Source organism: Piliocolobus tephrosceles, chromosome 3, assembly GCF_002776525.5.
Source record: "Piliocolobus tephrosceles isolate RC106 chromosome 3, ASM277652v3, whole genome shotgun sequence".
Lineage (NCBI taxonomy): Eukaryota > Metazoa > Chordata > Mammalia > Primates > Cercopithecidae > Piliocolobus > Piliocolobus tephrosceles.
Genome location: NC_045436.1, coordinates 119,051,641 through 119,123,729, shown reverse-complemented (window position 1 = coordinate 119,123,729; position 72,089 = coordinate 119,051,641). Strand labels below are relative to the sequence as shown.

Below are 72,089 nucleotides of genomic sequence, written 5' to 3'. Positions count from 1 at the left end.
TTTAGGTCTAAGTTCTTAAACAGAAAATTAATATTAAGTATCCACCAGGAGCCAAGCATGGTACTAAGCATTCATAGACATACAAACTCTCAACTCTGTAAGGTGAAGATGAAAATGCCAATTTATAGATGAAAAACTTAAAGGTTAGCAATATGCTTTAATTTGCCTGTGACTATCCAGTCAGTAACAAAGTCAGAAGTGAAATGTAAATAGGTCTGATTCTAATTACAGTGCTGTTTCCACCACACCAAATGCCTCATTCATTCATTCAATAAATATTTTTCAAACTTTTTCAACCATTATGCACCAGACACCAAGATAGTAGTGGAAAAGACTATGTCCTTATTTTCATGAAACTTGCGTTCTAGCCAAGAAGGGCACACAATATGCAGGTAAATAATATGTAAGCAAGGTCATTAGAGGTGGTGATTAGTACTTTGAAGGAAATAAGCAGCGTGATGTGATGGAAAGTGACAGAGAACACTTCTTTGGGCACTAAAGCATGCTGGGAAAGGCTCTCTGAAAAGAAGACATTTAAGACAAGTCCTACAGGTTGAAAAGGAACCAGCCAGACAAACATCTCAGGGCCAAAGATTTACCAGACAGGGAAAAGCAAGAGCAAAAGCCCTGATGCATTTGAGGAGAGAGAAAGGAGTCCAATGTGGCACGAACATAATGAGCTACAGGAAGACTAGTACCAGAGAAGGTTGACAGAAACTAAATATTTAAGATTTTGTAGACCATAGTAACAAGTTTGTATTTTACTCAAAATTCAATAAAAAGTCACTGGAGATTTTATTAAGGGAAGACATTATCTGATTGCCATTTTATATAGGGGCTAGTTACAGGGAAATGTGAGCGGAAGCAGGGGACTAGCTAAAAAACTATTGCAGCAGTCTGTGCACAGATAATGCTACCTGGAACTAGGAGGCAGTGGTAAAAGCCAAGAGATTAATTTGATGGCTACTTCAGCAATGGTGTTAGAGCTAATGGTGTATTAGATTGGATCAGGGATTCTTAATCAGTGATGATGTTGTACCTCCTCCCACACAGGATATTTGGCAATGTCTGGAGACATTTTTGATTGTCATAGCTAGGGGCATGTTACTGGCCATCGAGTTGGATAGAAGCCAGGGATGCTGCTAAACATCCTACGATGCACAAGATTGTCCCCCACAAAAAAGAATTACTAGGTCTATCATGTCAATAGAACTAAGGTGGAAAAACCAAGAACTAAACAAGACTTGAAGGAAAAAAGAACCAGAATAGAACTAGAGAACAATTGAGACATTTGGGGTATATTTCAAAAGTAATACTGACAGGACATGCCAATACCTGTGGGGAGGGTTAAATAAAGTATAATTCCTAGATGTTTGCCTTGGGCAACTTGGTGGATGGGGTGCCACTTAGCAAGATAGCAAAAATTTCAGGAAAAGTAAGTTTGAGGGGAAAATGGAATGCAGCTAAGTATTCATTTTGGGTATTACATTCAAGATGACTGTTGGATATCCAGGTAGAGATGTCAGGTAGGCAATTAGGTATAGAAGCTTTGAACTCATAGGAAAAATATGGGCAAAAATAAAATTGTGAGTTATGAACATTTGAATTGTATTAAAAACTTGGAATTGGCTCAGCTCAGTGGCTCACGCCTGTAATCCCAGCACTTTGGGAGACCGAGGCAGGCAGATCACCTGAGGTCAGGAGTTCAAGATCAGCCTGGCCAACATGGTGAAACCCTGTCTCCACTGAAAATAGGAAAATTAGCCAGCTGTGTTAGCAGGTGCCTGTAATCCCAGCTACTTGGGAGGCTGAGGCAAGGAGAATCGCTTGAACCTTGGAGGCAGAGGTTGCCTCCGTCTCAAAAGAAAGACTTGGAATCAAGTGAAATCATGTAGGGAGACAGATTAGGGAACAGATGACAAGAAATGAGAAGGGAAGGGAACTGAAGGGACAAGAATGAAAGAGAAGGCAAAGGAAGAAAGTCAAGACTAACCCCTGAGGCACTCTTAATTTTTCTAAAGACAATGCAAAAAAAAAAAAAACAGAAAGTACAGTCAGAAGAGTGGTATCATAGAAGCCAATAGAGAAAAGGAAAGTATTTCGAGAAAGAGGCAGTGGTTAATGATGCAAATGCCACTAAAAGGTTGAGTAAAATGAAGAACCAGTAATGTCCATTAGCTCTGACAACTTGGTGACATTATGCAATGTCATATGCAATGTCACTGGTGACATTAAGCAAGAGCAGTCTCCATGGATTGGGAATGAAAGCTATTGTGAAATAAGTAGATGAGAGAAAAAGAGTCAGAGAGAGAAAATGCAGACAATTTCTATAAAAAGGAGTCAAAGAAATAAGGCAGTTGTTGGATGGAGAGGTAGCGTCAAGAGAGTTTTCTTTTGCTCCTTAATATGGATTATGTTGATATGCTGATGGAAATGGTCCAAGACAAGGAGATGGAAAGATAGCAGAAAAAGTGAAGTCTTTAAGAAAGTAAAAAAGAATGGGAACAAAAGTAGAGGAGTTGTTCTTTAGTAAGAGTAAAGATATTTATTTCATTGTAACAAGAAACTGAGTCCAAAAGCAGGTAGGTTGAAAATATAAAACAGTTCTCTTATAATACCTTTTATTTTCTTGATGCTGTCTCGATTAAGGCAGGTGAGGAAATTGACTGGAAGAAGCAGGGAAGGAGAAGAGATCTGAGGAAGGACAATCCCAAATGAGGATCCTTAATCAGTTGTTCCTTTGTCATAATACTATGACTAGTGTACAGACATCCCACTAGAAACACAACCATCTGAACCGCATCACTGTAACCAAGATGCTGAGGATTACTGGAGACAACCACACAGCAGAACGACTGGAATTACTAGAAATGCTTGCCCCAGACCAGTAGTCTTGTGTTAGAATGTTCACTCACATGCCAAAGGATTACATTATCTATTCTTCAATCTAAAATCTTGGTCTCTTTCCCTTCTCCTCCAACTCTTAGCAAATGAACTTGCCTAACACTTCACAGAATAAACAGAAGTTGTCAAATTGTTTCCTCTGATTTACTGTCACCATATCTACAAATCTACCTGCGACGTTCCATCGTCTTCTTTATTCCTATAACAATGGCCTAGTCAAAGGCCAATCTCCATTTGTTCTCTAAATCCAAAAACATCTTCTCTCCATAGCCTTTATTCCTGTAAATATTTCCCTGTTTTATATCTTCAGCCACTTCTTCTTTTGGGGAGATTTCCCATAATTATTTAAGTGTCTTATTCTTGAAAAAGAAGAAGGAAGGGAAGAAGAGAAGAGGGGGAGAAAGGGAAGAGAATGGAAAGTAGGAGAAATAAAGAAAAGAAAGAACCACCACATTCCCCTTTATTTAATACCATATCTCATCACACCAATTCACAACTGAAGTCTTCAAAGGCTGAGTTGCCTACAGATATTGCTCAATTCTGTATTCTTCACCTTCCATTTACTACTCAATATACTCTAATCCAGCTTTCGCCCTCATGACTCCAGTTCCTAAATTTACCAGTCCTATTGTTGCTAATTTCAATGAACATATTTCAGTTTTGTTATTGTATTTGATCTCTCAGCAACTTTCCATACTTTGATCATTTAGCTGTTCAAAAAAAAAAAGAAAGAAAGACAAAGGACTTTCTACGCATTGGATAAAAACTACCCTCTCCAAGTTTTTCTCCTCAGTTGCTTCTTCTCCATCTTTTATACTCCACCACTTGTCACACTTCAAAACAGTGGACTTCCTCAGGACTGATTCTTAGGCCTTGTCTCTTCTCATTTTATATAAGAGACAGCGAATTGACAACCTACTAGTTCAATCCCCAATGTCTAGAACATTGTCTGGAAAAATAGTAACTATTGAATAAATATTTATTTGAGTAATTAATTAGAGGTGTAGAATGCAATTGGGCTTTAGGAAAAGGAGACAAGGACACATTGTGAAACTAACCACTAAGGCAAGCTCCAAGACAAGCAATTTCTCCTCACCTTACATCAACAAGTTCTCAAGCTAATTAACATACTCTACCTAGACTGGAAAACCAATTAACAAGGCAACAATTGACGCTTAGGCACCTCCTTGACATCTGGTGATTTTTAAACAAAATTACAGAGCTGTTTGGAGTATTTTAGCCCTTAAGCCACGGGTCTACAATCAAGAAAACCATATAATTAAATTATAGAGGCAAATGAGAGTTAGTTTAGCCCTCCCGGTAAAATGAGTCAAATAAAAACACTACCATCAGCTTATCTGCTTGACTCTCTCCTAAGATTCAGTGCTGGGTTTTGATGCTTATCCATCATCTCTGTTATCTATTCAGTAATATTCAACAAAGAAAGGCCAGGACAGACAAAGAGCACAGTCTGATTTGCCTCTTTGCAGAACAATGTCATCTCAACATAACCCTGACCAAATTCAACTTCTTCCAAAATCAGCTGATCAGCAGAGAATAGCTTCATACTAAATTCATTCAGAAACAGTTGTTCATCCAAGATATGACTCTATACGAAGTCGCTGCAGACGAGCTAATCAACAAAGAACTGCCCCATCAAAAACTCATCCAAAAACAGCTATTATTCAAGATTTTACACTACACAAAGTCTGAAATCAACTTCTCAGGAAAAAGCTCCCTTGCCTAAAGCTCATCCATAAGCAACTGTTTGGGCAGGATAGGGCTCTACAGTCATCCCTGCTTATCTTCAGAGGATACATTCCAATATCACCAGTGCATGCCTGAAACCACAGATACTATCGAACCCTATACGCACTATCTTTTTTTTCTATACTATACAATTACATTATATAGGGCAAGTAGTGTATACAGAGTGGATGTGCCAGACAAAGGGATGATTCACATCTCTTGCCGGACAAAGCTGGACAGTGCATCAGGCTATTCAGAATAGCATTCAATTTAAAGCTTATGATTTGCTTGTTTCTGGATTTCTTCATTTAATATTTTCAGACCATGGTTGACCATGGATAAGTGAACCATGGAAAGCAAAACCAAGGATAAGGAGAAACTGCTCCACACAAATTCAGACAAGGTCATCTGCAAATAATTCTTTTATCCAAAAAGCTATTCAGCAACCAGCCCCTGCAAAGAAACTCACTGAAACAAGCCAATATACAAAGCACTGCACCATCCAAACCACAACCAGAAATAGCTGCCTCTAAACAAACCCATCTTAAACTAACTTAGCAGGATGCTTCCCCGTCAAAAGCTGGTCCAAAAACAGCTGTTTAGTTACATTCTGGATCTACACAGAACCACTCAAGAATAACAAATAAGCAAAGAGCCAGCCCAATGCAGTGGCTCATGCCTATAATTCTAATGCTTTAGGAGGCCTATGAAGGAAGATCACTTGAGGCCAGGAGTTCAAGACCAGCCTGGGTGACATAGTGAGACCTTCATCACTACAAAAAAAGAAAATTTAATTAGCCAGGCACGGTGGTGCATGTTTGTAGTCTCAGCTTCTTGGGAGGCTCAGGTGGGAGGAAGGCTTGAGCTCAGGAGTTTGAGGCTGCAGTGAGCTATGATCGTGACACTGCACTCCAGCCCGGGAGACAAAAAAGAAAATTTAAAAAGCCAAGAGCCAGCTTGTTACTAGTGGAAGTGATCCAGGTTACTGGCAGTGAATCCATACAGGTCTGCCGCAACTCAACTCTTGCCTCCTCAGAAGAAATAATTCGACTGAGAGGCACAAGACAGAAAAAGAGACCAATGAAAAGTTTCAGAGCAGGAGTGGAAGTGTATTTGAAAAGGTTTTATAACAGGAAAGAAAGGAAAGTTCACTTGAAAGAGGCCCAAACGAACACCTGAAGGTCAAGTCCAGTGTTTAACCTTGATCCTAGGACGTTTTAGGCTGGACCCTTCCCCACGATTCTTTCCTTAGGGTGAGCTGCCTGCATGCGCAGTGCCCTCCTTACCCTTGGGAGGTGAGCATGTGCGGTGTGTTTAGGAAGTTGTACGCATGCCCGTCTGAGGTTTTCTTCACTTTTCTGGTAGTGTGCCCCCAGAAGGTCATACTCTGCCATTTTGTCTCCTAATGTACATACCCAGGAAGTTGCTTCTCCCTGGCATCTACATTCAGTTAACACTTTAGTGCAACAGGTGTGGACCATCAGGAAATGGCCTCTCCCTGGCACCGGCTGCCAATGTATAACCTTTGGAGATGCAATGTGATCATTGCCAAACCATCACCCAACATTCCTTGTGGGTGAGGGAGAGCCCTTTCCAGCCCCACTTATGCCTGTCTAACTACCTGTAACAAGCCCATCTAAAATGCATCCAAAGTAGTTATTTCGTCAGGGATTACCTTTTCCATCTAAGCAGTTAGAAAGCAAGGAAGTGTCCTGTCCAAAGCTCCTCTTAAAATAGCAGTTTAGTCAGAAGCCTACTCTCCAAAAACTCATATGAAACCTGTAGCCAATCAAAATCTCCTCTATCAAAATATTTCCCAAATTCTGCTATTCATTTTTTAAAAAATAAATCCCAATCTTACCCAAAGCCACCTTTTAAAAAGTCTGCTCATATCAAATTTTATCCAAATCCACAAATCAAAAAAAGACCTGGACAAATTTAATCTAATAAAAGTGAATTTTTTTTCCTTTTATATCCCTCTATACAAACCCACATCTAGATTCAACATTTTTATTTTCAAGCTCTCACTCTCTAACCCAAACCAGTATGATAACTACCCCAGCCATCACTACTTCTAAAGCAACTTCTACCACCACCATATCTGCAACTCCAATTTTAACTATAACTCCCATGCTAGCATCTGCTACAATCATAAATCAAACCACATTATCCTATAACATCCCAGAAACTGTCATATACAACAGCAACTTTGAAACAAAGGTTCCTCCCTATGATGGCACCAAACTATACATTGACTTGGCATCCAACTTTGAAATCACAGAAACCTTTTTTTTTTTTTTTTTTTTTTTTTTTTTTTTTTTTTTTTTTTTGAGACGGAGTCTTGCTCTGTCGCCCGGGCTGGAGTGCAGTGGCCGGATCTCAGCTCACTGCAAGCTCCACCTCCCGGGTTCAGCCATTCTCCTGCCTCAGCCTCCGGAGTAGCTGGGACTACAGGCGCCCGCCACCTCGCCCGGCTAGTTTTTTTGTGTGTTTTTAGTAGAGACGGGGTTTCACCGGGTTAGCCAGGATGGTCTTGATCTCCTGACCTCGTGATCCGCCCGTCTCGGCCTCCCAAAGTGCTGGGATTACAGGCTTGAGCCACCGCGCCCGGCCCCAGAAACTTCTTATGACACCACAAAATACATACTGACCTTCCATTTGACTTTGAAGCTACAAATGTTCTCAATTGTGTCTACAAAACCGAAAGTAACTGCCCAATTGACAGTATCAACTCAAAGAATATAAATTCCCAAAACCTTCCTTACCCTTACCTAAAGCATTATACTGTCATCCAAACACTGAAATCATGAATTCCTCACACTAGTACTGCCTCTCTTACCTTCCCTTCAGCATCCTCATCTGTTCCCCATTTTCAGGGTGTTCTTTCCTATTTTAAATATTACACCCAAGCTTATTTGTTTAATTCCATAAGTGTGTAATTCTAGTGTTGAGTTGCAATATTTCTACATAGGCCAGCTGCAGTGGCTCATGCCTATAATCCCAACACTTTGGGAGGCTGAGGCGGGAGGATTGCTTAAACCCAGAAGTTCAACATCATGAAATCCGTCTCTACAGAAAATTAGCCAGATGTGGTGGTGCACACCTGTAGTCCAGCTACTTGGGAGGCCGAGGTGGGAGAATCACCTGAGCTGGGGAAGTCAAGGCTGCAGTGAACCAGGATAGCGCCACTGCACCCCACCCTGGGAGATAGAAGGAGATACTGTCTCAAAAAAAAAAAAAAAAAAAGAAAGAAAGAAGAAAGAAATATGTCTACATAGAAAGAATACAAAGTTGCCACACTCTTTCAAGCTTAACCCTGTTTCAGGAGTAAATTTGGTATAATATATCCACATTTGTAATGACACTGCATACTGAACTTTATCACTTATGACAAAGGTCAATTGAATCTGCCAAGAAGTCTGAACATAGTTTTCTGATACTCCTTCTGAGCAAAACTTTAAAAGATAAGTAAAAACCTATATGGTTTGATCTATTTAGTAGAATTTTAGATACGCTTAATTCAGTGGCTGTTTTTCAGGCACCTAGTAAACTACTCCATAGAGAAGTGGCTCTACTTCTGGCCTCCAAGCATAAGTCCTAGTTTCCTCTGGGGTCATAAGAACTGGTTGACAATCTTAAATACTTTTGTAAATGTATATTTATTGTTCTATCACACACAAGCTGAGAACTAAAGAAAATATCAAAACATATAATCTTCCTTGAAATTTAATATCCCAAAACAGTAATCAAATAACAATGGCATCAGGCAAGGTAGAATAAAAAAAATAAGAAAGTCATGAATTCCAAAAGCATCTCAGAGAAACAAAAGGCTAACTCCAAATGAGGAGAACAAAAAGAAAGACTTCATGAAGGTGGTAGCATAAAGAAGGATCTTTAAGGGTGAGTAAAACATTGACAGTCAGGGATGAAAAAGAGGAGTCCAGGCAGAGGAAATAACATGAACGAATGCAGAAAAATAAGATCAAAATGCAACGTGGCTCTTTTCTGACCTTTTGTGCATACATCCGCTTTGCCTCTACCACATTATACAGTGATACAATATTTACTGCATTTTCCACAAGAACATAAATAAGGGCTTCATCGTATTCACTTTTATACCCTAGCACCTTGTACAATACCTTGTCCAGTACAGTGGAGGCTTCTGTTCAATCAAGCTATTACTATAATTAATGATAATCTTGTGTGCTGAATCCTTTTGGCGTGGTGGTGAGTTACCAAGTGGTGTAAGGAAATATAGAAAATGTCCAGTCTGTTTTATCCTTTCACTGCCAAAAAGATGCTCTTAGACTGAGATTCATAAAGAGTGTCTCAGGTCTGGGTAATCTTAGATCTTCCTACATCCATTGAGTGTGATGGAATTGGAAAGGGAGTATGTTTCTTGCCTTGAGAAATCCTAGATAGCTCAGGGATGATACAAATCACTAAGGAATTCCACCAAGACTCCTCTAACCCAGAGATTTTTAACCTGTTTCTTTATAGTTGGGCTCTCAGGAGATCCATGAAATCCCTGAAGTTATTTCATAATCATTACATTCATGAGCACATATGCATTTTTCTGAGGAGATGATATGTGCATTCAATCAGCTTCTCAAAAGGGTCCATAACCCAAAGAAACTTACAACTAAAGCTAATGAGATTAAGGAATGCCTAGACCTAAAGGGCTAAGAGATGTGTCCTATAGTTCATAAAACACTTTAATGAATTCTGATGTTCTATGTCATTTTGGAAACATAAATTATCTCACTGTTTTTGCTGATGTCTCCTTGTCTTGGAATGATTTAAGAAATTTTTTCCTTTTACAATATGTATTTCTGGACTCTCAACTCCGTAATTACATTATTGCAAGTTATCTGCTTGCAGACTTAAAATTTCTTGTCTAAGAAATTACTCAGTCTTCTTAATTTTGCTTGTTTATTTTGATCTAATCCCACTGACTGCTCAGTTTCCTGGCTAGGGCATGTCCGATTCCCGCTGAGGGTTGGAGTCATGTCTGCAACAAGCAGTTGACTCATTGTGAGGTCCCTAAATCACCTGATGCCCAGTCACAAAGAATTATTCAGTTCAAATGAGCTATTGAGTAGAACCATACTCTAGACTAGCACTATAACACAGGTCTCCTCACCTAAGCCAAGAATAACAATGACATAAAATTCAACTCTATCTCCACCCAAAAAATATATAGACATAGGATGCTCCCAACCCTCTACATTCACTGAAAATAATGCCCAAAGAAAGCAGATGCCCAGTGTCGCGGAGTCCCTCTCTTGCAATGATCTGCTTGAATATTTAATGTTTCCCCCAACAAAACCTAAGCTCTTTGAGGGCAGAGTTTTTGTCCCTTCCATTAATTGTTTTATCCCAGAGACTGACACAATGTTGGTGAACAAAGAGTGAATCTATGTTAAATGAGGGCTGGAAAAACGAATTGATTGAATAAAAGAAACAATGAATTTGCCTGTGAAAGCCCATGGGAACATTAATTTGCTTTCCTTCCACATCCTTCAGCACCATGTTTCATTGCTCCTCTCACTATCAACCACTTTAACATGCTAGTCTGTCTCATAGATTAAACTTATTCTCCAAATCCACCTAAAGCCCAATCTCTTCTCTAAAATTTTCCCTCAATTCAATCTTACTCTGTTTCCCCATTATATGCCTTTACCATTTATTCATCAACACTGAATGACCATGTGATGCTTTAAAATATTATAAACACGAAAGACTGAAGAAATATAAGATGGGGCCCTAGGAACTCTCCATCTAGTTCAAGAGAAACAAAAAGTCAGGAAATAATAAAAAAGCCATATAAAGTAATATCTGACCAAGTGCCAAAATCAGTGATAGAAACAAACAAAAAAAGCTATAGATAGTTAAAATTAGATATCATCTCCAACCCTGTCTTCCACTGCTGCTATCCTCACCCCATATTGTTCCAGTGACAGAAAACAATGTCACTACTTGAAATCTGGACCTTTCATCGGCCCGGGTGCTCTCCTTGTGTTCTTAATAATGTTTTTTTCTTCAAATCCCAACTCAAGGATGATCTCTTTTAAGCTTTTCCTGTCCTTTGTCCCCAACAAAATTCACCACACTCTTTCCTACACCTGTGAATACTCCTATATTTGCACATACTTGTTGATCATGTGTTTCTCCTCCTACGTGGTGTTCCCCATTCCTAGCAGAGTATCACAGTAACAAACATTGATTATATAGATAAATCAGTTAGAGAGAAGCTTTGAAAAAAAGTATCATCTCAGTTAATTTTCCATTAATAGACACTCTACAGGTTTACATTTTTGTTTTTTAAAGATCAAATCCCAAATCCTGGTGCAACACAGGCTCATCATTGATATGGTCTCAGAAACTGATAAACAGACCCCGGCCTCCCTCTGTGGCATATCTCAAAAATTCCAGGTGAAGCCCACGGCTTCATGATAAAATGTTAAGTAGAACTTAACTGTTCTTCTTGTAAAAGAAATCTCAGTTGATTCCCTGTGTTTTGTTTAGGTAATAGTATCATTTTCCCTATTTAATATAAAGCAAGCCATTCACCATTTGGCCATATTTATTGAAATGTAAAATGTACATATCCTTTGATACATTACTTCTAAGAATAACACCTATGAAAATACTCCCACATGTGTGGGAAAAAAGGTTCTATAAGAATGGTGCTTGTGACACTTTTGTAATTACAAAATAAAATGGAAATGGATTAAATGTCCATCAAAAAGAAATGTGATATAATGTTGTGTACACATTAAATAAAATAAACCTGTATGTACTAACACACAAAGTTGTCCATTATTTGTTAAGAAAACATAAGTTCTAGAGCAATCTACATAATAGACTTCATTTTTTAAACTATGCACAGAACCCTATATTTTGATGTTTGATTTATGTGTTCATACATACATGATAAAACACGTACATCTGAGAAATCATTTGGGAAGAAGAGGGAGGTGAAGAAGAATTTAAATTATTTTATTGTCTGCATCTTTTTTTAATTACATAAGGTATGTCTCCCTGAAACACCTTCTATTCAAATGGTAGACATTGGGTAATATCGTGTCTGCAGCTAATAACCCACCTAATGAAGTGTTGGGAAATGAAAAAAACCAAATGATTTAACAGACAGCTAAATCCTGATTGGTTTCTCAGTTTCCAGTCTCCTGGAACTGAGTTTAAATTTCTTCTACAAACACATACATCATTGAAGGGTAAAAATTTTCACCAGAGTAAACTTGAGAAATCAACTGGACTTTAAGTATTATAGATTTTGCTTTCTGGACACAAAGGTAACATTAATCGACCATGTTTCAAGTAGAACATTCATTTTTAAAGTATCATTTTCTCTTAAAAGGAAAAAAATGCAGTGGAAGCGTAACACTGTTTTGTTGTTGTAGGTAGCAATTTGAAACATGAAGACTACGATTCTACTGTTTTGCCTTCTAGGATCAACTCAGTCATTACCAGTAAGTATGTTATGTTTGTTTTATATGCCAACCAGCTTCAACAGCATCTCTAGTTGCAGACCTACCTCTCTCCCGCCCTCCATCAAAACTGCTCTGTTTTATGACTCATTCCCTGAGACTGTCCATTGTTTATTTTCCAAGGCAGAAAATGACAAGCTAATAAGTTGTTGGTACATATTTCAATGTACTTGTATTTTTTAAATGCATCCACTCCATCGTGGTAAAAGGTCAATTATTTTGGCAGAGCAATAGGCTAGAAATTAGGAGACAAATGAGTGCCTTAAGTGGATGATTATTTTATTTTCCAAAAAGAAATTTTTTCTTGGCAACTAGTTATGTGAAAGAAATGAACAGGGTGGGATTATGCGGGGAGAGGATGAAATAAGATAAGGTAGCCAACCTCTTTCTCACTTTATCCCAAATATATACTTGTGTGTGTGTGTGTGTGTGTGTGTGTGTGTGTGTGCCTTCCTTGAAAGAAGTTGTCTGTAAAAGTTTAATTTTCTAAACAAGGTAAAGTATGAAGTTAATTTTTTTACAGAACAAATGGTTCTTTCACTTCGCCAAATACAATTACCGAAAGATTCTTCAAAATACAGTTTCTTTAGTATATTTAAATTACCACATAATTGGTGAAAACTCAAAATAAGCAAAATTTTCCAGGAGCGCAACTCTCATGTGAAGTGGGCTGGGGTGGAGCAGGCCTGCTGTGCAGGCTACGGCAGATTGCTAATAGACAATGAGAGCAGCTAGAGAGTTAGTGGGGCAGGGCAGCAGGGAGGCGACACTGAAATGTCTATTCGGTATAGAAGCAATACCAAATGAAACATCAGGACACATAGACAAGGTATTTTTTACTATTTGTAAATGAATTTACTGAGTTAGCATAAAGTTGTAAAGAGTGAATCCATTTGCAAATATGGACACATACAACAGCCTAGCAATTATTTTCAGTAGATCAAAAGTTTGAGGAAAAGTACCAGATGGAAAACATAATGTTAGAAAAAACAAATATAAGACAAATCAAAGTCACAGAAAGTGAAGGCCCTAGAAGAAAACAAGATTTTATTCCTCCAACAAATATTTGGTGAGTGCTTACTATATGCCAGACACGGATTTATCTTCTTGAGATAGATCACTGAATAAACCACAGTGTTGCCACCCTTGTGAAGTCTATATTTTAGCAAGGAAACAAATGATAAATGGTGAGCAGTCTAAATCAGTAGTTAACATGACAGGATAGGAGGCGGTGGGCACTACATAAAAAAGACCCCAGAGCAGGGTGAGATGGAGCAGGCTGGTGGTGCGCAGTGGAGAAGGGGCAGGCTGCATATTCAGGACAGCAGTCAGGTTTGGCCTCAATAAAGAAGTAGGTGAGAGAGTGAAGCCAATGTCCAGGGAAAGAACATTCCAGACAGAGGGAACAGGTGGAGGTGAAATTCTGAAGCAGGAATGGACTTTACCTGTCCCGGAAACAGCAAAAAGGCTGGATGGCCAGAGCAGAGTGAGGGAAAGGAAATGAGGTGGGAAAGATCAGAGAGCTACTGGGGGCCTGGATCATAAAGACCCTGTAGACCACTGTGGGGTCTCTGGCTTTTACTCTGAGTGAAATTGACAGCCGTTGGCCAGGCACGGTGGCTCATGCCTGTAATCCCAACACTTTGGGAGGCCAAGGTGGGCAAATAACTTCAGGTCAGGAGTTCAAGAGCAGCCTGACCAATATGGTGAAACCCCATCTCTATGAAAAATACAAAAATGAGCTGGATGTGGTGGTGTGCACTGGTAATCCCAGCTACTCAGGAGGCTGAGGCAGGAGAATCATTTGAACCCGGGAGGCGGAGGTTACAGTGAGCTGAGATCACGCCACTGCACTCCAGCCTGGATGACAGAACAAGACTCCATCTCAAAAAAAAATAAAAGCAAAGAAAGAAAAGAAAAAAAAAAATGGTAGTCATTGCAGGAACTCAGCAGAGGAGTGACAAGATTAGACTATCATTTTCACAGGGTCATTCTGGCTGCTATGCTAACAATAGATTGTGGGAGATGAAAAGACTTACTTACGAAACATATATATATATATATATATACATACACACATACACACACACACACACACACACACACACAAACACACAGATAATCTTAAAGCTGAAAGGGACCTCCTAGAACAGGTAATACCAACCTCTCCTTTTTTTTTTTTTTTTTTTTTTTTTGAGACATAGTCTCGCTCTGCAACCTCCTGCTCCTGGGTTCAAGCGATTCTCCTGCCTCAACCTCCCAAGCAGCATTTTGTATTTTTAGTAAAGACAGGGTTTCAGCATGTTAGCCAGGCTGGTCCTAACATCCTAACCTCAAGTGATCCTCCCGCCTTGGCCTTCCAAAGTGCTGGGATTACAGGTGTGAGCCACGGTGCCCAGCCCCAACCTCTCCTCATAACTAAAGGGAAACTCCAATGTGAAACCAGAACTGCTCCAGAGTAACCTTAGATGACTCAAGGTCTGCTGCAGAGCCAGAGGGCCACACCCCTGTGCCTTCCAGGATGCCTCCAGGAGCAAAACCAGATTTGGTCAATCTGCCAAAAGAGAAGCTTTTTTATTTGGAGACTAAGAGCACTTACAGGGATCTAGCACTAGCTCTGCTGCTCGCCATGTCACCTTGGGCAGTTTACCGTAAGCATCAGTTGCCTCATCTGTTAGACAAAGTAATACAACTAGACCAAATGTGTAGAAGGAATATTTTCATATCTAAAATTCAGTGATTTCTAATACACTAATAAAATATCCAGGCCAGAAAGAAAACTGAAGTTCTGTTACAAGAGTGATGTGGCAGGCATGGCAAAAGTGGGAAGCTTCCTGAAAAGGTAGTAAGAATGACGGCAGCTTATCTCAAGCCCTGAGAAAAAGCAAATGTGCACAGAGCTAACGTACAGATTATATATTCATGTAAAAGGCAAGTACAAAAAAGAAATGGGAGCCAGGAACCACCACAAGATATCCCATGTGCTCAGGTGCATCCCAGCCCCCGTGCCCCCACACCACCCCACTCCTCCTGGGCTGGCATTTTTCCACTCTACAATTACATGTCCTACCATGCACACAATGTTTCAGGGAATTAAACTCCTCTAAAATACTCAAAGCCTTAATGTAGACATTTTTGCATTGGGGGCAACCTGGATATAAATGGATACAAAATCTTAAACACATTCCTGCCTCATCAAATATGTATTTGTTTTCACAAAAGCAGCTCAAACCTGCTTTGGGACTCCCTCCCACAAAACTGGCTCTGGATCAGGGAACACTACCAAACCAACAGCAGTCAAATCAGGTAAGAGTCCTACAATAGGGAACGTGTACAAACCAGTAAAGAAAACACATTAAGACAGGTAGGTTTAAAATCAAAATTTACATGAAGACTGTACAAGACTGAACAAGAGAGAGAGGCTTTTCATTTGGGAGTGGGGAAAAGAACTGATATAATTTTCTGAAAAATTTGCATAGGAAAAGTAAAGCACTCTAATTTTTTTTCTTTTTATCTAAATAATAATTTGGTTTAGCAGTGAAATCTAATCAACTTTGAAAAGGAATAACTATGTCTATTTGCAAAGCTTGGTCATCTATGGCCTTGAGGTACTATGGCATTATCATATGCAGTATTTGCTAGCAATAGTAGGGAATCAGAGGTGATCTATAAAAAATAACTGCAGATTTCCTCCTGGTTTTGTGAAGTTTCATTGTTGTTGATGTGTTGATGTGTTGCTATTTAATCTGTTTCTTCAAAGTGTAAATACTTTTGAAAACTGCAATATCTTTTGGCAACTACGCTCCTTCCCACTTCAACTCTTCCTCTGCCGTGAAGGACCATGGCTTACCTACTTCTACATTTTGTGAAGTAGTACAATCAGATAACACTAGAGTCTAAAGTCTTCTCCTTAGTCAACAGAACACTCAAGTCAAGAACCATTTCCCCCTCTTAAGGAGACTGAATCTTATACAATTTGGGAACCCTCTTTAAGAAAAAGAATACAAAATTAGATATGTAAAATTAAGTACTGAAATAAATATTTATAATTGGATAAGAAATTAGAGTAAATCACAAATTTTCTGAAGCTGATAAGTACCGTAAGCTTGAAACATAGCTAGGGGACCTCCCAAGGCCACAAACGGGGCAATGCTACTGAAAGGCCCCAAGGCTTCATCTTTATTTACCTTCATGGTAAATCCACTTCTGACAGGAGTGTCAATTACATGAGGTTATCCACCACTGACAGAGTAAGGGAAGCAGGCAACCTCTTGTCTCACACATCACTTTCAATCCCCTGCAGGTCTTCCCTTCTTTAAGTTTGATACCATTAACACAGATGCTCACACTGGGGCCAGATCTGCATCTGGTAAGTGATCTTTTGTATCATTTTAATACCCATTGTGAAATAAATATAATGCCTAATGTTATGGTGGGGGGAGCATGCATATGGATGTGTATATCCACAAATGAAAACACACACATACTTATTCATGTAGATAAGTTGAAAGAGAGGAGAGAAGAGTCCAAGGGAGTTGGACATCATTAAAAGTTTTTCTTAGCAAGAGAGTCTCTAAACAAATGGATCTAATTCTTTCCTTCCCCAGTTTCTCTATCCTCTTCTCCTCCTCTCTCAATTCCTCCACCATACCTTCCTCAATGCCCCTACAGCATCCCCACATCCACATAAACACTATCACTGCTATTATCACCCCCAATGACAGGAGCAAGCTGGAAGAGATAGAAAGATCTTCAGTGTCTTCATATAGAATATCTGTACACATCTTCAGTCTTCTCACAGAATATCTGTATAATCTGTTTGGGAAGAAAAATGTTTCTTTCCTGACTTAAAGTGGACTTTTTTAGTGGTCAGATTTAAATATAGTTCATGTCCCAGACAAAATATGTATTCTGAACCTCATAATTTTCATACGTAACCTAGAGGAGTTAATTTCTTAATTGTAAAACAGCTAACAGAAAATTTTCAGAAATAATTGCTCTTGTAGCCAAAAAGGGAAAGTAAGCATACAAATAAATCAACTAAGTAATTCTCAAACAGAAGAGGTTAAATGCCAAAGAAAAACTTAACAGGGGAAAAGTTAGCAATAGCCCCTGTGGTTGTACTAGCAGACTAAATAAGTCTTTAAATTTCATCTTTGTGTCTAAGTATACATCCAATAGAATACTATGTATTTACATAGCAAATCCTTCCTTTAAATATATTTTATGTTTAGTAAAAACATTTTAGTTTCCTAAATATCCAAACTGAAAAAAAAAAAAAATACAATGAAAGTCTTCTTCCTTGCCCTACAGTTAAATCCTGCTGCAGGAATGACACCTGGTGCCCAGGCCCACCCATTGACCCTGGGAGTGTTGAATTTACAACAGCAACTGCAACCACATGTAAGTTGAACAGCTGGACTTTAGTTTTAACATTAGAGAGCATTTTCTCTCAGGGAAAAGCCTACAGTAGAAACAGAATTTTTTAAAGCTTCTTGAAAATTTTGCCCAGATTGTTAGCTGACGAACATTCTACTGAACATAGAACAGTATTTGACAATCTGGTTCTTAATGAAAATTCATGAAAACTTACCCAGAGAACTGACCATGCTATACCACAACCTCTCTAGAATATAATTTTAATGGAAAACAGGGAACCTTGAAAAGTTGGGGAAGATTGAAAAGTGAAAAATATATGGGGGGAAATTGAGAGATCCCAAGATTTTTTCTAGCATATTGTTTTCTCTTGAAGACTTTCTGGGTGACCAAGATCATCTCAAAGAAAAATTAAGAGGTGGATAAAGTTTATCTTCAGCAAATCTAATCGTCCCATTTTTGTGCCCTTTTTTTCATTCCCTCTTGAAAGTCCCCAAGGACTTTTCAGTATTTACCATTTACCACCTCCCACTATCACTTGCTTTCAAAAACAAACAAAAAAAAAAAAAAAACACCTGAAAATCCTCTTACACTAAGATACAAACTTAAGGCATCACCTGTTTCTGAAGTGTTTGCATTTTAACATTGAACAAATTCCAAATTTTGACCTTCTTGAAACTTTTCTAAATAGCATAATAGGCTCCAGAGGGGCTGGGTGCAGTGGCCCATGCTGTAATCCCAGCACTTTGGAAGGCCAAGGCAGTAGGATCACTTGAACCCAGGCATTTGAGACCAGCCAGGATAACACAGTGAGACTTATCTCTACAAAAAATAAAATAAAATAAATAACTGGGCGTGGTGGGGCACATCTATAGTCCCAGCTATTCGGGAGGCTGAGGTGGGAGGATCACTTGAGCAAAGGAAGTCAAGGCTGCATTGAGCAACGACTGTGTCACTGCACTCCATCCTGGGTGACGGAGGGGGATTCTGTCTCAAAAAAAAAAAAGAAAAAGAAAAGAAAGCCTCTCGAGGAAAATACAATAATCCTTTTACAGCAAGACTAAGTTGTTTGTAGATAACTTATTCTCCCCAACATGTAACCTCAGCTCCCACTATCCAACATAATGGTCTAATTTTTTGTAGAAGCATTTATTATTGCGTAAGCAATATGTATTAATTATAAAGAATTTAGGAAATGCAAATTTTCTAAAATTTACATGTAAGCAAAAAATAAAATAAAATACACTTGGAATCTCATTAGCCATAATCAAACACTGTCAACATTCTAGAGTATGTTCTTCCAGTCTTTTTTCTATACATAAATTTTTAAAGAAAATGTTTTTGCTATATTTAATGTTTTATAACATGCTTTTTTCCACAAATATATTTTGAACAGCTTTCATGTTTTAAAATATTCACATACAATGTTGTTTTTAATGACCTCTTGGTATTCCATGGTATACTAAATTACTTATTATGAAAATTTGGGGATTTTTCCAAAGTCTTTGCTTCTATAAACAACGCTACAGTGAGCATCCTTGTGACTAAGTCTATGAGTATTCCAGTGACTATTTCCTTGTACCAACTCTTAGGAATAGAATTTCTGGGGCCAAAGACACAAAAAGTATCTTGATAATAAAAATTTGGATTATAAAAGTGACCCTCTGAAAAAGATTTAAGATGCAAACAAAAAGAGACTCTCTGTAACAGGTGATCATAGTATAATCTACATACTGATTGCCTACCTTGAAGGTAGACTTAATACATCTTCATGTTCCCCAGAGAGTATCCTCCTAAGTCAAGGCATTAGTGGAGCCTGGAGATGCTACAAAAGTTTCAGTATAAAGAGTTTCACGTTGTACACTCTCTATGCAATATTAGAAATCAATCCCCATTTGCTGTGGGAATTCTTCAATGTCTCTAGGCCATGCTACCACCAAGGGTTCCCATACCTGACCTTCCCCTGGGCAGCTCTAGTCCCTCCTACCCTGCCTTTCCCTGTGCAGAGTAGCTTATTATCTCTGCCACAACCTGGACACCTACTGGTGGCTTGCATTTATCAAAGAAAGGTGAACTATGTTAGTGAACTCTAGAACCACACAATTTCTGGTTAAATATCAGCTCTACACTTACTACTTATATGATGTTGGCCAAGTTACTTAACCACTCTGTGGCTCAATTTGCTCAAAATTTAAAACGGGCATTAAAATAGAACCTTCCTCTACAGTTGTTGCAAAGATCAAGTGAGTAAATATATGGAAAACACTCAAAACAATGCCTACCACATAGTAAATATGCGATGTGTTAGCTATTATGATTTCAAATAATTTCTCTACCGACAACAAAGAAAAAAGTCCTCTTTATCATTATATTGGTAAACAATTAGATTACCTTTCATTACAGTTTATACGTAGACATCTGTACTTTCCTCTTTTTATCTTTTTGTTCTTTCCACTCCAACTTCCCATTAAAGAAGAAATTTCCATTTCATCTTCTCTTAAATCCAAAATATACCAACCACTTTCCCATTGCCAACGTGAAGGCTAGTTGGGTTTTTTGTTCCTGTTCTGTTGCCCTTTTTTTTTGTCAGTAGACAAGCACCTGATTGTGAGTAAGCCTTTTTCATAAATGTATGTAATTTTTCCTTATTGACACTCCATAGTTCCATAATTCCTGCACCAACTGTCTTGGGAAACAATAGTTAAGAGTCTATTTCATAAGACTTTCAAACCTTCTGGTTTGGTAATTATGAAATTAAGAGTCTTATTTTGATGACTTTCCTGACACTTTGAATTTTCTATAGAAATAAGAATAAATTTTTAAAGCCTTAGCTTTCTTTGACAAACTTCAGGCCAGTTCTCAGAGTAGCAGAGAGTACTGGAGCATGTCAACACCTCACTCAAATCTTTTTCATCTTTTTATAACTAAATTTATAATCTTTAGTTATCAGTGACCCTTGAATTATTTCTTGCCTAGTTCTAAGAGCTATGCCAATGCCAGGGGTTACTGAGCAATATTCCCTATAATTGCCTTATTTTAACAGCAAAATGTCCAGGCAACTATTGCAAGACTAAATATCTATGCCTCAAGAAACCTTCGCATTTGAAAATACCCATCACATGTTTTAATGTGTCTTCTAAGATTGGACATGAAAGAAATCTGTAAATTTTAATATTATTGTTACTTGAAATAATTTTCAGTTTGGAGATTTCTTGAGACCAATTTTATTTTTTTCGTTCATCCAGTTTACTAACTTCTATCTTCTCAATGTGCTACCTTGAACTGGTTTCTAAATCTCTCTGGGACTGATCTTCTTTTTACAAATTGGAAAAGTTCCAAACTCTGATCCAGATCTATGAATTTATATCTATGATTATAGATAATACATTAGTAACAAATATCTATTTAACAGATACTATATCGTTTTAAGAAGGTATCAATGGCTGGGCGCAGTGGCTCACGCCTGTAATACCAGAGCTTTGGGAGGCTGAGGCAGCCGGATCACGAGGTCAGGAGTTCAAGACCAGCCTGGCCAACATGGTGAAACCCCGTCTCTAGTAAAAATACAAAAAATTAGCCAGGCATGGTGGCAGGTGCCTGTAATCCCAGCTACTCAGGAGGCTGAGGCATCGCTTGAACCCAGGAGGTGGAGGTTGCAGTGAGCCGAGACCACACCACTGCACTCCAGTCTGGGCAATAGAGCGAGACTCCATCTAAAAAAAAAAAAAAGTATCAATATTTATACCATGTTCCAGAACTTTTGAATGAATTTTTCTCTCATTTTTTCAGATGTTACCAATTTTTGTCACACAAGTTGGAGCCCAGGTAAAATTATGCTTAATAATGTCTTGATTTTAAATCACCTTGGTGTGAAATATTTATTCTTACCTCAATTCACTAGATAGTTGTGAGGTTTTCAATGTACTTTGCCCTGTATGGACACTGATAATCACAAGAGCTTGCTTTCTGCATAAGTTTTCTTCAATGAACATCCACTTAATGATAGAAAAATACATAATTTTTGGAAAGAATGAATATTAGCAGTCTCCCATCATATGCTGACTTGAGTTTTGTAATATAGATCATAAGGCAGTTTAACGTTTTATTAGAAATGCAAAATCTCTATAACCTTTGAAAGTATTTTAAGTTTTCAAGTCATGTTGTACATATATTACTACAAATATATTAAAATGTGTCTAACAGTTTGTGTTTATCTTTTTGCTTTTAGGGCACTATCCTAAGCTCAGAGGAATTGGTAAAAAGAAAAAATTTAAATACTATTTTAAATTATTTTTACTTCTATCACAATGTTTTCTGTCCCCATATAGTCTCTCTTGACCATAAATCCTGAATATGGTGTGTACTACAATGAACTGAACATTTTTATAGTTCCTTACATTAGATTATCCTTTCATTGTTTGGGGATTTTATCATACTTCTCCAGCTATTTTTCTATTAATTTGACTTAGCTATTGTTTCAATTTATTGCTATCAGATTCAGTTCTATCCAGAAAGGCAATGCACATTTTTTAACTTCATAAGGATTGCAGTCTAGGATTATAAACTATTGAAATGTATACAAATGTAGAATAATACAAATATTAACTTTTTACAGGAAAGATTAAATTCCTTGACTTGGATTTTTTTTTTGTATTTTATTTTATTTTATTTTTTATTATTATACTTTAAGGTCTAGGGTACATGAGTACAACATGCAGGTTTGTTACATATGTATACATGTGCCACGCTGGTGTGCTGTACCCATTAACTCGTCATTTACATTAGGTGTATCTCCTAATGCTATCCCTCCCCCCTCCCTCCTCCCCACAATAGGCCCCAGTGTGTGAGATGTTCCCCTTCCTGTGTCCAAGTGATCTCATTGTTCAGTTCCCACCTATGAGTGAGAACATGCGGTGTTTGGTTTTCTGTTCTTGCGATAGTTTGCTGAGAATGATGGTTTCCAGCTGCATCCATGTCCCTACAAAGGACTCAAAGTCATCCTTTTTTATGGCTGCATAGTATTCCATGGTGTATATGTGCCACATTTTCTTAATCCAGTCTGTCACTGATAGACATTTGGGTTGATTCCAAGTCTTTACTATTGTGAATAGTGCTGCAATAAACATATGTGTGCATGTGTCTTTACAGCAGCATGATTTATAATCCTTTGGGTATATACCCAGTAATGGGATGGCTGGGTCAAATGGTATTTCTAGTTCTAGATCCTTGAAGAATCACCATACTGTTTTCCACAATGGTTGAACTAGTTTACAGTCCCACCAACAGTGTAAAAGTGTTCCTATTTCTCCACATCCTCTCCAACACCTGTTGTTTCCTGATTTTTTAATGATTGCCATTCTAACTGGTGGGAGATGGTATCTGAGGGTGGTTTTGATTTGCATTTCTCTGATGGCGAGTGATGATGAGCATTTTTTCATGTGTCTGTTGGCTGTATGAATGTCTTCTTTTGAGAAGTGTCTGTTCATATCCTTTGCCCACTTTTTGATGCGGTTGTTTGTTTTTTCTTGCAAATTTGTTTGAGTTCTTTGTAGGTTCTGGATATTAGCCCTTTGTCAGATGGGTAGATTGCAAAAAATTTTCTCCCATTCTGTAGGTTGCCTGTTCACTCTGATGGTAGTTTCTTTTGCTGTGCAGAGCTCTTTAGTTTAATTAGATCCCCTTTGTCAATTTTGGCTTTTGCTGCCGTTGCTTTTGGTGTTTTAGACATGAAGTTCTTGCCCATGCCTATGTCCTGAATGGTATTGCCTAGGTTTTCTTCTAGGGTTTTTATGGTTTTAGGTCTAAAATTTAAGTCTCTAATCCATCTTGAATTAATTTTCGTATAAGAAGTAAGGAAAGGATCCAGTTTCAGCTTTCTACTTATGGCTGGCCCATTTTCCCAGCACCATTTATTAAATAGGGAATCCTTTCCCCATTGCTTGCTTTCATCATGTTTGTCAAAGATCAGATGGCTGTAGATGTGTGGCATTATTTCTGAGGGCTCTGTTCTGTTCCATTGGTCTATATCTCTGTTTTGGTAGCAGTACCATGCTGTTTTGGTTACTGTAGCCTTGTAGTAGAGTTTGAAGTCAGGTAGCGTGATGCCTCCAGCTTTGTTCTTTTGGCTTAGGATTGTCTTGGCAATCAGGGTCTTTTTTGGTTCCATATGAACTTTAAAGCAGTTTTTTCCAATTCTGTGAAGAAAGTCATTGGTGGCTTAATGGGGATGGCATTGAATCTATAAATTACTTTGGACAGTATGGCCATTTTCACAATATTGATTCTTCCTATCCATGAGCATGGTATATTCTTCCATTTGTTTGTGTCCTCTTTTATTTCACTGAGCAGTGGTTTGTAGTTCTCCTTGAAGAGGCTTAACTTCGATTTTTAGTTCTTATGGCACAATATATCTTTTTCCAGCATCAGATAGTGATGAACTCTTTCTACACACATAAATAATCGGAGGGCTGTACCTAAATAAAGTTAATATCACCATTGCTAGACACTTCAATGCATTCCTCCATAGGTTCTTTTCTAGAGAAAATGACTTGAATTAACATGATATCTAAACATGACAACAGTACAGAATTGAGGCAATATTTGGAAACAGTTATTCAACAGCTTTTCTATTATGGAAAATGTAGATATGTTCTATATTGTCCCTAAATAATCACCAAGTAATGGGGCTAGTGTCTGTTTTGCCAACATTGATACATGAACATCCATATCCAGCTGCTGAGGTTCTTCTATAACCAGCACTTTAGCATATCCTTTACATATGTTGCCTTCAACCTTCCCCAAAGCACAAAGCAGTATTTTTGACCCAGCTTTATAGATAAAGAAACTGAGGTTAAAAGTTTAAGTAATTTAGGCCTCAAAAGCAACAATGACAAGAAAAGAGTGGATCCAGATCCAACGCCATTTTTTAATCTACTACACTAATGGTTTTTCAAACATTTTTAATACAAATCACAATAACAACTATATTTTTCATGCAGCTTCACACACACACACACACACACTTATGAAACAGCATTCACCTTTACTATATAGAATGCACTACTAGTCTACTGCCTGTTTTGTTGTTTAATGATGACTGTCAATCACCTTTTTCACTTCAAAACTGTGGATATCACAACCCTCAGTTTGAAAACGTCTATACTCTGCTCCTATCTGTCATCTAGCATAAGTCTAATTCTGGTTTCAGTATCTCTTAAATGTAACATAGTGTTTCCCAAACTTCATTCCTTGCCCAGCAAATCAGGATGGCATCAAAAGCTGGTTTAAAAGGCAGATTGCTAGGTCCTGCTCCAGACCTGCTTGATCAGGATCTCTCTAAAAATGAAAAACTCCAATAGACAGGAATTATCTATCTATCCTCAAGGAACACACAATAGACAGAATAAGTGTTTCTGACTGAATATTCCAATGCCTTTGAAAAATACGTCAAAAAAACTTGAAGGGATGAGAACCACCAGGATTAATCTACTTGAATCAATTTTTCCATTAATTTTTAGTCTCTTATATTTTTTTGAGAAAATGTTGCGAGCAAAAGAAAGATTACATGTTAGCTTTAATAACAAAGATAAAGCCTATCATAATTGTATGGATTTTTCTGCCTTAATTCTACCTCCAGATCCAGCTGATAATAATAAACTGTTGTTCCTTTTCCCAGGACTGGCTCGATTCTGGCTTTCCCTTTCTGAGGGAAATGGAGCATAGCAAAGAGTCCCAGTATTGAATCAGACTAGGCTGGAGCAAGGGAGTATTAACCCTGAGAAATGCCAGGTCTTTGCTGTCTTCTCTGACTTTACTCTCTCCATCTTTTCATTGCTACCCAAACTTGCTCCCCTTAAAAAAGAAAAGGCTTTAAAATGTGTTGCTTTTAACTTTGTTTTCTGTTTGCCTCCCTCATTCCAGCCACAAATCTTCACGAGCCTCATCATCCATTCCTTGTTCCCTGGAGGCATCCTGCCCACCAGTCAGGCAGGGGCTAATCCAGATGTCCAGGATGGAAGCCTTCCAGCAGGACAAGCAGGTGTAAATCCTGCCATCCAGGGAACCCCAGCAGGCCGCCTCCCAACTCCCAGTGGCACAGATGATGATTTTGCAGTGACCACCCCTGCAGGCATCCAAAGGAGCACACATGCCACCGAGGAAACCACCACAGAATCACCAAATGGTAAATTCTCCTAGCTTGGAACATACTTCTTGGCTATGAAAGTCATCTGCAGAATGGAAAAGAGGAGTTCTTTGTCTTGCCTTGACAAATGCAGATCTTAGTAAGATTAGGAAGCCCCTTTACTCACTCACAATTGACTCCAGCAACGAGGGAATATTTTTACTCAGCCACCAACCCTCTGGTATTAACACTGAAAGAAGAATTTGTGTGAGTGTTTTTGTTGTTTTGAGACAGGGTCTTGCTCTGTTGCCCAGGCTGGAGTACAATGGTACGATCTGAGCTCACCACAACCCCTGCATCCCAGGTTCAAGTGATTCTCATGCCTCAGCCTCCGAGTAGCTAGGATTACAGGTGCACGCCACCACACCTGGCTAATTTTTGTATTTTTAGTAGAGACAGGGTTTCACCATGTTGGCCACGCTGGTCTCGAACTCCTCACCTCAAGTGACCCACTCGCCTCAGCCACCCAAAGTGCTGGGATTATAGGCGTGAGCCACTGTGCCTGACCATACTGGCTAATTTTTGTAAAAACGGGGTTTTGCCATGTTGCCCAGGCTGGTCTAGATCTCCTGACCTCAAGCAATCTGCCCGCCTCGGCCTCCCAAAGTGCTGGGATTGCAGGCATGAGCCACCATGCCTGGCCTGAAAGATTTTTAATTGTTGGCATAACACATGTTCCATTTTGGGTCAGAACTGAAAATATTTGGAAGCAGACTATGTTCCTTGCCCCAATACACACACACGCACATAGAGGCCTGTAGCAGATACACTTCAGTTCATCATGACCCTGTCTCCACTCACTGACGGAGCCTCAGAACCTTCCTACTGTAATAGTGCAAGCAGCCACTAGTGATAGCTACCAGAGCAGATAAACCCATAAACCCATCTGCCGTTCTTAGATGGAACTTAAGAAATGTGACAAAAATAAGCTTTTCCTGCACCAACAAGCAAAGTTAATTGTTTAACATGTGAAAATGTCTAGAACCAAATATCCTTAGAGATAACTAAAGAATGATTTTATATGGATGCTCCTAATCCTGGAAAAGAAACTTTGATCTCAAGTAAAAAATATTTAAGTTCAATATACTTTTTATCTACATTTAAAACGTGTTTTATTTTCTTCCAGGAATTCAGTAAGCTGTTTCAAATTTTTTCAACTAAGCTGCCTTGAATTTGATGATCCATGTGAATCTTTATCATTGATTATATTATGGAATAGATTGAGACACACTGAGTAGTCTTAGAAGAAATTAATTCTTAATATACCTGAAAATATTCTTGAAATTTCAGAAAATATATTCTATGTAGAGAATCCCAACTTTTTAAAACAATAATTAAATGGATAAATTTGTCTTTGAAATATAACATTATGCTGCCTGGATGATACGCATATTAAAACATATTTGGAAAACTGACTCTTTTTCTTCTTTGGAGATGGAAGAAAGTTGGCCCTTACAGAAACTACATTTCCTCAGGACACTAACATGATACTCCAGGTCTAGAACTTTCTTTGGAAGTAGGAAGCACAGCAGTCAAGAAGAGGACACCCAGCAATGTGAAGACAAATTCTGGTCTCTTCACAGCTACCTCATCATTCGCTTTCTTATAAGAGTCACAAATTTAATTTTTAATAAGCAGAGTACTTCTCAACATCTAAAACATACAGTACAAAAAAAGACTTACAAGTCATATAATTCTACCTATCCTCAAGTGTTTATATTCAGAACTCATCATAATGGCACTTAATGTTTAATTTTGGTATGCTTGAGTGTGAAAAATGACATTGAAAAAAGTAATTATAATCACTAAAGCAAACCAAGGTGATATTCTTGCTCCATTCACCTAAAAGGTAAAAATTAACCTGATTTAAACTTATAACAGACCACTGCAGTTCATCTATAGTGAGGGGGATTAATACAAACTACAGTAGAGCCCCCAAAACAGAAAGGTATGGATAGGGTTAATAACATTTCTCACTATATACGGCTCAACTCCATCAGTACGCAACAAATGTAAATATGCACCATGAAATATATTCCATGATTAGTGTGTCAGGTGGCTATAGATTTGCTAGTGGTTAATGATTTATTAGCCACCTTGTTTCAGATATGCAGAAGCTGAATAACTTACTTATAGACTGTCAAGGTTCATGACCAAATGAGAGTAAATTAGTATTCAAACTTCCAAAAATATTTTGCCACTTGTGATAATAATTAAAAGTGCTATTAAAGGACTTCCTAGATAACCATCTATCAAAAAAAAATTCTTTCAGTTACTCAGGAGGCTAAAGCAGGAAGATCTCTTGAGGCCAGGAGTTTAAAACTAGCTTGGACACAATAGGAAGACCAAATGTCTAAAAAAGTTTGAGAAGTTCTCTGGTATACACCTGTAGTCCCAGCTACTTGAGAGCCTGAGGCAAGAGGATCATTTGAGCCCATGAGTTCAAGGCAGCAAAGAGCTATGATCATACCACTGCACTCCAGCCTGGGCAACAGAGCAAGACTCTGTCTTTAAAATAACTAATTGATTAATTTTTTAATTTTTTGAGCCTTTTTTTTTTAATCTGTAAAATGGAGGCAAAAATCCCGGTCATGTTCAAACAGTGACTCACCACTGTAATCCTAACACTTTGGGATGCCAAGGCAGGTGGATCGCTTGAGCCCAGGAGTTTGAGACCAGCCTGGGAAGCATGGTGAAACCCTGTCTCTACAAAAATAAATAAATACAAAAATTAACTGAGCATGGTAACATGCACCTAGAGTCCCAACTATTCAGGAGGCTGAGGTGGGTGGATCATTTGAGCCCAGGAGGTTAAGGCTTCAATGAGCTCAGATTATGCCACCGCACTCCATCATGGGTAACAGAGTGACACCCCCTCTCAGATTAAAAAAAAAAAAAAAAAAAACGCTGTCATAGATGTCCCACAAAGTTAATATGGTCATCAAAGCAAATACACAAGGTGCTTTACAAATTCCACTATAGAAATCAATTTTGTTTACTTTCAATGTTCTTCAAACCAGTCAAGGCTATCAGTTATTCCAGCACCATACCTTCCTCCCTAAACTCCAGCATACATATTGACACGATTGCATTAATATACGAGGTGTGAGATTACCATCTAGACCATCAAATCCAGGGTGTCTTCCAAGTGGGATATGCTACTCCTGGGGGAACCTGAAGACTTTCTAAGGGCTACATGCACATAGGTTGTCTTAAGGGTTTAATTTCCATCCTCAACTCTCACCTATGTACTCTCTTGAGACATATCTGCCTGAGAACATGTTATTTTCCTCCTCCCCTTTCATAGTCACTCTTTTCCCACCTTCAAAAGCCAGATCTATGAGGGAACTTCAAAAAGTTCATGGGAAAATGAAATTAAAAGAAGTAGATTATCAGCTGGGTGCAGTGACTCACACCTGTAATCCCAGCACTTTGGAAGGCCAAATGTGCCTGGAGTTCAAAACCAGCCTGGCCAACATGATGAAACCCTGTCTCTACTAAAAACACAAAAATTAGCCAGACATGGTGGTGCATGCCTGTAATCCCAGCTACTCCAGAGGCTGAGGCATGAGAATCACTTGAAACCAGGAGGCAGAAGTTGCAGTGAGCTGAGATGGCACCACTGCACTCCAGAGTGAGACTCTGTTTCAAAAATAAATAAATAGTTTATAGAATAAAATTTATAAAGTAAAAAGAAATATATTATTAAAAATATAAGCTTAATTGCTCAACATAAGCTCCATCAAGTTCAAGACACTGAAAATTACAACTAGCTAGGGGGAATAAGTACTAGTGTTCTATACCACTGTAGAATGAGTGTAGTTAACAATAATATATAGTTTCAAGTAACTAAAGTATTGAAAATTCCCAACATAAAGAAATGATAACTGTTTGAGATGAGAGATATGCTAGCTACCCCGATCTGATCTTTATACATTATGTGTATCAAAACACCACTATGTACCCTATGAATATGCACTATTACTGTCTATCAACTTTTAAAAATAAAATTAAAATTAACTTAAAAAAAAAAAAAAAAGGACACTTCTGGCAGGCACAGTGGCTCACGTCTGTAATCCCAGCACTTTGGGAGGCCAAATTGGGTGGACTACTTGAAGTCAGGAGTTCGAGATCAGCCTGGCCAACATGGTGAAACCCCGTCTCTACTAAAAATACAAAAATCAGCCGGGTGTGGTAGCACAGGCCTGTAATCCCAGCTATTCAGGAGGCTGAGGCAACAGAATCATTTGAACCCAGGAGGTGAAGGTTGCAGTGAGCCAAGATCATGCCACTACCCTCCAGGCAGCCTGGGTGAGAGAATGAGACTCAGTCTCAAAAAAAAAAAAAAAAAAAGACGCTTTGGTAAGCAATGATACCAGCCATTTAGTCCATCCTTAAAGAACTGACGGTCCTGGGAATTTAATCATGTCAATGAAGTATTTTTTACGTTAGTAACTGAAGAAAAATAGGTGATCTTAAAGATGTTTTAAGATTAGGAAACAAAAATAAGGCAGAAGGAGCCAAATCAAGACTGTAAGGTGGATGCCTAATGATTTCCTATCAAAACTCACAAAATGGCCCATGTTTGATGAGAGGAATGAGCAGGAGCATTGCCATGGTGGAGAAGGACTCTCCAGTGAGAAGCATTTTTCTGCTAAAGCTGTAGCCAACTTAACTTTCTCAACATATTCTCATAATAAGCAGATGTTCTCATTCCCTGCCCTCCAGAAAGCCAACAAGCAAAAAGGTTTGAGCATCCCAAAAAAACTGTTGCCATTACCTTTGCTCTTGACTGGCCCACTTTTGCTTTGACTGGACCACTTCCACCTCTTGGTAGTCATTGCATGGATTGTGCTTTGTCTTTATGCTGGTAAAGCCATGTTCCATCTCCTGTTCCAATGCTTCAAAGAAATGCTTCAGGATCCTACTCCCACTTGTTTATAATTTCCATCGAAAGCTCTGCTCTTGACTGCACTGATCTGGGCCCCACAGTTTTGACACCCATCGATTGGAAAGTTGGCTCAACTTTAGTTTTTCAGTCAGAATTGTGTAAGCTGAACCAACTGAAATGTCTTTGGTGTTGGCTATTGTTTCTGCTATAATCATCAGTGCTCCTCAATTAGGGCACAAACATGATGAATTTTTTCCTCATAAATTGATGTGGACAGTCTACCGCATCTTCAGCATCATCTTGTCCCTTCTTAAAATAAGTTATCTATTTATAAATTGCTGATTTTTGAGGTGTTGTCTCCATAAACTTTGGTAAAGCACTGATGACTTCCCAAGTCTCCCACCCAAACTTCACCATCGATTTGATGTTTGTTCTTACTTCAATTTTAGCAAAATTCATGTTGCTCTGATAGGGATTCTTTTCAAACTGATGTTTTATGCTTCTTAGTGCCTCAAACTAGATCCCGTTCAGACGAGTTAGTACAAGTTTATTTTGGTATTAAAATATTTTTTGGCCGGGCACGGTGGCTCACGCCTGTAATCCCAGCACTTTGGGAGGCCGAGGCGGGCTGATCACGAGGTCAGGAGATCGAGACCATCCTGGCTAACACGGTGAAACCCTGTCTCTACTAAAAATACAAAAAATTAGCCAGGCATGGTGGCGGACGCCTGTAGTCCCAGCTACTCGGGAGACTGAGGCAGGAGAATGGCATGAACCCAGGAGGCGGAGCTTGCAGTGAGCCGAGATTGCGCCACTGCACTCCAGCCTGGGCGACACAGCAAGACTCCATCTCAAAAAATAAAAAATAAAATAAAATAAAATAAAATATAAATAAAAATTTTTTAATCCAGGCATAATTTTTCATAATACACATTTTCCATACATTTTTGAAGCCCCCTCACATTTCTTATCTATCACCGATCTCACTGTGGAAAATTTTTCTGTCTTAAAAACCTCCAGGACACAAAACAAATTAAGAATCTGAAATATTGATACTGTTGTTAAAAATGAAAATGACCTTTTACAACTCAGGTAGTTCAGGTAGTTTCAAATATTAATAGGATTAAATAAGGACCTAATGGAATTTAATCATTAAAAATAATTTTGGTGGTAGAAATTAAAAATATTTAGTTATGAATCATTTTAAAATATCAAAATACATAAATTATGTATTAATACAAATAACATACTTTTGATGAAAAATAGCTACTTTTTTACTTTGATGAGAAGGTGTGGTACTTAGTTTAATGAACAAGATTTAGTGAGAATAGTGGGTTTATTCTTAAAATGTCTTTCATGTCTGATTTAATAAAAGATAAAGATTTTTGTGCCTGCTTCACCATTCACTGTATCTGTCACAATATCACATATGTTGTGCTGAAAATTTATACTGTAACTTGAGAGAATAAGAATGAAACAGGAAAATAAAATCTTGATATTATAAAAGTAGTTTCCCTTGATGACCATCAAAAGGATCTCAGAGACTTTCAAGGATCTTCAGATCAAACTTTGAAAAAACCTTTGAACAATATTACACCCATTTTTTTTATCCTCTTTGTAGTTACATATACTGAAAACCACATGGTTTCATGTGTGTATATAACTCACACATACTCTCATTGCTTGTTATACATCTACAGATATATACCCTCACAAACACAGTAATTCTCATAAAACCAGTTTCATTCCATTCTCAACAAAAAAATTATAGTAAATGTATAATTCTATGTGCTTTAATATCATATATATTCCTGACAGAAGAGAACTTTCTGTTACATAAGGCATCAGTGAAAGATGAAAATTCTGCTTCCAATTTCACTGTCTGATAACTGGTAGAATTTTCCACAGACTAGTTTCTGGGCTTCAAACATTATGGACTTTTTCTCTTCCATTCACCACATAACCACATACTCTGCCACTGAACATCACAAGCCACATTATGATACCAACTCTGGCCTTCCACTTGGTGTCCCCATACCTGTACTTGGCACATTGGAACTTTGGGGTATAGGTGAAACAGGAGTATTTCTGGAATCTATTTCTAAAATAAAATGACCAGAAACAACTATTTACAAGCCACATGAATATATCCCACTAAACCCAAACTAAATGTGTTCTCAGTTTAACCGTTCATAAGTGGATCACAAAAATACCCGTAACCACACCAATGCCATTTGACACAAGATGAAATAGGATAAAAGGAAAGACAGAGTAGAAGGAGAAGTCATAACTTGTTGTGGTTAAAATATCTTACTTTTTCAAAAGCTACAAAACATAGGATCCCGTGAACCCATGCTAGTATCATCTTAGGATCTTGGAAGAGACCAGTATAAGTGAAGGTCCCTGAAGTTTAAACTTAAACTTCACTAGCTTTGTAGTAAATACATCTCTGCCTCCCCCACATTTACCCAATTTTAAACATTCTACTTGCCCTTCTTTCCTCTGCATTTTGGGTTTTTTTTTTTTTCAATAATCCTATTTATGTCTTTATGAGAAGACACCAAGTTTGTAATAATACCTGCCTTGTTCTGGGTGACAAATTCTGCTTAGACCATAAAGTATCTACCTCATGTAGTATATACTGAGGGCATTTTACAAGGGACGTACAATATATTTTTGGAAAATTAAATTCTAATTTACTCTCTTTTGGCCAGAAAAACTTTGACAAGGTAATGGGTACCAAAGTCTAGAGAAGTGCTATCCAAAAGAAATATGTGAGCCACATATGTGTCTGCAAATTTTCTAGTTGCTGCATGAAAAAGATAAAAAGAAGTAGAAAAAATAATTTTTTTTTTTTGAGACAGTCTCACTCTGTCACCCGGCTGGGGTACAATGGCACAATCCTGGCTCACTGTGACCTCCGCCTCCCAAGTTCAAGTGACTCTGTCATGCCTCAGCCTCCCAAGTAGCTGGGATTACAGGCACCTGCCACCACACCCAGCTAATTTTGTATTTTTAGTAGAGACGGGGTTTCACCGTGTTGGTCGGGCTGGTCTCAAACTCCTGACTTCAGATGATCCACCCACCTCAGCCTCCCAAAGTGCTGGGATTACAGGTGTGAGCCACCATGCCCAGCCAGAAGTAGACAAAATTAATCTTAATAATATATTAATGTAATAAATTCAAAATATCCATTATAACATGTATTTAATATTTTTAAATTAATGATCTATTTTACTTCATTTTTGTTGCTAAATCTTTGAAATCCAATATATATTATCATTTACATCTCACTTTGAGCTAGCCATATTTCTTTATATATATATATGGATACTTTAATATACATATAATATATATATCTAAAGTGTGTGTGTATATATATATAATATATACTTTACATTCTAGGGTACATGTGCACAATGTGCAGTTTTGTTACATATGTATACATGTGCCACATTGGTGGGCTGCACCCATTAACTCGTCATTTACATTAGGTATATCTCCTAATGCTATCCTTCCCCCTTCCCCCAACCCCACACAGGCCCTGATGTGTGATGTTCCCCTTCCTGTGTCCAAGTGTTCTCATTGTTCAATTCCCACCTATGAGTGAGAACATGTGGTGCTTGGCTTTTTGTCCTTGTGATAGTCTGCTCAGAATGATGGTTTCCAGCTTCATCCATGTCCCCATGAACGCATCATTTTTTATGACTGCATTGTATTCCATGGTGTATATGTGCCACATTTTCTTAATCCAGTCTATCATTGATGGCCATTTGGGTTGGTTCCAAGTCTTTGCTATTGTGAATAGTGCCGCAATAAACATATGTGTGCTTGTGTCTTTATAGCAGCATGATTTATAATCCTTTGAGTATATACCCAGGAATGGGATTGCTGGGTCAAATGGTATTTCTAGTTCTAGATCCTTGAGGAATCGCCACACTGTCTTCCACAATTGTTGAACTAGTTTACAGTCCCACCAACAGTGTAAAAGTGTTCCTATTTCTCCACATCCTCTCCAGCACCTGTTGTTTCCTGACTTTTTAATGATCGCCATTCTAACTGGTGTGAGATGGTATCTCATTGTGGTTTTGATTTGCATTTCTCTGATGGTCAGTGATGATGAGCATTTTTTCATATGTCCGTTCGCTGCATAAATGTCTTCTTTTGAGAAGTGTCTGTTCATAGCCTTCACCCACTTTTTGATGGGGTTGTTTATTTTTTTCTTGTAAATTTGGGTTCTTTGTAGATTCTGGATATTAGCCCTTTGTCAGATGGGTAGATTGTAAAAATTTTCTCCCATTCTGTAGGTTGCCTGTTCACTCTGATGGTAGTTTCTTTTGCTGTGCAGAAGCTCTTTAGTTTAATTAGATCCCATTTGTCAATTTTGGCTTTTGTTGCCATTACTTTTGGTGTTTTAGACATGAAGTCCTTGCCCATGCCCATGTCCTGAATGGTATTGCCTAGGTTTTCTTCTAGGGTTTTTATGGTTTTAGGTCTAACATTTAAGTCTTTAATCCATCTTGAATTAATTTTTATATAAGGTATAAGGAAGGGATCCAGTTTCAGCTTTCTACATATGTGACCTAGCCATATTTCAAGAGCTCAGTTAGCCACTACAGTGTTGAACAACACAGGTATAGAGAAGAAGAATCATGAGGCTAACAGTAAGTAAGAATCATGAGGCTAACACCCCTACTTAACTGATGGGAAATCTAAACCTTGTTATGTGTAAGTAACATGTCCAAGATCACACAGGAGCTAGTATTTTGTGAAGGTGGGCTTTGAACTTAGTTTTGCATAAAAGTTATCAAGTTTAAAGAAAGTCTTCTAAATCATCAAAACTAAAATGCTGATTTAATCAATCATGCTAGAGTAAAGACTGGATCATCTTTCCATTCCTTTTATTTAAAAAAACTACTATGAAATCATTGTCATATGAAGAGATAATCAAAAGTCAAAAAGTATAAGGAATAAGCATTGTAAAGATGTGTCAGGGCCAGAAGCAGTGGTTCATGCCTGTAATCCAGCACTTTGGGAGGCAAGGCAGGTGGATCGCTTAGCCAAGGAGTTGGAGACCAGCCTGGGCAACATGGCGAAACCCCATCTCTACAAAAAGTGAAAAAGCTGGACATGGTGGCGTTTGTCAGTTGTCCTAGTCACTGGGGAGGCTGAGGTGGGAGGATCACTTGAGCCTAAGAGGTCAAAGCTGCAGTGAGCTTTGATCACACCACTGCACTCCAGCCTGGGCATCAGAGTGAGATCCTGTCTCAAAAAAAAATTGTCAAAGAAACAATAATATTAATCATCTAGATTTTGTGATGTTTATGTGGGTTATCAGCTTTTTTAAATAATTTGTTGTGACATCTTTCTTCATTTGAAATAAACTTTCACTCTCTTACTAAATTGTATTTTTAATTTTGTACTCTTTTTTCTCTGTTGTCATAAGTCCATCCTGGCATTGCTGAGATATTGACTCACTGCCTGGCCATCAGTCTTCAAAGGTCACTACTACATCCTACTCACCCACATTCTGCCTCCCCCTGCTTCTCCTGGGAAGACTCTGCAAAGCTGCCTTAGATCTCTTTGCCTAAACTCTGTCCTAGGACTATCTTATACTCCATCACTCCGGAGACTCTAGCACAGGAAAACACTGCCATTAGTGCTGCCTCCTGGGGCATGTCTAAAAGAAGAGCTGAGCTTCCCCCTCCTCACTTTCAGTTTCTCCTAAGCTACCTGGGGTTCTACTGTTCCCCATGCTGATCCCTTCTTCACAGGACATCTTATCAGAGAAACAGATCCTAAGATCTTTCTTCCCTGCTTCCCTTGTCTCCTCCCAGTCCGTATAATCTTTTCTGTTAGATTATGGAGAAGAGGGCAAAAATATAGTCATTGATCCATTCTTCCAGATCTATTTTATGGCATTTACTTAATACTGAGTGCTTCAGATCTTGGCTTTTAAGACCAAAATTATTTTCTCTCAAACTACTGTTTCTACCATAAATTTCTGAAGTTTATTTTGAATCTGAAAGGCCAAGAATGCACTACTTTTTATCTTTCAGTATTTCTGTTCTTCCTTTTTTCTCTGAGGGAATGGATTCTAAAGTCTAGTGAAAAGCAATCTGATAGAAATATAATAGCAGCCACAAATGTAATTTTAAATTTCCTAGTAGCCCCATGAAAAAGATAAAGAGAAGCAGATAAAATTTTATGAATATATTTTATCTAAGTGAATATATCCCCAATATAATATTTTATATACATTCAATATAAAAATTATTAATAAACAGTTTTACATTTTTTTGTTATTGTTACTAAGTCTTTGAAATCCAGTGTGTATTTCCATTTACATCTCAATTTGAACTAGCCACAATTCAAGTGCTTGATAGTCACATGTGGCTAGTGGCTACCATATTAGAAAATTAGACAGTGCAGGTCTAGATTGAATGAAGGAAGAGCTACAATGTTAAAAGTAATAACATAGAACAAAAATACACTGATAAAATCTGCAAAATTCTGGTGAAAGAAATCAAAGATCTAAATAAATGGAGAAATATTTTATATATTAATGGATAGGAAGATTTATATTGTCAACATGTAAGTTTTTCCCAACTTGATTTATAGGTTAAATGCCATCCCACTCAGAATCTCAGCAAGTTATTTTGTGGATTTTGACAAACTAATTTTAGAGTTTATATGGAAAGCCAAAAGACCCAGAATAGCCAACACAAAATTGACACTACTCAACTTCAAGAATGACTATAAAACTATAGTAATTAAGACAGTGTGGTATCGGTGAAATAATAGAAAATTGGATCAGTAAAACAGAACAGAGAGTCCCAAAATGGATCCACACAAATATAGACAACTGACCTTTAGCAAAGAAAGGCAACTCGGTACAGAAAGGATGATCTCTAGACATTCCTGTGTGAAAAAAAAAAAAAAAAAAAAAAAAAACAGACTTTAGACACATTATACCCTGATGCCTAAATATAAAATGCAAAACTATAAAATTCCTAGAAGATAACATAGGAGAAAATCTAGGTGTCCCTGAATTTGGTTATGACTTTTTAGATACAATACCAAAAGCACTATCCATGAAAGAAAAAATTAATAAAGTTGGGCTTTATTAAAATTGAAAACTTCTGTTCTGCCAAAAACAGTGTTAACAGAATGAGGAGATATGCCATGGACTAGGGAAAAGATCTTTGCAAAACATATTATCTTATAAAGAAGTGATACACAAAATATACAAGGAACTCAAAAGTCAGTAATTTTTAAAAGCCCAATTTAAAAATCAGCAAAGATCCGAAGACATCTCACCAAAGAAAATACACAAATCTTAAATTAAATAAGCATATGAAAAATGCTCAATATCACATGTCAGCATGAAATTACAAATTCAAAAACACTGCGATATCATTACACATCTATTAAAACAGCTAAACCCCATAACACTTTATACCAAAGCTGTCAAAGATGTGAAACAACATGAATTCTCATTCATTGCTAACGGGAATGCAAAATGATACAGCTACCTCGGAAGACAATTTGGCAGTTTCTTACAAAACCTAATAAACTCTTAACCACACAATCTTTGGACCCCAGTAGTTCAAAATTTATATTCACACAAGAATCTACATAATTCAAAATTTATAATTCATGATTGCCAAAACTTAGAAGCAATCAAGAAGTCCTTCAACACCTTAATGAATGAAAACATTGTGGTATATCCAGAGAATGAAATATCATTCAGTGATAAAAATAAACTGTCAAACCACAACAAGATATGAAGGACCCTTAAAAGCATTATTGATGACTGAAAAAAGCCAATCTTAAAAACCTACATACTGACTGGGTGTGGTGGCTCATTACTGTAATATCAACATTTTGAGAGGTCAAGGCAGGAGGATCGCTTGAGCACAGGAGTTTGAGACTACCCTAGGCAAAATAAAGAGACCTCATTACTACAAAAATAAAAATAAAAATTAGCCGGCATGGTGGTATCTGTAGTCTTAGCTACTCAGGAGGGTGAGGTGGGAGAATTGCTTGAGCCTAGGAGGTTGAACTATGCTCACACCACTGCACCACTCCAGCCTGAGTGACAGGGTAAGGCCCTGTCTCAAAAAAGACCAGCCTGCCTAGTATGGTGAAACCCTGTCTCTATACTATATGGTTTCAGTTACATTATCTTTTTGAAGAAGGCAAAAATTTGGGATAGCAAAATGATCAGTAGTTGCCAGAGGTTCAGGGGGAAGGGAGGATGAATAGGTGGAAGACAGAAGATTTTTTAGGGTGATGAAACTATTCCGTATGACATCGTAGTAGTGGATACATGCCATTATGCATTTATCAAAATCCATAAAATACACAATGCAAAGAGTGAACGCTAATGTAAACTATAGACTTTAGTTAAGAATGTATTTTATTGGGCCGGGCGCGGTGGCTCAAGCCTATAATCCCAGCACTTTGGGAGGCCGACACGGGCGGATCACTAGGTCAGGAGATCGTAGACCATCCTGGCTAACACAGTGAAACCCCGTCTCTACTAAAAAATACAAAAAAAAAAAAAGAATGTATTTATTGGATCATATATTTAATTTATCTTAATGTACAATTGTAACACAAGTTGTAACAAATGTGTCACATTAACGCAAGATGTTAATAGAATTAACTGTAGGGGAAAGGAAGAGGGAGGGTACGTGGGAACTCCCTGTACTTCTTCCTCAATTTTTCTGTAAACATAAAACTACTTTTACAAGTCTATTAATTTTCCTAAAATATACAAAAAAAAAAAACCCACTGGTTAGTTTTTTAAAATATTAGCCCACAGTGTTTGCAAATCGGTGTGGTTTGCTTAAAATGATCTCCCCCTAGTGGTGCTGAGACAGAAAAACTAAAAGAGTAGTGAACTGGTTATGTAGCCAGGGAAAAAAGACAGCAAGGTACTACTAGAAACAAATTGTCTCAAGTCTGATTGCAGTCTGTAAACGCAAGTAAGGACTCAAGTAGTCAGGTAGGAGGGTGGTTAAGAATGACACTTTGGGAAAACCTGACAGTGTCTGAGCAAAGTAAATGAATGGGTGATCCCTGACACCATGGGAGTGACTCAGAAAAAAGGAAACCAAATTCTGTAACTAAGCATCCCTTAGATGGATCTCCCACAGACCAGAGAAAGAAGTCACACAAAAAGGGTCATAAAATGCAGTCTAATCCTCCAAATAAAATGTTTGCAGATTTGACCAATAGAAATCTAATCTAAGATTTAAGAAACCACGTTCGGAAAACTCAACAGTACTAACTAAGAACAAGTTGAACTTTTAATTGTTAATATAATTAAAACTTTAAATTTGTAAAACTAAAATTGGTTACTATATACCCAGTATGAAGTCAGTACATAATAGATTTTAGATCAACAAATAGGACAAATCATTGCAACAATTATTCACTTCAGAGTCAAATTAAAAATAACAATTTGAATTCAACTTACTTTAAACTTACAATCACAAGAGGACATTACATATAAGAACATCTCAAAAAGTCATGTACTTATATCCCTTCTAGAATCTACTAAACATTGTTTTAAGAGTCAACTATTCATATCTTATTAAACTATCTATATATTAAAGCATCTACTATTTAAGTCTTCCTGTATAACCGAGAATAGAATCATTTGAGAAGTCAAGGAAAGTTAACACATATAAAATCACTTTCTTTACAAATATTTACAACATCGCCTCACTGCCTTTCTAGGTAGATACCCACCACTGGTTTTGGTAGACTCAATCATGCTGCAAATTGCATCCTTAATACTGTGAGTGCAAACTTATATATATGTGTGTGTGTGTATGTGTGCGTATACATGTATAAATATATACACATATAGAGAGAGCATATATATCTATCCATATATATACATACACACACACATAAATATATATATATAGCTAAGGACTTTTACTGTCATCCTACCTAAACTTCTGATCTATATTTCATTCAGTAGTTCTTTCCTCAGCAGTGTGTGATCTGTTGTTAAACCCATCTAACCCATCTATTTTTCTCTTAATTTTGTTTATTGGCATTTTCACTTCTAGAATTTTTATTTGGCTCCTTTTGAAAACTGCTATACCATGTTTTATAGTTTCCAGTTCCTTGTCAAATTTTACAGTGGCTCACTCCTGTAATCCCAGCACCTTGGGAGGTTGAGGTCAGAAGATCACCTGAGGTCAGGAGTTTGAGACCAGCCTGGCCAGTATTGTGAAACTCTGTCTCTACTAAAAAGACAAAAATTAGCCAGGGGTGGTATTGTGTATCTGTAATCCCAGCTACTGGGGAAGTTGAGGCAGGAGAATCACTTGAACCTGGGAGGCGGAGGCTGCAGAGAGCTGAGATGGCGCCACTGTACTCCAGCCTGGGCAACAGAGACATTGCATTTCAGAAAAAAAGAAAAAAAAATCAAACTTTGCTTTTCTCTCCTTGAATATAGTCTCAGTTTAAAAAAGAAAAGAAAGAAAAAAACATAATTCTAATTATCTTGATTCCATATGGGTCTTTTTCCATTGTCTGTCTTTCTTTTCATTCTTCCTCACAGGATCTTGCTTCCTACCGATTCAGGTTGTCGTTGATAGCATATTCAAAGTAGTTTCTAAAAAATTTTTATAGAAACAATGGGTGCCAGATAATATTTTCGTTTCTGCTAGGAGCCACGGTGAACAACAATCTGAATCATCTTAATCCAGTTTTGCAGTTTGAGATTTTTCTGGGCCACACAAACTACAGAAAGTTAGGCTGCAGTCCTTGTGAAGGCTAACCGACTTCTGGTTCACCCCTAGAGTTCCCTTAGTCTATTGCAAGTCATAGTTTTTCAGGGCTCTCACTTTGGTGAGCTCTGAACTCTGACTTTAGACCCTATAGCCCAACTAGCCTATCAAGTATACAGTTTAACCACTTCCAGATCAGCAACCAGCTCTAGGACAAAAATGGTCCCAAATGCTGGGCTTTCCTTTATTTTTTATGTTATTTTATTATACTTTAAGTTCTAGGGTACATGTGCACAATGTGCAGTTTGTTACATGTGTATACATGTGCCATGTTGGTGTGCTGCACCCATTAACTCGTCATTTACATTAGGTATATCTCCTAATGCTATCCCTCCCCCCTCCCCCCACCCCACAACAGACCCCAGTGTGTGATGTTCCCTACCCTGTGTCCAAGTGTTCTTATTGTTCAGTTCCCATCTATGAGTGAGAACATTCGGTGTTTGGTTTTCTGTCCTTGCGATAGTTTGCTCAGAATGATGGTTTCCAGCTTCAACCATGTCCCTACAAAGGACATGAACTCATCCTTTTTTATGGCTGCATAGTATCCCATAGTGTATATGTGCCACATTTTCTTAATCCAGTCTATCATTGATGGACATTTGGGTTGATTCCAAGTCTTTGCTATTGTGAATAGTGCCACAATAAACATACGTGTGCATGTGTCTTTATAGCAGCATGATTTATAATCCTTTGGTTACTTATCCAGTAATGGGATGACTGGGTCAAATGGTATTTCTAGTTCTAGATCCTTGAGGAATCGCCACACTGTCTTCCACAATGGTTGAACTAGTTTACAGTCCCACCAACAGTGTAAAAGCATTCCTATTTCTCCACATCCTCTCCAGCACCTGTTGTTTCCTGACTTTTTAATGATCACCATTCTAACTGGTGTGAGATGGTATCTCATTGTGGTTTTGATTTGCATTTCTCTGATGGCCAGTGATGATGAGCATTTTTTCATGTGTCTGTTGGTTGTATAAATATCTTCTTTTGAGAAGTATCTGTTCATATCCTTTTCCCACTTTTTGATGGGGTTGTTTCTTGTAAATTTGTTTGAGTTCTTTGTAGATTCTGATTATTAGCCCTTTGTCAGATGGGTAGATTGTAAAAATTTTCTCCCATTCTGTAGGTTGCCTGTTCACTCTGATGGTAGTTTCTTTTGCTGTGCAGAAGCTCTTTAGTTTAATTAGATCCCATTTGCCAATTTTGGCTTTTGTTGCCATTGCTTTTGGTGTTTTAATCATGAAGTCCTTGCCCATGCCTATGCCCTGAATGGTATTGCCTGGGTTTTCTTCTAGGGATTTATGGTCTAACATTTAAGTCTCTAATCCATCTTGAATTAATTTTTATATGAGGTGTTAAGGAAGAGATCCAGTTTCAGCTTTCTACACATGGCTAGCCAGTTTTCCCAGCACCATTTATTAAATAGGGAATCCTTTCCCCATTGCTTGTTTTTGTCAGGTTTGTCAAAGATCAGATGCTTGTAGATGTGTGGTGTTATTTCCAAGGGCTCTATTCTGTTCCGTTGGTCTATATATCTGTTTTGGTACCAGTACCATGCTGTTTTGGTTACTGTAGCCTTGTAGTACAGTTTGAAGTCAGGCAGCATGATGCCTCCGGCTTTGTTCTTTTGGCTTAGGATTGTCTTGGCAATGCGGGCTCTTTTTGGTTCCATATGAATTTTAAAGTAGTTTTTTCCAATTCTGTGAAGAAAGTCATTGGTAGCTTGATGGTGATGGCATTGAATCTATAAATTACCTTGGGCAGTATGGCCATTTTCACGATATTGATTCTTCCTATGCTGGGCTCTCCTTTCTAGACTTCCATACTCTCCCCGATCTTGACCTAGTAATTCCTCACTATCTTATTAACTCTACGATAGTTTTCAGTTTTTTTAACACATCATTCAGCTTTTTAATTGTATTGAACACAGCTAATTCATCCAAATGACTCAATCTAGCATTATTAAAACTAGAAGTCCATTCCTGATCATTGCTCCTAACCCCTTTCCACAGTATCTTTGGCAAGAAGATCTATTACCAATCAATAGGTGCAGAGTCCATAAGAAGGTTACTGGTCCTAATACCTGATGATTTCCTGAAACAAAGAATGTGGAGACTCAGTCCCTGTTGTTCCCATTTGAGGTTTAGTCGCTAATTCTGATGAAGTAGGAACAACTCCACATGGTGTCTCACATCACCCTATATCAAATAAGTGATTATTTTAAAATACAGTACATCTGCGATTCTCAAAAATTAACATTAACAGTCCTCTCCTTCCTGAATGAAGGAAACATCAACAAGAACTCTATAAGGAAGGCATATGAGTGTGTTTGTGTGTATGCATAGTGGACTCCAGAATATTACTCTAGTCATCTTTGTGTTTACTTTGAATATTTATAAATATTTTCATTTAAAAGTAAAACAATTATACCAGTACTGTAAAATATGTACTATTTTTTAAAATTAATTAACTTATTTTAGTTGACAAAAATTATATATATTTATCATTTACAACATAATGTTTTGAAATATGTGTACATTGTGAAATGGGCAAATTGAGGTCATTAACATATACATTACCTCACATACTTTGCTGTGATGAGTACACCTAAAATCTACTCTTTTTAGCAATTTGAGAAAATAATATATTGTTAATGACTATAATCACCATGTTGTACAATGGCTCTCTTGAACGTATTCCTTCTCTCTGACATTTTGTACCCTTTGACCAATATTTACCCAACCTTCCCCCTTGGCCCGTGGTATTTTGTCAAGCTGGTATAGCATATCAAATAATGAGACTTATGGTCACCAACTGATTACTTTAACTTTGTTTTTTAAAACAGAAGCAGATATAAATTTTTCTAAATACAGAAAATTATTTTAAAAAATTAATCCCTCAGGCCAGGCATGGTGGCTCATGCCTGTAATCCCAGCACTTTGGGAGGCCAAGCTGGGCGGATCACTTGAAGTCAGGAGTTCAAGACCAGCCTGGCCAACAAGGTGAAATGCCGTCTCTACCAAAAATATAAAAAATTAGCCAGGTGTGGTGGCTCCTACCTGTAATCCCAGCTACTTGGGAGGCTGAGGCTGGAGAATCAAGTGAGAACCACTTGAACCCGGGAGGCAGAGGTTGCAGTGAACTGAGATCATGCTAGTGTACTCCAGCCTGGGTGACAGAGCAAGATTCCGTCTAAAAAAAAAAAAGTGGTCACTCAAATCCTACCACTCATGTATTCCTACCATTAACATTTTGATGAATATTTTCCATTAACTTTTTTCTGTGCATATTATATGTACGTTTTCACAAAGTTGGGTTTATACCGCAGTAGTATATACTGCCATATATACTACTATCTATATATCCTACTATTCACATTTTGTAACAAAAATGTCTTTTTTATTCTAATGTGGACAGGGATTTTCCTCCTGGACCATCTGTGGCTATTTCTCGGCTGAGCTCAACCTTTTGGATTTGATGAAGGCCATGCCGTGTGTCCACATGTGAGTATTTAAGGCAGCTTCAGTTGCAAAAATTTTTACTCACACTTTGCACTTTCTGTCTGACATGGCACCATCAGGGGATTCATTCTCATGGCTGGGTTTGTTCTCTTGTTCCTTATCTTACCCGGCCCCATTTTGCTTGGATGCTGGTTGAAGTTCCTTTAACTTGTGTAGAATGAAGAGGTGCCTGGACAGAGAGACGTGAGACGTGTAGCAGAGGCCACACTCCCGGCACTGGTAGGAAGAACCATCCTATTTGTGCTGACAGATGTGTTCGTGGAACTGCAGCAGGTTTTCGGTGGTGATGCCACACAGGGCACACTTGTGAACCTTAAAAACATGGATTTTCAGCTTTTTCAGGAGTTGAGTGGTTGCTCCTCAGGGAGACCTAAACTCCAGAACTGGTTCTTCCAACTTCCACTTGGGACTGGGGACCTTGGTGTCTTCTTTTATTTCTGTTTCCTCCTCATTGGTGGCATCCGTCATTTCTTTCAGGTCAGGGTCCTTGATGCCGTGCGTCAGCTGGACATGCTTCTCCAGCATCAACCATTTGGTGTGGAGTATGGGCAGTGTGAGCAGGCACACGCTTTCCTGATGCCTTTGTGCTTGATCCGGTTGTGCAGGCACAGGCTGTGAGACGAGTTGAAAGACTTGTCACACTGGCGGCGGGGGTGTTTCTTCATTTGCTTCCCGTGCTCCTTCCTCATGTGGGATATGTACACATCTCTCTGCACGAACAGGTGGTCACACTCGCCACACATCCACCCAGGACTGGCCGCTTTCTTAGTTTCCATTTTTTCACAGGAGATGGAGATTTTTTCTCCAATTTCTCTTTCCCATTCATGGATTTGGTGTCTTCTTTGTTCTGCTTTGCTGAATTTTGAGTTACAGGCTTAATGCTCAAAGGCAAGTTTATATCCAAGTTTGGAGGCCCTTCAACAATTTTCAATGTTCCATGCATAGACTTGATATGGTCCATCATAAGTTGCTTCTGTGCATATAAAACAGAACAGTCTGGACACTTGAAAACAGATACCTTCTGTTTTTTGATGTGTTGGTCAAAGTGGCGATACAGCAAGGTTTGCAGGGTGAATGCAGTGTCGCACGTGGAACACTTACGTATTATTTTTGGTTCTCCTATCCTGATGTCGGGATGCTGTGTATAGGTGTGGGAATGCATGTTTGGGGCAGAATGAAATGCCATTGGACAAATAGGACACTTGTAGAAGATTTCACAATGAGAACCTTGAATGTGAGACTTCAGAACAGCCACATCAGAGTACACAACACTGCAATGCACAATCAAAAACCAACTCTCCTCTTGTAGTTCAGACAGTTCCTGGTGACGTGGGTCTGGAAGTGCACCGACCTGCAGATGGCCCCACACTCAGGGCAGGTGTAGGGAGATTTGTGCTGATGGATTCTCTGGTGTGATGCATAACTGCACCGGTTAGGAAGCAGCATCTGGCAGATAGTGAGTCTTTTGTCCACTCGTATCTGCAGCCTGCTGGAAATGTGTAGCTAGTGACATCTTGTCCTGGAAGACTTCATTACACTCCAAACCTTTTAGGCTGTATCTACACAGTTTGGAGGGGTCTTCATCTTGGGGCATGGCTGGGGTGATGAGAGTGCTTGAAGGAACTGATAAGACTGTTCCAGTTATGCCAGACTGAATTTTTGTGACAGTGTGTGTGCCAGCTCCCACAAGGCTCTGAAGAGTGGAAGTGGAAGTGGAAGAATTACTTGACAGAGAAATTCATTTGATCTGCTGGGACTAGCTTCAAAATTAAGTGGGAGCATTGCATTACCACCCCTTTCTCCTTATGCCCATGGGCATGGGAAAGGAGGCTACATTTGTTGTAAAAACAAAGAAAAAGAGGTTCTTTGTACAAAGGTTGCATGTTACTTCAATGCACACACTTCATCTGTCTCAGTGCTGGGGTCAGACTCTTTTCAAGTGCGAAGGAGTCCCCATACTCCAAGTACTTGTACCCATGCATTGGTAATGTGATCCCTGCATTGGCAGAAGGATTGAGGTTTGGGATGTAAACGGGGACTAGATTGACACTGCTTAGCACCTTGTTGAAAGCTTCCACCACAGAACTCTGCAAGGATAATACCACCTGGACTCAAGACACCTTTTTGGTTGTGAGGCTGCTGCATTGATTATTACCTGCCTTATTTGTTGCTGAGGTTTGGTTAGCACTTGGCAAAGTTCAGAGTGGCCTGGGCACCCTAAGGCAGAAGGTTAAGGTTGGCAAGGTGCACTGTCTTTGGCACGAGTTTAGCATCATCCAGGCTGGATGCTGGCATGACAGTTTGCTGCTGGATGGCGTTGGCAGCTTTAGTGATGGTGCTGCTGGCACTCTGAACAGAGGCAGCAGATATGACCATGGCTTTCACCCTGGTGTTGTTAGCGAGCTTCAAATCAATGACTTGGGATCCTGCCATCTTCACAACAGACACTGGGAGGAAAGCAGTAGCCACAGGCTTGATTGTGACCTGTTTGGGGGTGAACTCTGCAGGGGAAACTGCACTGGTCATGACCGCAGACTGGAGAGGCACCCTGGGGGTAAAGGAAAGGATGGCGGCTGATGCTGGAGACAACAGAGGGGATGTCACAGAGGCCATCACGCTACTATTCACACATTTTGTTATGTCATTATTCTGCTTAAACATAATTTTAATGACTAAATTGCATCTTGTTTATTGATGAACCATAATTATGCACCAATTCCCTAACATTCTTAAAGAAATTTTGGAGGTAGCTGGCAAGATGGCCGAATAGGAACAGCTCCAGTCTGCAGCTCCCAGCCAGATCAATGCAGAAGGCAAGTGATTTCTGCATTTCCAACTGAGATACCCTGCTCATCTCATTGGGACTCGTTAGACAGTGGATACAGCCCACAGAGGGCAAGACAAAACAGGGTGGGGCATCGCCTCACCCGGGAAGCACAAGGGCTTGGGGAACTCCCTCCCCTAGCCAAGGGAAGCCATGAGGAGCTGTGCTGTGAGGGATGGTGCAACCTGTCCCAGATACTGCGCTTTTCCCATGATTTTCACAACCCGCAGACCAGGAGACTCCCTCGAGTGCTTATATCACCAGGGCCCTAGGTTTCAAGCACAAAACTGGGAGGCCGTTTGGGCAGACACCAAGCTAGCTGCAGGAGATTTTTTTTCCATACCCCAGTGACACCTGGAACACCAGGAAGACCAGAACCGTTCACTCCCCTGGAAAGGGGGTTGAAGCTAGGGAGCTAAGTGTTCTAGCTAAGTAGATCCCACTCCCATGGAGCCCAGCAAGCTAAGATCCACTGGCTTGAAATTCTCACTGCCAGCAGAGCAGTCTGAAGTTGACCTGGGACACTCGTGCTTGGTGGGGGGAGGGGCGTCTGTCATTGCTGAGGCTTAAGCAGGCAGTTTTTCCCTCACAGTATAAACAAAGCTGCTGGGAAGTTCAAACTTAGCTCAGCAAAGCTACTGTAGCCAGACTACCTCTCTAGATTCCTCCTCTCTGGACAGTATTGGGGGAACCCACCCCCAATATCTCAACTTAGGTTCTTTCTATTTTTCATAAGTGTCGGCCAGCTAAGAAATAGAGACAGTACAAAGAGAGAAATTTTACAGCTGGACCACCGGGGGTGACATCACATATTGGTAGGACCATGATGCCCATCTGAGTCTCAGACCAGCAAGTTTTTATTAAGGGTTTCAAAAGGGGAGGAGGTATAAGAACAAGGAGTAGTTACAAAGATCACATGCTTCAAAGGGCAAAAAGCAGAACTAGCCCAGCGCAGTGGCTCAAGCCTGTAATCCCAGCAATTAAGGAGGCCGAGACGGGCGGATCACGAGGTCAGGAGATCGAGACCATCCTGGCTAACACGGTTAAACCCCGTCTCTACTAAAAAATACAAAAAACTAGCCGGGCAAGGTGGCGGGCGCCTATAGTCCCAGCTACTCGGGAGGCTGAGGCAGGAGAATGGCATGAACCCTGAACGCAGAGCTTGCAGTGAGCTGAGATCCGGCCACTGCACGCCAGCCTGGGTGACAGAGCGAGACTCCGTCCTCAAAAAAAAAAAAAGCAGAACTACTAATAAGGGTCTAACAAAGATCACATGCTTCCAAGGGAACAGGTCAAAGGGAAAAACCAGAACTACTGATAAGTGTCTATGTTCAGTGGTGCACGTATTGTCTTGATAAACATCTTAAACAACAGAAAACAGGGTTCGAGAACAGAGAACCGGTCTGACCACAAACTTACCAGGACTGAGTTTTCCCAACCCTAGTAAGCCTGAGGGTACTCCAGGAGACCAGGGCATATCTCAGTCCTTATCTCAACTGCACAAGACAGACATTCCCAGAGCAGCTGTTTATAGACCACCACCCAGGAATGCATTCCTTTCCCAGGGTATTAATATTAATATTCCTTGCTAGGAAAAGAATTTAGCGATATCTCTTCCACTTACATGTCCATTTATAGGCTCTCTGCGAGAAGAAAAATGTGGCTCTTTTTGCCTGACCCTGCAGACAGTCAGACCTTATGGTAGTCTTCCCTTGTTCCCTAAAAATTGCTGTTATTCTGTTCTTTTTTAAGGTGTACTGATTTCATATTGTTCAAACACACATTTTACAATCAATCTGTACAGTTAACATAATTATCACAGTGGTCCTGAGGTGACGTACATCCTCAGCTTACAAAGATAACAGGATTAAGACATTAAAGACAGGCATAAGAAATTACAAAAGTATGATTTGGGAACTGATAAATGTCCATGAAATCTTCACAATTTTCCTCTGCCATGGCTCCAACCAGTCCCTCCATTTGGGGTCCTTGACTTCCCCCAACAGGGCAGAGCATCTGAAAGAAAGGCAGCAGCCCCAGTCAGGGGCTTATAGATAAAACTCCCATCTCCCTGGGACACAGCACCTGGGGGAAGAGGCGGCTGTGGGAATAGCTTCAGCAGACTAAAACGTTCCCCTGCCTCCTGGCTCTGAAGGAGCAGTGGATCTCCCAGCAAAGCAATCAAGCTCTGCTAAGGGACAAACTGCCTCCTCAAGTGGGTCCCTGACCCCCATGCCCCCTGACTGGGAAACACCTCACAGCAAGGGTGCCCCTCTTGTGTGAGGTGCCCCTCAGACACCTCATACAGGAGAGCTCTGGTTGGCATCTGGCAAGTGCCCCTCTGGGATAAAGCTTCCAGAGGAAAGAACAGGCAGCAATCCTTGCTTTTTTGCAGACTCCACTGGTAATACTGAGGCAAACAGGGTCTGGAGTAGACCTCCAGCAAACTCCAGCAGACCTGGGGCAGAGGGGCCTGTCAGAAGGAAAACTAACAAACAGAAAGGAATAGCATCAACATCAACAAGAAGAACGTCCACACAGAAACCCTACCTTAAAGTCACCAACATCAAAGATCAAAGGTAGATAAATCCACAAAGATGAGGAAAAACCAGTGCAAAAAGGTTGAAAATTCCAAAAACCAGAATGCCTCTTCTCCTTCAAAGGATCACAACTCCTGGCCAGCTAGGGAACAGAACTGGACAGAGAACGAGTTTGACAAATTGACAAAAGTAGGCGTCAGAAAATGGGTAATAACAAACTCCTCCGAGCTAAAGTAGCATGTTCTAACCCACTGCAAGGAAGCTAAGAACCCTGAAAAAAGGTTAGAGGAATTGCTAACTAGAATACAGTTTGGAGAAGAACATAAATGACCTGATGAACATAATCCATCACATTAACAGAACCAATGACAAAAACCACATGATTATCTCAATAGATGTAGAAAAGGCCTTCCATAAAATTCAACACCACTTCATGCTAAAAAACTCTCAATAAACTAAGTATTGATGGAACGTATCTCAAAATAATAAGAGCTACTAATAACAAACCCACAGCCAATATCATACTGAATGGGAAAAAACTGGAAGCATTCCCTTTGAAAACTGGCACAAGACAAGGATGCCCTCTCTCACCACTTGTATTCAACATAGTATTGGAAGTTCTGGCCAGGGCAATCAGGCAAGAAAAAGAAATAAAGTGTATTCAAACAGGAAGAGAGAAAGTCAAATTGTCTCTGTTTGCAGATGACATGATTGTATACTTTGAAAATCCCATCATCTCAGCCCGAAGTTTCTTTAAGCTGATAAGCAACTTCAGGAAAGTCTCAGTATATAAAATCAAGGTGCAAAAATCACTAGCATTCCTATACACCCATAACAGACAAACAGAGAGCCAAATCATGAGTGAACTCCCATTCACAATTGCTGCAAGGAGAATAAAATACCTAGGAATACAACTTACAAGGGATGTAAAGGACCTCTTTGTGGCTGACTGCTATGGTTACTACTTGAGACCATCACTATAGCAGTTACTACTGTTACTGCTTGAGACCATCATTACAGTCGAATGAAGGCACGAACGTAGAAATGAAAACCAAGGAAAAAAGAAACTGTTTTAAGGAAAAGCTAGCATGAGCAAAAAGAAGAGAACTCCCCGCTTCTAGGGAGCAAAGGCCACCCCCTGTATTTATTGGGTAACAAAAGCAGGGAGGAGGAGGTAACGACTGATCAGCTGCTCAATTGATCACAGGTTCATAATTGTTACTAATAGGCGTCAATCATGCCCGATCATAGGAAACACTTCCGTGGCCTCCAATATCTCCTCCTTTTTGTTTTTAAATTAATTGAGCAAGACAATTGCAGGCTGTGCAGCCCTTAATTGCCGATTGGTGATCCAGCTTCATTTTTATAGCCCTTATTCAAAATGGAGCCGCTCTGGTTTGAATTGCTTCTTACATATTCCCCCCTTCCCTTTTACAAGAGGACCTTTAATCCTAAAGGTTGCAGAAGGATGAAGGTCCATCTTCTGCAACTTCTTCATGCAGAATAGGGGCGATAATATTCCTGCCTAACTATTAGGGTGTCTTGTATTCAGAGAGGAGCTCAGTCAGAAAGTATTGATCCATTAAACATCTATTGTACCTCTGAGTTCCAGCAAAAGGTGAAACACTGGCGTTCCACAGTTTCTCGGCTTCCTGTGTGGTTTTCATGATCTGTCCCCATGTTATGAAGGTTGATGTCAGCGTGACTCCACTCAGTCCTCATTCCGTCTTCGCATTCAGATTCAACTGGCTCATGGCTCGTACTGGGGGAGCCAGGACTGTAGTTGGAATCCATGGGTCCCTCCAGTCTCCATGGTCGCACACATCTTGAGAGCACGCCCAAGGTTTGTTCATCTTCTGTAAAGACACAAGCATATCCTCGTCCCCACATTAATAAATCTACTGAAACAAAAGCAAAGGCTCTTGTGGCTATAGCCAGGAGGCATGCCATTGCTGAGCATTTGTTCTACAAGCTGTAACTCAGCCTCTCCCTCTTTGGTTAATTGCCCCCAGGTAAAACTTTTCATTGATAATGAGACACAGGCTCTTTCTGATTAACAGAAGACAGAGAAAGCAAATCAAGGCTTATCCCTCTCATAAACAATCCTCAAGATCTATTACCATGAGAGACCAGTCTCTTGTCCCGTATCCATAAGCCTACAAAACTTCTTTTCTTCAATCTACACTGCACAAGTGGGTCTATGAGATGCTATGGGTTGTGATAGATAAATCTCTCTCCTAGTTGCCCTTCTAAATCCCTGACCTCTTCACTTCTTACATAGAGAAGGCTGCAATTTACAGGGAATAAGCAACAGTTGAGCAATATATTCTCCCGGTTCAAAATCCCAAAGATCTTGTGATATTACCACCACGTGAATTTCTTCTTCACAATCTGAATCAACAACTCCTGGGACTACGGTAATGTCCTGTAAGTTAAGATGACTTTTACTCAAAATTAATCCCACATATCCTGTTAGCAAAGATCTCCAAATACAAGGGTGAATCTTAGTGAGTTTTTCTTCCAATTAACGTAACCTGTTCTCTAACTGGGAGATCTAATACTGCACTTCCAGGAGTTCCTGGGGAGAGAGAATCAATGTGCCTTGGGAAACCCACCCTGGAAACGGAGATGTGGCCTGGACGGGGTATGCCCTCATAGTTTGAGGTGCCCGGGTCCAGGCTGCCTTCTCACTTCCTGACAGGGGCTGCTGTTTTGATGAAATTTCGAGTGGCATTGATTAGCCCAGTGATTTCCTTTATCAATGCAAAGGCAAAGTCCTGGTGTTTTGTTGTTGTTGTTGTTAAGATGGGAACTGTGTTACAAGACCCCTTTTTCCCAGAGATCCAGTGTTGTTCTCTTTTGAAACGCCAAATTTTTCTGCACTTATAAAACTTTTCCACTTTAGGGCTTGACCCTTGGCTTCTTTTAGATCTGACAGCTACCAAATTAGCCATTGCCTAAGTCAATACTGAAGAGCAATGAAGCTCAGTTCCCACATCTTGACAAGCTCTGAGAAAACCTCTCAAGTCCTCTGCACATGTCACAGGTGCCAGTGCATGTTTACAATCCATCTCACGTGCAAAGACACACTTAGGCTCAAAATAAAGAGATGGAGGACCATCCAAATTAATAAAGCAAGTTCTTAGAGACCTGCAAAGAGACTTAGACTCCCACACAATAATAGTGGGAGACTTTAACACCACACTGTCAATATTAGATCAATGACACAGAAAATTAACAAGAATATCCAGGACTTGAATTAAGCTCTGGACCAAGTGGACCTAATAGACATCAACAAAACTAGAGAAATAAGAGCAAACAAATTCAAAAGCTAGCAAAAACAAGAAAGAACTAAGATTAGAGCAGAACTGAAGGAGATAGAGACATGAAAAGCCCTTCAAAAAATCAAAGAATCCAGGAGCTGGTTTTGTGAAAAGGTTAACAAAATAGACCACTAACCAGATTAATAATGAAGAAAAGAGAGAATAATCAAATAGACACAATAGCAAATGATAAAGGGAATATCACCACTGATCCCACAGAAATACAAACTACCATCAGAGAATACTATAAACACCTCTGCACAAATAAACTAGAAAATCTGGAAGAAATGGATAAATTACTGGAAAATCTGGAAGAAATGTATAAATTACTGGACACATGCCCCTTCCCAAGACTAAACAAGGAAGAAATCAAATCCCTGAATAGACCAATAACAAGTTCTGAAATTGAGGCAGTAATTAGTAGCCTACTAACCAAAAAAAGGCCAGGACTAGACAGATTCACAGCTGAATTCTACCAGAGGTACAAAGAGGAGCTGGTCCCATTCCTTCTTAAACCATTCCAAACAATAGAAAAAGAGGGAATCCTCCCTAACTCATTTTATGAGGCCAGCATCATCCTGATACCAAAACCTGGTAGAGACACAAGAAAAGAACATTTCAGGCCAATATCCCTGATGAACGTTGATGCAAAAATCCTCAAGAAAATATTGGCAAACCAAATCCAACAGCACATCAAAAAGCTTATCCATCAAGATCAAGCCAGCTTCACCCTGGGATGCAAGGCTGGTTCAACATATGCAAATCAATAAACATAATCTATCACATAAACAGAACCAATGACAAAAACCACATGATTATCTCAATAGATGCAGAAAAGGTCTTCCATAAAATTCAACACCCCTTCATACTAAAAAAAAAAAAAAAAACTCTCAATAAACTAGGTATTGATGGAACGTATCTCAAAATAATAAGAGCTGTTAATGACAAACCCACAGTCCATATCAAACTGAATGGGCAAAAGCTGGAAGCATTCCCTTTGAAAACTGGCACAAGACAAGGATGCCCTCTCTCACCACTCGTATTCAACATAGTATTGGAAGTTCTGGCCAAGGCAATCAGGCAAGAGAAAGATATAAAGCGTATTCAAATAGGAAGAGAGGAAGTCAAACTGTCTCTGTTTGCAGATGACATGATTGTATATTTAGAAAGCCCCCATTGTCTCAGTCTCAAGTCTCCTTAAGCTGATAAGCAACTTCAGCAAAGTCTCAGGATACAAAATCAATGTGCAAACATCACAAGCATTCCTATACACTAACAATAGACAAACAGATACACAAATCATGAGTGAACTCCCATTCACAATTGCTACAAAGAGAATAAAATACCTAATAATACAACCTAAAAGGGATGTGTAGTTCTCTTCAAGGAGAACTACAAACCACTGTTCAAGGAAATAAGAGAGGACACAAACAAATGGAAAAACATTCCATGCTCATGGATAGGAAAAATCAATATCATTAAAATGGCCACACTGCCCAAAGTAATTTATAGATTCAATGCTATCCCCACCAAGCTACCATTTACTTTCTTCACAGAATTAGAAAAAAAGCTGCTGATATGTCATATGGAACTAAAAAAGAGCCCGCATAGCCAAGACAATCCTAAGCAAAAAGAACGAAACTAGAGCATCATACTACCTGACTTCAAACTATACTACAAGGCTACAGTAACCAAAAGAGCATGGTACTGGTACCAAAACAGAGATATAGACCAATGGAAAAGAATAGAGCCATCGGAAATAACACCACACATCTACAACCATCTAATCTTTGACAAACCTGACAAAAACAAGCAATGGGGAAAGGATTCCCTATTTAATAAATGGTGCTGGGGAAACTGGCTAGCCCTATGTAGAAAGCCTAAACTGGATCCCTTCCTTAACACCTTATATAAAAATTAATTGAAGATGGATTAGAGACTTAAACGTTAGACCTAAAACCATAAATCCCTAGAAGAAAACCTAGGCAATACCATTCAGGACATAGGCATGGGCAAGGACTTCATGATTAAAACACCAAAAGCAATGGCAACAAAAGCCAAAATTGGCAAATGGGATCTAATTAAACTAAAGAGCTTCTGCACAGCAAAAGAAACTACCATCAGAGTGAACAGGCAACCTACAGAATGGGAGAAAATTTTTACAATCTACCCATCTGACAAAGGGCTAATAATCAGAATCTACAAAGAACTCAAACAAATTTACAAGAAAGAAACAACCCCATCAAAAAGTGGGCAAAGGATATGAACAGACACTTCTCAAAAGAAGACTTTTATGTGGCCAACATACATATGAAAAAAAGCTCATCATCACTGGTCATTAGAGAAAAGCAAATCAAACCACATGAGATACCATCTCATGCCAGTTAGAATGGCGATCATCAAAAAGTCAGGAAACAACAGACACTGGACAGGATGTGGAGAAATAGGAACACTTTTACACTATTGGTGGGCGTATAAATTAGTTGAATCATTGTGGAAGACAGTGTGGTGATTCCTCAAGGATCTGGAACCAGAAATATCATTTGACCCAGCAATCACATTACTGCGTACATACCCAAAAGATTATAAATCATTCTATTATAAAGACATGTGCACACGTATGTTTATTGCAGCACTGTTCACAATAGCAAAGATTTGGAACCAACCCAAATGCCCATCAATGATAGACAGGATAAAGAAAATGTGGCACATATATACCATGGAATACTATGCAGCCATAAAAAAAAAAGATGAGTTCATATTCTTTGCAGGGATATGGATGCAGCTGGAAACCATCATTCTCAGCAAACTAACACAGGAACAAAAAACCAAACACCGCATGTTCTCACTCATAAGTGGGAGTTGAATAATAAGAACATATGGACACAGGGAAGGGAACATCACACATCGGGGCTTATCGGGGGGTGGGGAATAGGGCAGGGATAGAATTAGGAGAAATACCTAATGTAGATAACAGGTTGATGGGTGCAGCAAACCACCATGGCACATGAATACCTATGTAACAAACCTGAACCTTCTGCACTTGTATCCCAGAACTTAAAGTATAATAAAAAAAATTTTTTAAAGAAAGATAGTTGCCAAATATTACATGATAGTAATAAACCGTAATGTGTCTGAGGAAAAAAGACATTTTTGTAGCAAAAACAAATTTTGTCTCTGTTGATCTAACCATATAAAGAATAAGTTGGAATTTCCTATCATTATGAATTGTTTGCTCTTTATCCCTTCCTGTAAACTGGAATCAGTCAGATAATTTGTTTTTTTCTCGTTGTCCCTCTCTGTTGCTGCTACATGACATTTCCCAAGGATAACAGAGGGGGCATTTGGTAAGAGAAGAAAAAGAAGGGAAGAGAGAGTTGTTAGGAATAATATCAAATGGAAGACAAGCTAAGAAGTGGTCCGTCTTAGCAGTGTGAAAGATCTGACCACCTCATACGCACTCCATCCATGGAATGAGACCCCTCCATCAGCCCTATCCAATGGGTAATCGGATAGAAATGACTACTTGCTTTGGAAGCCTGGGACAAATAAAGTGTGGGGCCTAAACTAAAATAATCTAGCAGCCATGGAAAATGCTTGAATCCAAAGGGAAGGTTTCTTTGTTCCCCTCTGCTGTATAGAGTAATATATAAACTGAAACTGTTATTTCTATGAGAGATGGAAGAACTCTCATCTGTGAGTAGCCAGTGAGGATGACCAATTGGACCCATGCCCCTCAGGGATCTATATGAGTTGCAAGATATGACTCTGACCAGGACTGTGTTGTACGTTCTTGTGGGCACTATTTATGTGATTGATCAGCTAATGTAAGATTGCTTAATTATGCTCTATTTCTTCCCAAACTCTACCACTTGGAAGGATGTAGTTGTGGGGTAACAGAAAAGGAAAATTCATGTCTATAAGCATCAACATGCATCTATATCACTGCTAAAAATCAGACGTTGTGTCAGCAAGTTTCTTCTAGTTAATTACCAATCATTCACTCACCTCCACGTTCTGTCTGCCCTACACAGTGTAATTGTAATCTGATTTGGTTTTCAAAGAAATGTCTCACCAGACTAACTGAAGCTGGTTACACCAATGCAATCTTCAGAAACATGCTTAGGGAAGCTTTTACACCATGCCAAACAAGTGACTACTACAAGACTGCTGAAAGTTATGAGCTTATATTCTCAGATCTGATCAAATCTGTCTTTAAACCATTACAATAGTAAGCACATTAAAATTTTGAAATTATTCTAGATGCTTTAAAGAAGTCAAATAGTGGGCATACTGCAGAGTTGACACTACACACATGACATACTTGAAAATGCAGCCTGGGCGCGGTGGCTCACACCTGTGATCCCAGCACTTCCAGAGGCCGAGGCAGGTGGATCACGAGGTCAGGAGATCGAGACCATCCTGGCTAACATGGAGAAACCCTGTCTCTACTAAAAATACAAAAAAAATTAGCCGGGCATGGTGGTGGGTGCCTGTAGCCCCAGCTACTCGGGAAGCTGAGGCAGGAGAATGGCGTGAACCCGGGAGGCAGGCGGAGCTTGCAGTGAGCCGAGATGGCACCATTGCACTCCAGCCTGGGCGTCAGAGCCAGACTCCATCTCAAAAAAATAGATAAATAAAAAATAAACAAACAATAAAAAACCTCCATTGAATCCAAGGGAAAGTTTCAGAAATTCCTATATCAAAAAAGTTTCAGGCCAGGTGCAGCGACTCACACCTGTAATCCCAGCATTTTGGGAGGCCAAGGTGGGTGGATCACCTGAGGTCAGGAGTTTGAGACCAGCCTGACCAACATGGTGAAACCCTGTCTCTACTAAAAATACAAAAAATTAGCCAAGCCTGATGGTGGGCGCCTGTAATCCCAGCTACTCGGGAGGCTGAGGCAGGAGACTCGCTTGAACTCGGGAGGCGGATGTTGCAGTGAGCCGAGATCGCGCCATTGCACACCAGCCTGGGTGACAGAGCAAGACTCCATCGCAAAAAAAAAAAAAAAAATGCAGAAAATATAATTTTCACCTCACAGGAACAATGCTTTATAGACCTTGTGTCAGTTAAGGTTTCACAGTAGATCGCCAAGGCTGCTTCTGCATTCTGTAATAAAATTATCATTCTTTACAAAAGAAAATCTGATTTACATTTATATTTTTTATTTCTTCTTTTTCATGAAGATGGTTAGGGCTGCAGTCATATGCTAAGAACTGAATCAAGATGAAAGGCATAGTTAAACTTTTTGTTTTGCAACATAAACAGTTTTTTATGTTTTAACCTTTTATGTGGGAATAATTTTAGACTTATAAAAGCATTGGAAAGATAGCACGGTGAGTTTCCATACACTTCAAACCGCACTTGGAATAATGCAGTAAATACAAAAATCCCATTCCTTGAGGAACTTACATTCTATATATTATGTATCTAAAAATAAAAATAGATATACAGCCAAATGTGAGCCAAAGTTAGTTCTGGGCAATTTTTATTTTCTCCTTTAAACTTTCTGGTATTTCCACATTTCAAAATCAAATAAAAATAAACACTTTCCTCTAATGTATTATTCACATGGTGTCAAGATTAGTTAGCACTATAAAAGTAATCTTATACTGGAAGACTTAAATTAAGCCCTCTTGACCATTTCAAATTCATCAGTTTCCTTTTCTGACAGTTAAATTTCTGTAGCTAGACATGTTCTTCTTTCCCCAGGGCGTTCCCCAATTGTAAGGTGGACCTTGAATGCCCTCTGCTGGCCAGACAACATCAGCAGAAAAAGACTTAGTGAAAATAAACCAAGAAAAATCACAGCGCAGTGACCACTCTCTCTACACATGTATTTTTCCCTGATTCTCTCACTCAAAAAACATTCACTGTGTGCCTATTATGTGCTAGACACTATAGTTGGAAATACAAAAGATATAAGATGTAATCTGTGTCCTTGAAATCACTCTATACTTTTTTCCAGGAAATTACCAAGTCTCAGAACATTTCTTGGGCCTGAACTCAAGAAAAAGCACCAACTCTTGCAAGAAAGGATGATTGGTATGTATTCATGTTGGACTATGAAAATAACTTCTTTCTCCATTAAAAAACAGGAAAATAACATCTATCCTTAATGAAAGGATACAATATCCTTTGGAAGATACTGAACATTTAAACTTCAAATTTCCATAATACGCTACAGTCAGTATACAATATACAGTAAGAGAGCTGACACTAAAGGAGAAAAAAGACCCAAAAACTTGAGTACAGATGTGGTCAGTTGTCTTCAGAAAAGTCAGGTACATTCTTGATTCTTTCCTAACTTAGACATGATTTAAATATTCACATCATCACAAACTACAAAATTTCAGAAAACAAAATTCTAGCAGACACTTCATTTCTACCCCCATTATTACACAACTAGTAGTTATCTACTTGATGTGGTGAGCAAACATGATATTCCAGGAATGACATCCCTAAAATAAACATTGCCTACAATTGATACTTTAACCAGAAATGTATGGCAGACAGCTGGGATTTAAGAGCTGCTTAAACATCTACTAGTGGGTCAGTACAACTTGCAAGCTCATTGTTTTTTGTTTTGTAATTTTTTTCTTTTGCTTTGCAGTGAATGCAGCAGGACTCACTGTTTTTGTATCCAAGAAGTTTGATCCTTTTGAGCTGTGATAGTATAAAAATTACAGAAACATGAGAAACTACAAAGGTGTGAATTTTACAATAAGACATTAGAAACTTCCAACTGCTTCTCAATACTTTTTGAACAAAATCTACATTGGCATTTGTCTCCACCGGTTGACTCTACCCAAAAAAAGACCACATCACTTCTTTCAAATCCACTATAATGAATTAGTTTAACAGTGTAACTTCACTTAACCCAAGTCTTTTTTTCACTGCTGTGTAGGACCTCATAATAAAGATTGAACACTCCTGGGAGGAATTTTGGCAACTTTTATGAACATATTTGTCTGTGCCAATGATTTGAGGTGCTATTGATGTGTGCTGCTAGATGTCTCATAATGCATAGGGAAGAGCCAGACTAGGAATATTTGGTTCATCCTCGGCATGACTTTCAAATGCCCCACCAGATTTTCATGCACGTAAATAAAACAATTTGTTTATCCGAGCCTAGAATCTAATTCTTTTTTATCTATAACACAATATATATTTCTTGCTCAGTGTTAACACAAGCAAAATACTTTAAGTTCATCTCCTCATCTTTATCATAGGAAGATGAATAACATTTATCGATTTGCATATGTTGTACTTTGTTTTTGTTCAAACTTTTCCAAGAGTTCTTCACATTGTGGAAATGTCCCTACAGGCAGCACCACTCATGGCATTTGAGCCAATAGCACATGCTTACATCACTGGCGTTTGTAGCTGATGCAAATACTTCTCAGTAAAAAATTGAGACACCATTAATAATAATTGATAGGCAGTCAGCAGTTTGAGAACAGCCTGGTGAACATGGTGAAACCCTGTCTCTACTAAAAATACAAAATTAGCTGGGCATGGTGACACATGCCTGTAATCCCAGCTAGTCTTGAGGCTGAAGCAGGAGGCCTGCTTGAACCTGGGAAGTGGAGGTGGCAGTGAGCCGAGATCGCACCATTGCACTCAAGCCTGGGCGACAAGACTGAAACTCCAGCTCAAAAAAAAAAAAAAGTAATTGATAGACATGAAATGTAATGATCTCATCGCATCTTATTAACATCTGTTATTTTAATTTTGTGGCATAATGATAAGAAATCTACATCATAAAAATTATTACTTGAAATTGCCTGTTGTTCTTCAGTCTTTTCCTATCTTTTCAATCGTCCAGTCTCAGAGATCTGCCATGAAACTTCTCTATTGTCCCCTGTACTGCTATTCCTTTTTTCAATAGCTAAGTTCCTGTTGACTATCAAAGCACATGAGCTCTGTGGTCTTTTGAGATACTCAAGACAGAATGTATACCTCCTCATGTGGTTTCAAGATAGAATTTGTTTTCTGAAATATTCTGTCTTGTCTCCATCCCATGCAACACAGGGAATTATTTTAACACACACTCATAAATAAGGTCCAGGTCATTTGCAAGAATATTATACTTCCTCATTTTCTCACGTCAACAATCCATAGTTTGTCTTGACATGTTATCCCTCCTGCAGTTAAGGTTATTTATCTCTTTCTCATATATATAGACAGGTCTAGACTGTCATTACTAATCCTAGCAATAGTTTTTATTCTCATATCCTCTGTACCTCTGCTCTTTCATTTTCTTCTACTTTGTATTCAGCATGGCTTTTAATTTAGCTGCTTCTAAGTTCTGCCTTGGTCATTACAAGTAGGTGCAAACATCTATTTCATTTTGGCTACTTCCGTAGTCATGCTCAAGCATTATATATTAAAATGTACATTCTATTACATTTTTCTTTCTCCTTTAAGTTATAATAAGAACATATTTTTATTTAATGTAATGTATTGTTTAAATTATATGTGCAGATGAGTTTTTGCCATAAATTTCACTTCAGAAAAGGAAATATTTGTTATTTAGAAAGGGTCTTCAGGTCTGAAGAGAACAAAGAGTGTATATTATTTTACTGCCCCGCCCGCCCCGCCCACCTTCGGACATTGTCTCCCTCCTCTCTGACCTGCAGTTCTATCTCCTCTTCAAGGTTCATTCAAAGTCATTTGCAATTAGGCTTTGCAACTGTTCCTGCCCCTAAAGGTCTCTTCCATAAAATCCTACGGCTCTATTTACTATAAGTAATTAGCCCTTAGCCTTGAACTACCACTGTGGATTTGGGGGGTGTGTGTGTGTGTGTGTGTGCATAACTATCTCCTCAACTAAAGTGTAAACTTCTAGGAGGCAAAATTATTTGCCATGATCTTATACCCCCTATGACTATACTCTGCACAAAGTTAGAACTTAATAAATTCTGGTTGTGTAAATCAACTAACTTATAAACTTTATATAATAGTATAGTTCTTGACACATCTCTCTACTATAACACTTGTAGACCAAACCTTAACTGGTTCTTTATATGTCTGATTTTCTCACAAACTGTAAGTTCCTTGAGGAAAGAGGCCATGATTATTCACCTTTGTAATCTCAGCATCTGAGCATACTAACAAAAATCATCCAGTATGTGTTTATAAATGACTAAAAGGAGTTATTAATTAAATTTGTGCGTTCCAATGTAACTATCAATGACATGGCAACAACCTAATAGGAATGAATGCAATTACATGAGTTGCAACATGAGAAATCCCAGAATGGAGGTTCCCAGAATTGTATCTTCAGATTTGCATTATCATTTTGTTCTGACCTCATGTCTAATTTTCAGTCCTCTTCTCTGCAGAAATTTTCTCTACAAGGGAATCATTTGAAAGAGTTCTGAGAAAATAGAGGTAAGCTCATCCTGAGGTTAGACAGATTTTTATCCTTCTTTGAAATGGGAGAAATTATTTTCAAGGACTAAATTGCATAGAGTTGAAAATAATCTCAAATGTCTAAAATAATTCATTCTAATCTATTTTACCACATACGCATTACCACAGAATCAGCATGTGCTATATTTTAAATGACATCTAATATATTATTTCATCTTTTTTTTAAGTGAAAGCAATTTTTTTTTTTTAATTTTCTTTCTTCTTTTTTTTTTTTTTTTTTTTGAGATGGAGTCTTGCTCTGTCGCCCAGGCTGGAGTGCAGTGGCCAGATCTCAGCTCACTGCAAGCTCCGCCTCCCGGGTTCACGCCATTCTCCTGCCTCAGCCTCCTGAGTAGCTGGGACTACAGGTGCCCACCACCTCGCCCGGCTAGTTTTTTGTATTTTTTAGTAGAGACGGGGGTTTCACCATGTTAGCCAGGATGGTCTCCATCTCCTGACCTCATGATCCGCCCGTCTCGGCCTCCCAAAGTGCTGGGATTACAGGCTTGATCCACCGCGCCCGGCCAGCAAATTTATTAAGTAAGGGAATAAAAGAATAGCTGCTCCATAGGCAGAGCAGCCTATTTCATCTTAATAACAAAATAATTCATATCCATTGTAGAAATGCTAAAAAGAAATGTAGTCAAAATTTATCATCCATAATTCTAACAAAGATGATTACTGTTTTTATATATTTCTTTTCAGTCTCTTCTCTATGCACCTGTATATCTATGATTTTACAGAATTAGAATCACATAACATAACCAGGTGTTTTCTCCAATGTTACATTATATCACTGGTTAAAACAAACTTCTATTACATAGGTTCTCAAATGTTCTTATCTCAGGACCCTTTTACACTCTTAAAAATGACCAAGGAAGCCAAAGGGCTTTTGTTGTGATTCAGCATGGTGGCAAAAATATTAAAAGGAAATATTAAGGGAAGTTATGAAGAATACTCACAAACTTTTTAGAAGGCCAAAAGGTTACGTAGCTTGTAATAATTGAACAGGCTGCAGGCAGCCAGTTCTTACCTTAGAGCATTATCATAAGGTAAATATTAAAGACAATAGAGGCTCCCCCAGTTAAGTCTGTTTACCCTACCTCCATTAACTAGCCTTTGAGCCAGATGGCCCTGGGTAGCAGATGGGTTGGAGATTGACCAAAGATATTGCCCCCAATAGTATTTACTTTAGACCGCAGTACCTGAGCTTTAATCATTCCTAGAACTACTCTCTTAACTATGTTAATTATCCACAAGTGTTTTTACTCAAAGTTTCTGTTGTTAATTGTATACTAAATAAATGCCTGAAGTGCGACTCAAGGTCAGCTGCAGTGACAAACCTCTTTTGGTGTGCAGGCAGTTGGACGCTCAGCAGGACTGGCAAAGCAGAATATCTGTGTGTCAGTGTACGTTTTATTCATTCGTCATTTAGGTCAAAGTCTGTGGGTAGATCCCCGCAGCTAATGCCCTCGTGTGAAGAGCAATACCTCAGGCTTGAATTAAAGCAATTTTTTTAACTTTTTTATTTTTTATTTTGGTTTTTTTATTTTATTTTATTTTATTTTTTTTTTTGAGACAGTCTCACCCTGTTGCCCAGGCTGGAGTGTCGCTGCTCACTGCAACCTCCGCCGCCTGCTGAGTTCAAGCAATTCTCCTGCCTCAGACACCCAAGTAGCTGGGACTACAGGCACGCACCACTACGCCCGGCTAATTTTTGTATTTTTAGTAGAGATGGGGTTTCACCACGTTGGCCAGGCTGGTCTTAAACTCCTGACCTCAGGTAATCCGCCTGCCTTGGCCTCCCAAAGTGCTGGGATTACAGTCATGAACCATGGCACCTGGCCAAATTTTAACATTTCAAGTAACTTCTTAAAAATAACAATAAACCAAATACATGTTAACATAAATAAACTATTTACATGAAAAATTACATATTTTCAAAACAAAACAAAATTACTCTACAAAAAAACACAAAAACTTTAGTAAGAATTGTAGCACTGTTTTTACGTATTTGTAACTCTCTTTACTATCTGACTACCTAGAAGATAGGTAGATTCTCATATCTGCTTCTGCACTCATTCTCTCGCTGTGTCACACATCATGTAGCCTCTGGAAAACCGCTATGCAATCGTGATAGAATAAGAATAAAAAGAGCAAATAACTTCTTAGTACAATCGATCCTTATACAATGCAGGGTGCCAACCCTGAATAGTCAAAACTTCATGTGTAATTTTTAAATGCCCAAAAACTTAACTACTAATAGCCTACTGTTGACTGGAAGCCTTATCAATAACATAATCAAGTAACGCATAAATAGAGTAGTATCTACACATATTTTGTGCATTCATGACACACCTAACTTTTTCTTAATTTTTTAATATGTCTAGGCTACATGATTCATCTGCAAACTTTTTCAAAATATCACAAATCTCAAGAAAAATGTTTACTTTTATTTTAGGTTGAGGGGGTACATGTGAAGTTTTGAAGTTTTGTTCCATAGGTAAACTCATGTCATGGGGATTTGTTGTACAGATTATTTCATCATCCAGGAATTAAGCCCAGTACCCAACAGTTATCTTTTTTGCTCCTCTCCCTCCTCACATCCCCCACCGTCAAGTAGACCCCAGTGTCTGTTGTTTCCTTCTTTGTGTTCATAAGTTATCATCGTTTAGCTCCTACTTATAAGTAAGAACGTGCAGTGTTTGCAGTATTTTCTGTTCCTGCATTAGTTTGCTGAGGATAGCCTCCGGCTCCTTCCATGTTCCCGCAAAAAACATGATCTCATTCTTTTTTATGGCTGAATAGTATTCTATGGTGTATATACCACATTTTCTTTATACATCTGTCATTGATGGGCATTTAGGTTGATTCCCTGTCTTTTCTATCATGAACAGTGCTTCAAGGGACATTTGTATGCATGTGTCTTTAGGGTAGAATGATTTATATTCCTCTGGATATATACCCAGTAATGAGATTCTTGGGTCAAATGATAGTTCTCCTTTTAGTTCTTTGAGTAATCACCATATTGCTTTCCACAATGGTTGAATTAATGTACCCTCCCACCAACCTTTTATAAGTGTTCCCTTTTCTCCACAATCTCACCAGCATCTGTTATTTTTTGACTTTTTAGTAATAGCCATTCTGACTGGTGTGACATAGTATCTGATTGTGTATTTCTCTAATGATCAGTGATATTGAGGTTTTTTTCATATGCTTGTTGGCCATATATATGTCTTCTTTTGATAAGTGTCTGTTCATGTGCTTTGCCCACCTTTTTATGGGGTTTGTTTTTCTCTTGTAAATTTGTTTAAGTTCCTTGTATATACTAGATATTAGACCTTTGTCAGATGCATAATTTGCAAATATGTTCTCTCATTTTATTGGTTGTCTGTTTACTCTGTTGATAGTTTCTTGTGCTGTGCAGAAGCTCTTAAGTTTAACTAGATCCCACTTGTCAATTTTTGCTATTGTTGCAATTGCTTTTAGTATCTTCATCATGAAATTCTTGCTTGTTCATGTGTCCAGGATGGTATTGCCTAGGTTGTCTTCCAGGGTTTTTACAGTTTTGGAGTTTACATGTACGTCTTTAATCTACCTTGAGTTGATTTTTGTATTGGGGAAAAGAATGGGTCCAGCTTCAGTCTTCTGCATATTGCTAGCCAGTTATCACAGCACCATTTATTTAATAGAGAGTCTTTTTCCCATTGCTTCTTGTTAGCCTTTTCAAGGATCAGGTGGTCATACGTGTGCAGCCTTATTTCTGGGCTCTCTATTCTGTTCCATTGGTCTATGTGTCTGTTTCTGTACAAGTACCATGCTGTTTTGGTTACTGTAGCCTGTAACTTGAAGTCAGGTAGCATGATGCCTCCAGCTTTGTTCTTTTTACTTAGGATTGCCTTTGCTATTTGGGATCCTTTTTGCTTCCGTATGAATTTCGAAATAGTTTTTTCTAGTTCTGTGAAGAATGTCAATGATAGTTTGATAGAAATAGCTTAAAACTGTAAATTGCTTTGGGCAGAATGGCCATTTCAATGATATTGATTCTTTCTATCCATGAGCATGAGATGTTTTTCCATTTGTTTATGTCTTCTCTGATTTCTTTGAGCAGTGTTTTGCAATTCTCATTGCAAAGATCTTTCACCTTCCTTGTTAACTGTATTCATAGGCATTTTATTCTTTTTGTGGCAATTGTGAATGGAATTCCCTTTCTGATTTGGCTCTCAGCTTGGCTATTGTTGGTATATAAGAACGCTATTGATTTTTGTACATTGATTCTGTATTCTGAAAGTTTGCTGAAGCTATCAGCTGAAGGAGCTTATGGGCCAAGACTATGGGATTTTCTAGATATAGGATCATGTCATCTGCAAACAGAGATAGTTTGACTTCCTCTCTTCTTATTTCGATGCCCTTTATTTCTTTCTCTTGCCTCACTGCTTTGGCCAGGAATTCCGATACTATGTTGAATAGAAGTGGTGAGAGAGGGCATCTTGTGCTGGTTGTCAAAGGTAATGCTTCCAGCTTTTGCCCATTCAGTATAGTGTTGGCTGTGATTTGTCATAGATGGCTCTTATTGTTTTGAGGTATGTCCTTCAATACCTAGTTTATTAATAGTGTTTAACATGAAGGGGTGTTGAATTTTATTGAGAGCCTTTTCTGCACCTATTGAGATAATCATTTGTTTTTTGTCTTTAGCTCTGTTTATGTGATGAATTACATTTATTGATTTGCATATGTCAAACCAACCTTGCATCCCCAGGATGAAACCTACTTGACTGTGGTGGATTCACTTTTTGATATGCTGCTGGATTCAGTTTGCAAGTATTTTGTTGAAGATTTTTGCATCAATGTTCATCAAGGATATTGGCCCGCAGTTTTCTTTTCTGGCTGTGTCTCTGCCAAGTGTTGGTATCAGGATGATGCTGGCCTCATAGAATGAGTTGGGGAGGAATCCTCCTCCTCAACTTTTTGGAAGAGTTTCTATGGGAATGGTACCAGCTCTTCTTTGTACATCTGGTAGAATTTAGCTGTGAATCCACCAGGTCCTGGGCTTTTCTTTTTTCTTTTTTTTTTTTTTTTTTTTTTTTTTTGGCTGGTAGAGTATTTATTACTGATTCAATTTTGGAGCTCGTTATTGGTCAGGTAATCAATTTCTTCCCAGTTCAGTCTTGGGAGTGTGTATGTGTCCCAGAATTTATCCATCTCTTCTATGTTTTCTAGTTTGTGTGCACAGGGCTGTTTGTAGTAGTTTCTGATGGCTATTTTTATTTCTGTGGGGTCAGTGGTAACATTCCCTTTGTAATTTATAATTGCCTTTATTTGGATCTTCCCTCTTTTCTTTTTCACTAGTCTAGTTAGCAGCCTATGTATCTTGTTAATTTTTTAACAAAACCAACTCCTGGATTTGTATATTTTTATATATATACACTTTTTTTTTTTTTTTTTTTTTTTTTTTTGGAGACAGAGTCTTGCTCAGTCGCCCAGGCTGGAGTGCAGTGGTGCGATATCGGCTCACTACAAGCTCCACCTCCCAGGTTCACACCATTCTCCTGCCTCAGCCTCCCAAGTAGCTGGGACTATAGGTGCCCGCCACCATGCCTGGCTAATTTTTTTTGTATTTTCAGTAAAGACGAGATTTCACCATGTTAGCTAGGATGGTCTCAATCTCCTGACCTCATGATCCACCTGCCTCAGCCTCCCAAAGTGCTAGGATTACAGGCGTGAGCCACTGCGCCCGGCCAGATTTGTTTATATTTTGAATGGTTTTTTGTGTCTTGATTTCCTTCATTTCAGCTCTGATTTTGGTTAGTTCTTGTCTTCTGCCAGCTTTGTGGTGGGTTTGCTCTTGCTTCTCAAATTCTTTCCATTGTGATGTTAGGTTGTTAATTTGAGGTATTTCTAACTTTGGGATGTGGCCATTTAGTGCTATGAAATTCTCTCTTAACACTGCCTTAGTTGTGCCCCCAGAGATTCTGATGTGTTGTATCTTTGTTCTCATTAGTTTCAAAGAACTTTTTTATTTCTGCCATAATTTCATTAATTACCCAGAAGCCATTCAGGAGCATGTTGTGTAATTTCCATGTAATTCCATGGTTTTGAGCAACTTTCTTAGTCTTGACATCTATTTTTATTGCACTGTGGTCTGAGAGTGGATTTGGTATGCTTTCAGTTCTCTTACATTTGCTGAGGATTGTTTTGTACCCAATTATGTGGTCAATTTTAGAGTATGTGCCATTTAACAATGAGAAAAATGTATATTATGTTGTTTTTGGGTGGAAACTTCTGTAAAGGTCTATCAAATCAATTTGGTCCAAGGTTGAGTTCAGGTTGAGTTCAGGTCCTGTGTATCTTTGTTTAATTTTCTGCCTTGATGAACTGTCTAATACTGTCAGTGGAATGTTGAAGTCTCCCACTATTACTGTGTGGGAGTCTAAGTGTCTTTGTAGGTCTCTAAGAACTTGCTTTATAAATCTGGGTGCTCCTGTGTTGGGTGCATATATATTTAGGATAGTTAGGTCTTTTTGTTGAATTAAACCCTTTACTGTTATGTAATGCCCTTCTTTGTCTTTTTTTATCTTTGTTGGTTTGACATCTGTTTTGTCTGAAATTAAGAATGCATTCCCTGCTTTTTTCTGTTTTCCATTTGCTTTGTAGACTTTCCTGCATCCCTTTATTATGAGACTATGGGTGTCATTTCATGTGAAATGGATCTCCTGAAGACAGCATACCTTTGGGTCTTGCTTTTTTATTCAGCTTGCCACTTTGTGCCTTTTAAGTGGGGCATTTAGCCCATTTACATTCAAGGTTAGTATTGACATGTGTGGATTTGATCCTGTCATTGTGTTGTAAGGTAGTTATTATGTTGGCTTATTTGTGTGGTTGCTCTCTAGTGACAATGGTCTGTGTGACTAAGTGTGTTTCTGTATTTGCTGGTAGCAGTCTTTCCTTTCTATATTTAGTGCTCCTTTCAAGATCTCTTGTAAGGCAGTTCTGATGGTAACAAACCCCCCAACATTTGCTTATCTGTAAAGGATCTTATTTCTGCTTTGCTTAGGAAGCTTAGTTTGGCTGGATATGAAATTCTAGGTTGAAGATTTTTTTTCTTTAAGAATGTTGATTATAGTCCCCCAATCTCTTCTGGATTGTAAGATTTCAGCTGAGATGTCCACTGTTAGCCTGATAGTGTTCCCTTTGTAGGTGACCTGCCCTTTCTCTCTACCTGTCTTTAACATTCTTTCATGTCAACCTTGAAAAATCTGATGATTATGTGTCTTGGTAATGCTCTTCTTGTGTAGAATCCTGCAGGAGTTTTCTGTACTTTCTGAATTTGACTGTTGGTCTCTCTAGCAAAGTTGGGGAAGTTTTTATGATGGATGATATCCCAAAATATGTATTCCAATTTGTTTTCTTTCCCCTCTCCCTTTCATGGATGCCAGTGGTTCATAGATTTGTCCTCTTTACATAATCCCATACTTCTCAAAGTTTTCGTTCATTCCATTTTATGACTATCTTATTTCAGAGAACCAGTCCTCAAGTTCTGGGATTCTTCTCTCAGCTTGATTTATTCTGCTGTTAATACTTGTGATTGCACTGTGAAATTCTTGTATTGTGTTATTCAGCTCTGTCAGACCTGTTTGGTTATTTTTTATACCAGCTATTTTGTCCTTCAGTTCCTGTATTGCTTTATTGTGATTCTTGTTTTCCTTGGATTGGGTTTTGCCATCCTACTGAATCTGTTCCTATCTATATTTCAAATTCTACTTCTGTCATTCCAACCAGTTCAGCCTAGTTAAGAACTCTTGTTGGAGAACTGGTGCAGTCATTTGAAAGACACAAGACACTCTAGCCATTTGAGTTACCAAAGTTCTTGCATTGGTTCTTTCTCATCCCTGCATATGGGAGTTCCTTTAACTGCAGTGTAGATTGAGTACAGTCAATAGACTTCTTTCCTAGATGTTTTCACCAGGCTAAGGCTTTGTACAGGGTCTTTATATGAAACTGACTTCTCGTCTCTGGTTTCAGAGGTGGGTATGTTAGCAAGGTATTTTTAGTGTTGAAGCTTTGGGGTGTGATCCAGTAGGTGGCATATAGGCTTATTGGTCAGTTGGTAGACTCTAGCTCTGTTGTGTGGTTCCCCTATGTTTCCTCACAGCTGCAGCTGCGTTCCCTCTCAATGCTCTGAAAGTGTGAGTTCCTCTCTCCCTTGAGCGCTAGCTGTAGATCATGGTTTGGCACTCATGGCTACCCACTACAGCTCTGGAGCAATCTCAGTGTTTATATTTCTTCCCCAACTTGGAGGCAGCAAAGGAAGAGACCTTAGTAGTGGTTGTGTCCAAGCATCTTTTTCTTGTCTCCTGGGGACTCCACACTACAGAGATGCAGGTCAATAATCACTCAGTGCAATCAACCCAGGATGAAGGGTCTGTACTATAGGCCTAAGCCAAGCGTTCCCTTTCTGGTGACAAGCAGTGGGGGGTGTGGAACCCATGGGAGATGGACTGACCTCCTCTCCTTGAGTCAATTGCATCTTGTTGGAGGTATGGATATGGCACTTAGGGTCTTTGCTTCTTAGCCAGTCCCAGGGCATCAAGGGCAGTTTCATTACAGAGGCAGTGGCAGAGAGGCTTTCAGTTGCCCCAGAGGCTCTGTTCGGGGAGTTGCTGAGTTGTTACCAGCTCAGTAGCTCTGGTGAGGGGTGTCTGGAGGCTCAGGCTTGGAAGACTTGCCTGGTAAAGAGATATGGGAACGGGGACCCATCTAACAGCCTGGCCACTTTTCCATAGGACTGCTGCTGCATACTGGGGGCTCTCTCCAGTCTCTAGTCACCTCGGATTTTCCAGTACCTGGAGTTATCACCAGTGAAAGCTGTCAAACAGCAAAATGGCAGCGTGCCCCTCCTTCTGGCAGCTCTATCCCAGGTACAGAATTGTTGCCAGCCTGAGCACACCTGTAGGAGGTGGATGGAGACTCCAGTTGTGTGGTCCTACCCACAGAGTAGGAATGGGATCAAGGACCTGCTTTAAAAAGC

The 72,089-nt window shown here is 38.9% G+C and overlaps 1 protein-coding gene and 1 pseudogene across 2 annotated transcripts; one reads left to right on the top strand and one right to left on the bottom strand.

The window, feature by feature from the left end:
• Window positions 1-11,883: 11,883 nt before the first annotated feature.
• Window positions 11,884-27,137, top strand: AMTN (amelotin). 2 transcript variants are annotated; one of them, XM_023190220.2, is made up of 9 exons: window positions 11,884-11,969; window positions 12,078-12,146; window positions 15,390-15,470; window positions 16,468-16,533; window positions 17,478-17,567; window positions 21,330-21,365; window positions 21,769-21,795; window positions 25,461-25,722; window positions 26,849-27,137. In XM_023190220.2, the coding sequence occupies exons 2-9, from the start codon at window positions 12,093-12,095 to the stop codon at window positions 26,857-26,859; spliced, it is 627 nt and encodes a 208-aa protein (XP_023045988.1). In that variant the 5' UTR covers window positions 11,884-11,969; window positions 12,078-12,092; the 3' UTR covers window positions 26,860-27,137. The 2 variants fall into 2 exon arrangements, with proteins under 2 accessions (XP_023045988.1, XP_023045987.1); XM_023190219.2 differs by having other exon boundaries at window positions 15,387-15,470.
• Window positions 27,138-44,876: 17,739 nt separating this feature from the next.
• Window positions 44,877-47,615, bottom strand: LOC111524911 (annotated as a pseudogene).
• Between the last annotated feature and the right edge of the window lie 24,474 nt (window positions 47,616-72,089).

Excerpts from the sequence above, each read along its gene's own strand:
- AMTN (XM_023190219.2), top strand. The coding sequence starts at position 12,093 with ATGAAGACTACGATTCTACTGTTTTGCCTTCTAGGATCAACTCAGTCA. Across the intron at positions 12,147-15,386 it reads GATCAACTCAGTCATTACCA|CAGCTCAAACCTGCTTTGGG; the intron begins GTAAGTATGTTA and ends TTTTCACAAAAG. Across the intron at positions 17,568-21,329 it reads AACAGCAACTGCAACCACAT|ATGTTACCAATTTTTGTCAC; the intron begins GTAAGTTGAACA and ends TCATTTTTTCAG.